At 33.9% G+C, this 72,089-nt stretch overlaps 1 protein-coding gene across 1 annotated transcript; it reads left to right on the top strand.

Annotated features, from left to right (window-relative positions):
- Nucleotides 1–20,995: 20,995 nt before the first annotated feature.
- On the top strand, nt 20,996–42,063 carry LOC118182078 (protein anon-73B1). The gene is made up of 3 exons (XM_035351359.2): nt 20,996–21,153; nt 37,824–37,971; nt 41,884–42,063. Exons 1-2 carry the CDS (start codon nt 21,010–21,012, stop codon nt 37,944–37,946), a joined length of 267 nt encoding a protein of 88 aa, XP_035207250.1. The 5' UTR covers nt 20,996–21,009; the 3' UTR covers nt 37,947–37,971; nt 41,884–42,063.
- The last annotated feature ends 30,026 nt before the right edge of the window (nt 42,064–72,089 follow it).

The following is a 72,089-nucleotide window of genomic DNA, read 5'->3' as shown; positions in this document are numbered from 1 at the left end:
AATTAATATAATTAACTGCTTGACATGTTGAGCAGGACTGGACATACGCGCTTGTTAACATTTGCAGTTCAGGAAAATAGACTGCATCGCGTACGCGTTGGATAGTTTTTCGAATACCAGCATGAGAAGCTAAAGAGCTGTCATGCACCTCCTGCAGGATATTTAATCTAAGACTAGCTGGGATAACAGGTCGAAATTCGTTGTTGGAATTTGTAGTTTTTGTATAAAATAATAGACCATCTATTAGTTCGTAATGGGCCGCCCTATTTCTTATCGCCACAATATCTTGGTGGCTAAAATTTTAAGTATCCTTTAAATACTCATAAATGCTTCCAAACTCAGGATCCTTACCCAGTTCGGTTATTAGAGTTTCTCGGGAATTTATTGTACATGCTGTGAGCATTGCCACCTTTACAGTATTACCTTCTTCATCTATTTTTATTCTGGATAGGGCATCTGCTACGATATTTTCCTTTCCGGGGGTATGCTTGATTACCAGATTATATTCTTGTAGCTTGAGTGCCCATCTGATTAACCTTGGGGATAAGTTTTCCCCTGAGTACAATCTAGTACCGCCGCATGATCAGAATACACTGTTATTGGCGCCTTTCCAAAATAGACTCGGAACTTTTGCACTGCTAACAGAACTGCAAGTGCCTCTCTCTCGGTCGAGGAATAATTTCTTTGTGTTTGATTTAAAGTTCGGCTAAAAAATGCCACGGGCTGCTGATTTTGCGAAAGTACCGCTCCTACCGTATAATCCGAAGCATCCGCTGAAATTTCTAAATTCTCATCCTTTTCAGGAAATTTCAACACAGGGGCGTGCGTTAATGCTTGTTTTAATTTTTCGAAAGCACTATTGGCTTCCGCCGTCCACGAGAATCTTGCCTTTTTCCTTTTTAATTTTAACAATGGTTCAGCAATAGCTGCAAAATCTTTTATAAAGGACCTATAATATGAACAAAGTCCTAGAAAAGAAGAGAGCTTCTTCGCCGTGTTTGGCGGCGGATACTTTTGCACAGCGATTATTTTTGATTCGTCTGTCTCGATTCCTTTCTGAGATATTTTGTAACCTAAATATTTTAATTCAGGGGCTGCAAATTTGCACTTTTCGACATTAACTTTTAGACAGGCCTCATTTAATAATAAAAACACCTGTCTTAAATCCTGTACATGTTGGTCCAAATTATCACTAGTAATAATGATATCGTCTAAATAGATAAATGTGGACTTTCCAAGAACAGGCCTTAACACAATGTCCATACATCGCTGAAATGTTGCCGGTGCCCCTGAAAGGCCAAACGGCATACGCAGAAATGCATAAGTGCCAGACTTGGTTATAAAAGCAGTCTTAGGCACGTCCTCAGGTCTAACCCCTATTGGAAAATAACCAGTCGTTAAGTCTAAAGTCGTCATATATTTGGTCGACGTTATGTTCCTTAGAATTTCTTCAATAATAGGTAACGGATATACCGGATATTTAGTTATGGAGTTTAATTTACGGTAGTCAATCGCGAATCGCCACCTTTTTGGATGTGTCAATGGATAGTCATTATTTTTCTTACATAAAACCACCGGGCTAGCATAACTACTTGAGATGGGCGTTATGATCTTTTTACGTAGCATATCGCTGATGTGCCATTCTATAATTTTTTCTTTATTCTTATCATACCGGTATGCTTTGTGGCGAACTGGCATTGAATCTCCGGTGTCAATACTATGGTTAGTAACTTGAATAAATCCTGGAATATCACTAAATAACGAAGCAAATTCACTTACCACTTGTCGGATTCTTTATTGCTCTTCATTAGGCAGGTGGTCAAGATTTAACATCGGCGGCTCCGATTTTTCTTCTCGAACTGGTTTCATCGTCAGCTTAAGGGACGCTTCATTAAAATCCAGCGTTGCTTGTGCCTATGAAAGAAAATCTATTCCTAAGATAATATGTGCTTGCAGATTCTTTGCTATAAAAAACATAACCTTTACTTGTTCGTCCTTGATACGGACGCATAGCGGTAATTTACCTATGCACTTACATCTTTCTCCTTGCGCAGCTAACACTGTCGTATTATCCGAATTATATATGCGATATTTACGAAAATACTTCCTAAAAAAATCTTCTGCCACACAGGAACACTGCGCGCCTGTATCCAGGAGTGCGGTGGCTGAGATATTATTCACCAACACTTCAATCTTCGGAAGAGTCAAATTTTTCACCATTACTGTATTTAACTTGAAGGAAGAGGGGTTTTCTTGGCCTTCGGATTTCCGCACCCTCCCGTCAGCAGAAATCCGTTTTAGTTTAAATCTTTTTTCATTTCCATGCTTTCCTTCTTTTCCCACTGGCCTTGAGACTTTTTTCCTGGATTGCTATTGAACTGTCGACGTTCGCCGGCTGTTTTTGGATGCTCGGGTTTCCTTGCCCACTGATTCGCTTTGCTTCCGTAGCCGTGTGCTTGACTTTGCTGTGGTCTTGGCGCACCAAATTGGTTTCGTTGTTGATATTGGCGTCTTCTTTCAATGTCCGCCGTTCTTCGACTTTCAAACTGGATTGCTAGCTCAAATAACCTTTCCAGTGTAGTAGGATTCCTTAATTCAATAAAGTCTTGTATTGGGGAAGTAACCTCGGCAAAATCACTTGAATTATCTCAGGATCCGGACGGTTTCCATACAAGAGTTTGAAGACGTGAATTTTTCTTAAAATAAAGGTGGAAAGATTTTCGATTCTTTGCTGATATATGCTGAACAGTTCCGCTTCTAATTTCGCACGATCCCTTACGACAGGGAAGGCTTTTACTAGAGCAGTCTTGAAATTTTCGTAAGTATAGGTGGGACTTCCTGCTTGACCCAAGAGACTTCTGCCTATACATTTGAACCAATTAAGCGCTTGGCCCGTCAAAGCGCTGGTAGCTAAGGTAACTTTATGAAACTCGTGCACGGGGTAGAGCATGAAGTGGTCATCTAGTTTTTCCAAAAAACTGGTAACCGGTGAGTTTCCATTAAATGTTGCTTCTGGTTTCATCGAAGCGCGCATGGTCTGGACGATGTAACCAAATCCTTCCAGGGCGGCAGCTGGCATTTCTGGATTCTGAGCCGCTTCTGCAGGCAGCACAGGTTCTTCTTGAAACTCGGCCATGGTTATTCTTCTTCGTTGGGCGCCACTATCAGGTTCAATGTTCCGCCTTACTTTCTTTGGGAACATGCAAAGACCCTGATTCGGAACAGGGAGCTTACTAAAGCTATGTTCAATAAATGTGGGAAGTAGACAAGATACACAGGAAGGGTATACGAAACCCTTTATTTTCACTCTTTACAATAATTTCCGTACTTCGGAATACAGAGACCAACTACTTGTGGTCTGAACTTAAGAATATAAAAATATTTAACTAAACTCTAACTTAAATTTGGAATAATAAACAAGGGCCTACGTGGAAGATTGGCCGTATATTAACAGGAAGCCGTATGTAATACAGAGAACTGTTAACACTACAACACGTTTAAAATTATCACGAGGATTAAACCTCTGGCCTGGAAGGCAACCAGCAACCGAGTAAAACTGCTAAGGAAAGCGGCCTGCTTCGACTAACTCCTTCCTCTCTCTCGCTTGGCAAAAAGCCATAACTTAAGTACTTGGCGTTCGCCAGACAAATTTGCATAAATAAGTTAAAGCTTTTAATTCTGGCCGGAAGTAGAAAATAAGAAGTGATAGTAAAGATTTAAAATAAAAATAAACGTTAGTAAAACTTAAGATCCTTACAATGTTAGTTTATCAGAAGAACAAGAGAGAATTCTAAAGTATAATTTTAACTTCTCCCAAACCTCTAAACCCTCGATTCCAAAGATTTTGGCTCCTATCGAAAAAGCTTTCAAGTTCAGTAAAGTTTCAGATTCACAGAAAGAATAGATTAGGCATCTTATCGTTCATAATGTGAAATTCAATAATAAACTTTTGAAACCAAATCTAACCGCGAGAGAAAGAGCTACAACGCGCGAAATTCATTCTAACCCCGATGTTATCATTTCAAAAGCCGACAAAGTTAGCCAGATAGTCGTCATAGATAAGAACACTTACATCGATGTTGTCACTAAACTCTTAAACGAAGGACCATATAATCCGATCCCTGAAGATCCTTCACCTTCGGGCCTGTCAAAAATAAAAACTGCGATCAAATCTTCACAAATCCTTTCAAGCAACTTAAAACATTAGCTTATCCCATCTGTTGCGAATTGTGCCAGATTATATGCTCTTCCCAAATTCATAAAAGTGGTATTCCTTTCCGCCCTATTGTATCAAATTTAGGTACTGCCTCGTATCCGTTAGCTAAATATTTAGTATTTTCAACTCTATTAGACAATAATATTTACACCATAAAAAATTCCATAGAGTTTGTAAAAAAGGTTAAAACATTTCTCCTAGAAATTTACTCATGGTTTCCTTTGATATAAAATCATTATTCACCAGTGTTCCAGTGGAGGATGTCTAGAAACCAGATTTCGCGAATTTCATTTCTCTTGCATCGAAATTGATGAGCTAATTTCTCTCACTCAACTGTGTTTGAAACAAACGCATTTTGTTTTCCAAAATAAATATTACAAGCAAACTTAGGGATTAGCCATAGGAAGCCCTTCAGTCCCATCCTGGCTGATATCTACGTGAATTATTATGAATCAAAATTGTTTGAAACTTTAAATTTCCCGGTATGGTTCCGCTACGTAGACAATATTTTTACCCTGTTTGAAGGTGTTGGTTGTGCATTAGCACTGAAGGCGTGTTGGTTGTGCATTAGCACTGAAGGCGTAATGAGTACGTTTCCTCAAGCACATAATTAAAGAATCATAAGTCAAAAGATTAACTACGAAATCTTTATTTTAATAAAATAGGATAATTCTGCTTAACTTAAGCATAACAAAAGTAATAATGTTCACGGACATTAAAATTCTGAAGTATTGAAAAGAATAACTTACATAGAATCATCATCAGTACTAAATATCATCTGGCTTACCTATATTAGGTAATAAGAAAAATAAACAGGAACATACTTTGCCATCGTACCTGAAAGAGAAGAAAGTACTACTGGATTAGACCTTTGGCCAGGTACAAGTAGCTAGGGTGAAAATCAAATATACTGCATTGCACACGAGCTTTACTTTCTCTCGCCAATATATACCTTGGCGCACGTTCGTTTCGTATGCCTTTCGAGTTTCATTATGCAAAATACCTAAATTTATGCTAACATTGCCCCTGTTTTGCTAATGAAACTCATACCAATTGTAATTCATTCCTGCAAAACTGAAATTTAGCTTTAGGAATTGGTTTAGTCATAATATTAGCAACCATTTCCTCTGTTGAAAGATAAGCAAGTTTTACTATTCCTTTGTTATTCAAGTCGCGTATATGATGAACTTTTGTATCAATATGTTTTGTGCGTGAACTGAATTTTTCAGATTCTACAAGTCTTATAGTAGACTGATTATCTTCAAATACCTTTATCGGTAGAGTTTGGGGTAGATTGAAATCTTCTGTTAATTTTAATAGCCATAATAGTTCTTGCGTAGCTTGCGATAATGCAACATATTCAGCTTCTGCTGAGGATAAAGAAACACAAGTTTGTTTTCTTGAAAACCATGAAATACAGTTCCTTCCTAATAAAATAACACTTCCTGATGTAGATTTTCTATCTTCAATATCTTGTCCCCAATCAGCATCTGAATAAACTGTAATATTAGGTTCTTCACTCGACGAAATTTGTAAGGATAGGTCCTTTGTCGTGTTTAAGTATCTAATGATTCTTTTAACAGCATTCCAGTCCTTTTGACGTGGATTATTACACCTTCTGCTGAGTATGTGAGTTGAAGCTGTGATATCTGGTCTTGTGATAGACGATATATACAAAAGACTTCCAATAGCTTGGCGAAATTTATCATTTGAAGTTAGGAGATTTTCTTCCTTGTTTAGGTTATAATAGTTCGTTTCCATTGGTGTGCTAGCGCGTTTCGCTTCTTCAAGTTGAAATTGCTTGACAAGTTGATTTATTTTATTTTTCTGTGATAAGAGATGACTTCCATCTTCCTTGCGATTTATTTCCATGCCTAAGAAATATTTAGCTTCACCAAGATGCGTTATTTGGTAACGTTTCTTTAAATCATTAATTGTTTGAAGAATTAGTCCTTCTTCTGTAGAACTTATTAGGATGTCATCAACATACACTATTAAATTAATTCTTTTATCATGAACCACTTTTGTGAAAAGACACGGATCTGCTTTGCTTTGACTGAACCCCAGATTCTTCAGTGTATTTTCAATTTCTGCATTCCAGCACCTAGCCGCTTGTTTGAGACCATAAATCGACTTCTGTAATTTACAAACTTTATGTCTTTCTTCCGGAACCACGAATCCTTCTGGTTGTTCCATAGATATTTCTTCATTTAAGTTGCCGTACAAAAAAGCTGTTTTAACATCTAGTTGATGTACCTTAGCATTATTATACGCTGCCCATGCTAAGAAAACTCTTATCGTAGTGTGTTTCACTACTGGTGAAAAAGTTTCATCATAATCACTGCCGTGTTTTTGAGTAAATCCTTTGGCTACTAAGCGTGCTTTGTATTTTATATTTTTACCAGTTTCATCATATTTTGTCATAAACACCCATTTGCTGCCTACTGCATGTTTTCCTGGTGGTAATTCTGTAAGTTTATAGATTTCATTTTCTTTTAGAGAATGTATTTCTTCTTGCATAGCCTTGATCCAAGCTTCTTGTTCACGTTTTGGTAAGTTTAGAATTTCTTCAAAGCTTTCTGGATCTTTATTTTTAGGTAAGATTGATTCTTCGTCTTCTGCTTTATAAAATTATCTTTCTGGTGGGACCCCTTTGGTTGATCTGCTAGAAACCCTTCTTTCTACATTTTCTTCACATTTAATTAACTCTTCGGAACTTTTTGAATCTTCTGTAAAATTATCGCCAAGAGATGTTTCTTCGTTATTTTCTTCATCTTCTTGCGAGTTATTGAAGTGAATTAATTCTAAATCTTCAGCATTATTTTCTGCAAGTTTGTCAGGTAAAGACGCGTTTTCTGAAAATTTAACAGTTCTACTTACTATTATATTCCTTCCGCCTACATAAATCCTGTATCCCTTACTTCGTAAATCGTATCATACGAATATTCCTTCTTCAGCTCTGTTGTCGAATTTACGCCGTTTTTGTTTGTTCACGTAATAAAAAGCTTTACAGCCAAATACTCGTAAGTGACTTAAGTTTGGTTTTCTACCATTCCACAATTCATATGGTGTTCTATCTGTGGCTTTAGTTGGTAACCTATTTTGAAGATATGCAGCAGTAGCTACTGCTTCAGCCCAGAATCCTTTCGGTAATTTAGAGTTTATTAGCATAGCTTTTGTCATTTCTATTAAAGAGCGATTTTTCCTTTCTGCGACGCCGTTCTGTGCCGGACAATAAGGAACCGAAGTTTGGTGAAAAATGCCGAGTTTCTTTAAATAATATTCAGTACTTTCGTTACAGTATTCTGTACCGTTGTCGGATCTGAGAACCTTTATTTTCTTTCTAAAACTAGTTTTGGGATAAGGTGTTTCAGTTAGTTTCGCTTTTACACAAGTAGAACATTCCACACTATGAGTGCATTTGCCAAGTTTAATGCCGTCTGCCAAATCATTTTTCTCAAGTGTTTTTATGGCATCTATATTTCTGTGGCCTAATCTTTGATGCCATTTTAGTATACAGTTCGTATTTGAACATGAAACATTATTAGCTAAGTATGCTTTCTCCTCAATTGGGTTTACGATCAATTTATATAAACCTTGCTGAGCGTTGCCGTCGGCTACGAATATATTGTTACGCTTTATGTAACACTTATTACTATCAAATGTAACAATGCAACCTTTATTGGTAACAGATTGAACATAAAGTAAATTACTATCTAAACCTGGTACATACAATACATTTTCCAATTTTATTTGTGTAACCTGACCCTTTAAATTTTGAACTTTAAAATAACCTTCACCAATACCATAAGAATTTAATTTAGCACCATTGGCTACAGTTACTATTTGTTTATTAGAGTCATTTAACTGAGAGAAAAATTTTTTATCACTCGTCATATGAGTTGAGGCTCCCGAGTCGATAACCCGTTCTTGCGTTTGCGTGTTTTCATGTTTATTTTCCACTTTTAGAACTTGATTAAACTGAATCTGCGAATTTTCAGTTTCAATACTTTTAAAAAACTTATTTTCTTTAAGTTTTGTTATGTTTTCTACACTTTGCGTATTTGCTATTTGGCATGAATTACTTTTATAATTTTGAGAATAATTTCTTACTTTACTATTATTTACATCTGTTTTCGGGGAAGTTTTAGCGTTGCGTTTTAAATGAAAACAGTCATTTATCGTATGGTTATTTCTCTTACAATAAGTACAAAATTGTGTAACATACTTTGGTTTATTTTCGCTTTTACCTTTTAAAGCAACTGAATTGTACTTTTGAACTTTCTTAGATTCCACACGTCTACAATACTCATCTATTAGTTTGTTTTTAACATATTCTAGCGACAATTCAGCTTCCGATTTACTTTCTATTGCAGTTATTAAGGAGTTGTATGAATTTGGTAAAGAACATAGTAGTATTGCTATTAAGTTATTTTCTTTAATTTTTTCACCTATACTACGCAGCTTTTCAGCCAACTCTAGTACTCCTTTGATATGTTCCTGCATTTTAGAACTTTCATTATATCTAATGGAATATAGTTTTCTAAGAAGAAATAACTTATTTGTTAAATTTACACGTTCATGGACACATTTTAATTTCTGCCAAACTTCTTTTGCAGATTTACTATGTAAAACATGGATAATTTGCGAATCCGAAATGTTTAGACATATTAAAGCTTTAGCTTTACGATCATTCTTTAACCAAATATCAGTATCAGTTTCCGGTTTTTCTTCGAATACAACATCATCTAAACCTTCTTTTATTAGAAGTTGTTTTATTTTAAATTTCCACACTGAATAATTTTCATCTGTTAATTTTTCTATACAAATTGATTCTTTTAGAATAGACATTATTATTTGTTACAATTATTCTTATAAACTTTGTAACTAGTTATTTTTTCAACAAAGAGTTTTAACACTTTATGCCCCTGGAATCTTACAACATTACAAATTTTCAATTTCTCAGTCTCACAATCTTTTGTTGGTTGTGCATTAGCACTGAAGGCGTAATGAGTACGTTTCCTCAAGCATAGAATTAAAGAATCATAAGTCAAAAGATTAACTACGAAATCTTTATTTTAATAAAATAGGATAATTCTGCTTAACTTAAGCATAACAAAAGTAATAATGTTCACGGACATTAAAATTCTGAAGTATTGAAAAGAATAACTTGCATAGAATCATCATCAGTACTAAATATCATCTGGCTTACCTATATTAGGTAATAAGAAAAATAAACAGGAACATACTTTGCCATCGTACCTGAAAGAGAAGAAAGTACTACTGGATTAGACCTTTGGCCAGGTACAAGTAGCTAGGGTGAAAATCAAATATACTGCATTGCACACGAGCTTTACTTTTTCTCGCCAATATATACCTTGGCGCACGTTCGTTTCGTATGCCTTTCGAGTTTCATTATGCAAAATACCTAAATTTATGCTAACAGAAGGTAATAAAGATGATTTAAATAAAGTTCTTTCAATAATGAATTCTATTGATCCTGCTATTCAGTTCAGTTTTGAACTTGAGACTTGCAATTCTCTTCCGTTTCTCGACATTTTAGTCACACGTAACACATCCAACTTCAGTGCTACGGTTTACCGAAAACCTTCATCGGTTTGCCTTCCTCCACACCTTAAATCATATCATCTGACTAAACAAAAGTTACCTTCCTTTTATTCCTATGCTTTTCGTGCTCTTCAAGTTTGTTCCTCCAAACTATCCCTTGATGAAGAACTAAATTACAGTGGTGGCCAAACTTGTGGACACTTTTTTGAAAATTTTTATGTTTTTGAACTTTGTATGCTTATAGAAAACGTTACGTTTCACAAAATGCAAACTTGTATATGTCATTTTAAAGAGAATTTATTACTGAATTCAATACAAAACACAAAATTCAATTATTTGCAATACAAAAAAGTTAAACGATAATAGTTATCGATATACATTAGATAGTGATGATTGCAGTGAGTTATCAGTACTTAGTAGGGTATCCTTTATTTGTGATTACAGCTTCGCATCGACGTTTCATTGAGCTGACAAGAGTTTTAAGCTCTTCTTTCGTTATTACATGATGCCAGGAAACAATTATAGCCTCAATTAGTTCCCTTTTATTTGATGGGCGCCTCATTCGGCCAAGAGTTTTCAAACCACAAATTTTCAAACCACAAAACCGGTACCACAAATTTTCGATAGGATTGAGGTCAGGACTGTTTTCTGGCCATGACAACAATTTAATGCTCTTTGTACGAAATCACTCTTTCGATATTTTGACCGTGTGGCAAGGAGCAGAATCCTGCTGAAAAATAAACGAAGCATTGTTGGGAAAGAGATCTCTGATGGAAGGTAAAAGTTTTGGTTCTAAAATAGTGTCAATGTATTTTCTGGCATTCAGTGTCTCATCGATGACATGAAGGCGACCAATACCATCTGCTGGCATGCATGACCAAATCATAACACTAACTGGGTTCTTCACAGTTGCTTGAATGCAGTCAGGATGTAGCTCTTCTCCTAGTCTACGTCTTACATATTTTCGCCCATCACTACCGAATAACGATATCTTAGTTTCACCACTCCATATAACTTGTGATCACTGATCATCTGTCCAATTAATATGTTCCTTTGCCCACTGTAGTCTTTTTTTTTTTTTTTTTTTTCGTTGCTGTATATTAAGATAAGGCTTTTTTCGTGGAATTCTACCTCTCAGTCCAACATCTGTTAATCTTCTCCTGACTGTTCTTGAACTGACAGAAACACCAGCATCATTCAGATCACTTCTGATGGCCGCTGATGACATTTTTCTATCTTGGAGACATAGTCTTTTTATTCTTCTGTCATCAATAGATTTGGTGCACCTTTTTCGGCCTTTTCCATCTTTGTTTTTTATTGAATTTTTCTCCTGATATCGTAAACAAAACTTTCGGACTCCAGATGTAGTCACTGAACCACCCACCTGCCTTGCAATTTCGGGATAGGAAAGACCACTTTCTCGTAACACAATAATATTACGTCTCTTTCTAGGTGTCCAATCTACTGAAATGATATATACAAGTTTGCATTTTGCGATACGTAACATTTTCTATAAGTTCAAAAACATAAAAATTTCCAAAAGTGTCCACAATTTCGGCCACCACTGTATATAAAAGCAATAGCTATTGAAAGGGGCTTTTAATCCAACATTATTAATCAAGCAGTTAAAAAATTCTCATCTCAACACACCAAAAGACCCACTCTTGTTTTAGGAGATTATAAATATTCTGTTATCATTCCCTTCTTTCCATAAATTAGCTATAAAGTTGCACTTATTTTGCAGAAATTTAACTTTCGGGTAGTTTATTCTCCCATCAATAAAATTCCGAGTTCTATATTCAAGGATCCCATTCAGGATATGAATTTCTGGGGTATGTACAGGATTCCTTACCAGTGTGGTTTAATTGACATGGGCCAAACAAAGAGAGCCTTAAAATTTCGCGTCAAGGAACATGAGGCATATGTTAGAAAAAAAGAAACACGGAAGTCTTCTGTTGCCCAACATTGTTGGGTATTTACAGGATTCCTTGCTAGTGTGGTTTGACATTGGCCAAACTAAGAGAGCCTTAAAATTTCGCGTCAAGGAACATGAGGCATATGTTAGAAGAAAGGAAACACGGAAGTCTTCTGTTGCCCCACATTGTTGGTCCGAAAATCACACTTTCAACTTTTCTGCTGCCAAAATTATTCAAAAAACATCTTCCATTGGAAAACTGGATTTTCTAGAGGCATTTCACATTCAAAAAAACTTTCTGTTCTAGTTAACGATCCTAATTCCAATCCATCTTTACCTTCGGCCTTTAAAGAAATTATGTTTTAGTTCTGGTTTCATCAACAGATGGCGCCAGTAGCTTATCTCCTGTCCAAGCTTTCTTATCTTATCTAATCATTATATCCTATTTCGTTCATTTGCGCTTTTGCAGCTGAGGATGATGGTTCGGTAAAACCATCGAAACTAGTCCTGTGAAAATTTGAAAATATAACGCTGATTTTTGTGTTTGACTTCTGAATTAATAATTGACTACTTGAATATTCTTCACCACCGGAATTTAAATGCAACTAATCGTTGCTTCCCATAATTTAACTCACTAAACACCAAATAAGAACCAGCAGTCGAAAATAAATCAGAAGCATTCAGGAAGAAAAAGGACCACAGTCATAGAATAGCGAAACTCGTGCTCACTGAAGAGCCCTTGAAAAACACGTCCTACTCCTACGGTGTCCAACGGTCGAATCCGGGATACAAATTTACTGATCTTGGCTATCAAAATAAACACCAATCTTTTTTTTTTTTTTTTTTTTTTTTTTAAGAATACACGTTCTGTTTAAATTTCTCGTAACACTTATTTAAAGCATATATGCAACCCTCGTAGAGGCATTTCACATTCATAAAAATCTTTCTGTTCTAGTTAAAGATCCTAATTCCAATCCAAATTTGCCTTTGGCCTTTAAAGAAATTATGTTTAAGTTCTGGTTTCACCAACAGATGGCGGCACTTGCTTATTCTTGTCTAGGCTTTCTTATCTTATCTAATCATTATTTCCTATCTTGTTCATTTGCGGTTTTGCAGCTGAGGATGGTGGTTCGGTAAAACCATCGAAACTAGTCCTGCGAAAATTTTGTAAATATAACGCTGATTTTTGTTGTTTGACTTCTGAATTAGTATTTATTCTGCGTGTTATTGTGTCTTAATTAATAGGATCTAAGTTTGTATAAAAAATTCCTCTGTTAAATAACAGAATTTAAGTAATTTCTGTAGCCTTTTTGTCAATGCACTAAGGATTTTTTAACTAACTCGTCCTCGCTTGCAATTAGAACCATCATTAAATCCCTATTTTATCTAATCATTGCCTGAACATTATCATGTATATAGATTGAACTCGTCTTTGTAACTGATAATTATTACTTGCAAATTATTTTCTTGCTGGTGAACTATAAACAACCCTTTCAATTGCTGAGTTAGGGTTAACAACCTTCGCTCTCACTACCGTTTGCTTTACGGAAATCGGCGTAAAATGCTGGTACCTGGGCTGATTGTGCACATGCGCGAACGTAGGTGGTGTGAATAGCCTGTTAGCTATTCGCACCGTCGGTGCGATTAGCCATTGCGTGAACGGATAACGTTGGCGTTTTTTGGGAATTTTAACCACAAAGGAAGCCACAAGCAATGAGCAATTTTAAGTATTGTTTAATGCTAAAAACTGATGAAAAATTAAAATTAATTAATTTGAAGGCACTTATTTATAGAAATTTGGTTTAGTTTAGATGAAAGAAGAGTATTTATATTAAAATTCCAGGCTTTCGTAGTATATTCGCTGTTTCATTCTCATCAACATCGGAGCTGAAAATCTTTGGAAAAGGTGTAGGTTTCTAGAAAGAACACTATTTCAAAATAATTTAATTGATAATCACTAAAGGGAAAGGAATGTTTTTTACTTATTTACATAGCGCTGCGAACATGCAGCCACTTGCCTCGGTGCCATGGTAAAAATTCAATTATTATATGATACAAATAAGATTATAAACTACTAAATATGGTTATGAATAACACCAGAATCAATAACAAATTTATCTAATAAAAAAGCTGCTTTCGGATGCTTCAATTTAAATGACGATCTTCCACAACGCCTGATAAAAAAAATGTTTATTTAACGAAGAATAGTTATTTAAAATTATTTCCTTATTCCATAAAAATGAGATAAAAATTAGATTTTTTCTATGGTTAACTAATAGGAAAAACTCTTGACAGCTTTTATCTCTGTATCAGGAAACAATGGAAATTCTTTTCCAGTAGCTTAAACTAAGTACTCTCCTGTTACTTTACCCCTTCAGCATAGAATTTTTCTAGGAGAGTTAATTATAATTTATTTTTTAAATTTTTTACTTAGAACAGCATTTAAGGAATCTAACGGGAAAAGCTCTTTTTTTATTTGTTTTAGATACATGCCTGTTATTAGAGAATTTATATCTCAAAAAGATTCTTCAATGTTAGAGCAAACTGTATTCAAAAGTATATTTGCTTTGATGTGCCATAGAAAATACATTCCCTTTTCTTGAACCAGTTTTGCCACCTGGCGACCCTTTACACATTTTTATTGCGTTTTTTAGCATAATGTAGTACTCTCTTTTTCACCCCATGGTTCACATCAAGGAGGTTAGAATAGAAGGAGGGAAGGTTCAACTCAAACGGTGAAGCTTCGCGGCCATCTTCCTGTTATCACCGTGACTTGTGCAAGGAAGTCTGTCATTGCAACATTTTTTTCTTTTCTTTTTGAAGCATGTCAGCTTGTATTGCATATGAATGCATAAATAGATTCTCGAAAAAAATTCCGGGCATTATTTTTCCCACGTAAGTATTAATTTTCTTTTTTTTATGTAATATGACAACTATGTCAAAAAATATCACAATGTCACGTGGTTTTCTTTCCAGATGTGAAAAAAAGGACTTAAAATAGGTTATTTAATATAACTATAATCAAAATATATTAAATACATTTTAATGTTTCTGTTTATAGCTGGTATCTTCGTTCCTTAAGATACAATGCTATATGGTAGGATTTAAATTGTATAATTTGAACGTTTTAGTTAATTCGTTTTATAACTTTCATGAAAAGTAAGAAATCAATTGTTACTATTTTTATTAATTGTAAAGGTGTTAAATAAAGCAATGCTTTTCTTTATATATTCATTATTATTCACTTTTTTAAGTTAAGATAAACTGTTCTGGTGTTAAAAATTTTTTGCATAAACTTACAAATTTCTGGGCAGTATAGTGATAAAATTAAGTAAAATATTTACACAATTGAACATGTGGAAAAATGTATCCAAAATCTTATATAGGTGTATTTCTGTAATTCAACTTAATTAAAGGCAGTTTCTTTGAGATTAATAAATATGAAATGCGCATAAACTGAAATCAATGAATTCTGTTTTATTTTATTAAGATTTATTTTCTAACCTAAGCGAATCCGTGAAATATGCAGAAACATCATTTTTTAAAGGCCTTTAATGTTATGCGCATGCATTTAGATTTCGAACTATTTCTTAACAATTTGCTGTACATAGTAAATTATGGATATCATCTTTATTAATTTAAAACAAAAATTCAACAATAGCGGGGGATTTCATTATAAATTTAACATAATTTTACTGGAAAATAAATGCACGGAACAGCTTAGAAACACGTACATGTCCCTGCCGTAATGTAATGTTTTGAAGTCACAAACATGGACGCCGCATGTTCGGCGGAGTTTCATTCCCCGATAGTGGAGGAAACTGCGAACCCTCCTCCTTCTATTCTAACCTCCTTGGTTCACATACACTCACCGGTTTGTTGATGTTGATATTAGTGCTGTAGAAGTAACGAGAAATTGTGTACCCGTATGTATTCGTTACTCGGTGAACCAGTACTCGTTACTATCGTATCGTTACTCGTTACTTTCGGTAAAATCGATCGGTATCCGTATACTGAGCCTATTTTATCGGTCTACGGCCCTAAAAAGGGCTTTGAAACGTCGCATTGTATTGAATCACGTGAGCTATTCTAGTTTTCCGTCGCCTTTTTTTGGGTAGAAATAATTCACTTTATTTTGGCTATTATTTTTTGGTGCACTGGATATGATTCATTATTAAATTTTCTATTGCTGTCAGGGCTTAGTTTCTAAAGTCAGAAGGGCCTACGAAAGGCCGTCAGGAAAAAATAAAATAAAAAATAAAGAAAGAAAGGAAATAAATATTACAATAATAACATTAATTAGTAATTAAAATAACAAAAAATTACTTATTAAAAAACTTAATAATTAAAATAACAAAAAATAGTGATAAAAATAATGAATAATTAAAGTAACATAATAATTAGCAACTGAAATATAAAATACTTATAAGTACAATTTAATAAAAATGTAAAAACAAATAAAAATTAAAATAATTTTTAAATTTATGATGACTAATTAAATAATAAAGTAAAATACCAGATCTTGTCTTATTGGCTTAGTATCGTTTCGTCCTTTCTCATTTAATCCCCAGCTCGAAAAAGTGTTATTTCGTTCGCTGCCTTCCCCCACCAATTCCCTCTTTCCCGTTTCATCCGCTGTTTGAAAAATAGGTGTTTACTTTACGATAATGCGAACGTCTGTTTACTTCAATTAAAATGTTTTAGAAGAGATGACTGTTTCTACTTCGACTTAGCTTTTGATTTTTTAATATTATTTAATATTTTATGCAGACAAATTATGTTGAGCAGAATAATGAATTTCAGACGTGTTCAAAAGGTGTGTATCTGAATATAATAACATTTTTGTTGTATAGTATCCATTTTTTTAATTTCACACATTTCTAAAGCAACAGAAGTACGTTATCACTATTTTGGCACACACATCAAAAACATGTATAATTAAGATTAATGTTACATTCCTTATTAAAAGTAATGGGTCCTTATTAAATGCAACCATTCATGCTTTTAGAGGATTTTACATGTGGTGGTCTTAAAAAGATGATGTTCACTACCAATGTTTGTTTATGTTCCCAAAAATAGAGATCTCTTAAAAGGTGACCTCTTAGAGATGTCGTAAATAGATGATTTGCTATAATTATTTTCCGATAGATAATGGAATTAATGTAATTTAATGTCAATAACTCGAGGAAGCAAGTTTAAATACGGTGCAACAAAAATACAGAAGTATTTTAAATGACGAAAATATTCATATTTTGTCAATGTCAAATTTAAAAAAGAATTAGTTATTATGAAATCTAACTTTTAAATTTAATGTCGTCTTCTGGTTTCTATATTTATATTTGGAAAACCTTTATACTCGTTATGAAAAAGAAAAATACAAGAAGTTTGAGTCCTGTAGGACAAAGATTGACCAGGAAATTTAGTTTCAAAATTTGCAATGTTTGATGCCATTTGTAACTTGCCTTTGGGTATCGCTTAATTGAGTTAGAATAATTCGAGGAAATAAGTTTAAATGAAGTGCAGAAAAAATAAGCATAATTTAAATAGTCGTAGAAGGAAGTCATGCGGAATCCATATCAAATTTTCACTTTTTCATAATGACCATAAAACTTTCCCAAATACAAATACAGAAAATATTTGTATTTGGGAAAGTATTGGTTCGATCTCATTTATTTTCATTGGTTCTCATCTATTTGGGATTTGTATTGAGTTCGATCTCAGGCAAACGGGTTGGCTTCATAAGCGTTTCGTGGTTTTTTTCCCCGTACCAGCTTACAAGCCAGCTTACCACGTACCATACGAGCCAGCTTTCCTAAGAAAGTGCTCTACGAAGGCATTTTTCCTTTTAGGCACATAGCCCCAGTGTGTTTTGTCATAATCAACTAAACCAAATCATTTAAGAAATATATCAGTTGATCACTGCTCAGTATACATCTGTTGTTTCCTTATAAAAAACACTTTGTAAAGACGTTTCCACTATTTTGCTAATAATTCTGGAAGGCTCATAGAGTCCGAAATTATGTTACACTAACATCCGAAATTATGTTACACTAGCTAACAGAGAACTTAAGTCTGCTTAATACAGCAAAAATCTGCTTGACTTGCTTTCGTGTCTTTGGGAAACGTAAGTATATGCAGAAATAAATATTAAAATCTATCACGTATATTTGTAAGGATGTAAAGCATACTGTTTTGATTCACGATAATGATAAATATGCATTATGTTACGACAGTTTTAAAAGATCACAAATAACTATACATATGCTAGACTTCTAACAAAATTTTTGTTACAATATGAACATGCATTTATTATTATATGAGTCGTAAAACGGCCCACCAGAGGCCGAGCGGTAAAGTAGCTGAACACTGTTAGTTCGGTCTGAGGTTCGAATCCCGCGAACGGTCCTACTACATGGGTGTTTTTGTGGTTTTCCCCATGTGTAACGTGTATACGAGCCAGTTTCCCTTAGAAAGTCCTCCACGAAGGCATCCCCCCTTAGGCAGATAGCCATAGTGTGCCTTGCCGTAATTAAGTGCACCCATACACACATGAGTCGTAAAATTCAGTATTCGTCATTTTTAGATTCTAGGTATATGACAAATTTTTTTTTTAAATTTTCGTTTTGTTTTTAAAAATTAATTCACTTTATAGCTTTTCTTCAATTTATTATAAATTAATAGGAGTTTAAATTTTGATTTATATATAATATGATATAAATTCATCATTCATTAATAATATTTTATGTATAACAAAAAAATTATCATTAATGTTCCAAATTTTAATTTTTTTAATGATTTGTCTTACATTTGTTGTATATTTGTTGAATGCATAGCTAAATATTTCAATTATACACAATAAAGGTTATGCAGAAAACAATTCAGCTGGCATGATAGCTAATTGCAAAAGAAAAATTAGAGTCTTATTGCTCTTAACTCTTAGTACAAGCAGCCATTTTTAAATTGACGTTAAAATAAATTTATTCTATGGTCTATTAGAAAATATTTATACTGAATCATTTATTGACGATTTCTAAGAGGTCGCTTTCTGAAAGAAACCTGTATTTTTGAGAGCATAAACATACGTTGATATTGAACATCACTTTTTTAAGATGCCAGAGCAAATGCACAGAGCTCCAAAAATCCTCTAAAAGCATAGACGGTCACGTTTTAAAAGGCTGACTACTTTTAATAAAGCTTGTATATTAATGTTCATTATACATTTCTCACATTTTTACTTTCTTTCAAAACAATGATGCTGTGGTTCAATTGCTTTAGAACTATGTGAAAATAATAAAATGGGCCCTATGTTATAAAAACCTAATTATATTCAGATACACACCTTTTGAACATGTTTGAAATCTATTATTCTAATCAGAATACTTTGTCTACAGAAAACATTGAATCAATATTAGAAATCAAAAGCTAAGTGAGATTAAAGTAGGAAGAGTCACATCGTCTAACCCATTTTAATTCAAGTAAACATGTGCTTACTTTATCGTGAACACCCGTTTTTTAAACAGCGAATGAAAAGAAAAAAAGAGCCCACCAGAGCTCGAGCGGTAAAGTCGCTGAGCACTAATAGTTCGGTCCGGGGTTCAATTCCCGGCTAACGGCTAGCTGCACGGGCGTTTTCATTGTTATTCCCGTGTGTAACTTGCATATGAGTCAGTTCCCTTTAAAAAATCCTACACGAAGGCTTCCCTCCCCGTAGGCAATAGCCGTAGTGTGCTTTGCTGTAACCGAATAAACCGAAACCGAAAAAAAAAAAAAAAAAAAGGAATTGGTGATGGAAGGCAGCTACGAAACGTCGTTTTAGAAGAATGGGCTACATAACCAAATTTCTATCTATACTCTGGTAAACAGTATATTATTTGCTCATCAAAAGCCTAAATTTAGCTTATGCTCGGCTTAGTTCTTAAATTGCAATTTTAGCCACAGCCCCCAAACAAGACGATGTTTGGTATTTTATTTCATTACTTAGTTATTCATTAATTAAATTTTCATTTGTCTTTAAATTTTTATTGAATTATAATAATAATTTAATATTCTAGTTGCTAATTATTTTATTATTGTAATACTTATTTTATTTATTTTTATTTATTTATTTATTTATTCATCTTTCCTGATTGCCTTCCATAGAGCTCCAGCACTTCTAATTTTAAAAATTAAGTCCTGACTACAACCAATGATTGCGAAAATAAAAGTCAAGTAACTTATTTAGTAATAATTAAATAAAATAAAAGTCAAAGCTTTTATTTTCGCCTTACTTGGCTTTTATTATATATATATCAAGCAAAGTATGTGTGTGTGTGTAATTTACATTTAATTATAATTTATTTGATATATATATACATATTTACGTTTGGTAGTATTACCGATTGCAATAAAAAGGGAGGTGCACATCTAGATGTTATCACGGACCCATATACAAAATTTCAACGTTCTATAACTAACCGTTTTTGAGTTATGCAAAATGCATATATACGTACTTACACACCACGAAAAAAATCCCTTTCAAGTATCAACGTAAAGTCATAATCATTAGTCATAAGTATCAGCTTAGAGTAAATGGGATTACATTTAACAATAAGTTTTTTTGAAAAAAAAAAAAAAAAAGAGAGAGAGAGAGAGAGAGTCTTTCATTGTGTTCGTACGTACAGGCGTCAGCCCAAAAAATAATTCACATGGATTCCGTAATCGTCAAAAACGGATATTTCCGTTAAAATATGATACCCAAACGTTTTCTCGATTGCAATAATTACTACCATTTTATTTGATACAAGGAAGTAAAGAACCTATATTAACCTACATATTCTTATATAAACAATACCTAAGTGCAGTATATAAATATTTCAAATCAATAAAATCTGACTATGGCACGCTCAAGGGAAAAAAAAAAAAAAAAAGATGAATTATCTAAATTTTCAAATTACAAACATAAATAGCAATAGTAAAAAGCAAATACAAAATAACGCTTCACGCTATCAAAATTGCTCATTTTCTTAAATATCAACAACTAAATAGTATTTCAACTAAAACACATAATGTAAACAAGAGTTTGCCCGATGCCCAAAAAAATTCAAAACTATCTATGAAAAATATGAGCGCATTGTGATGCAACCGTATCATTCGTATTCGAACAGCAACCGCATCATTCGTATTCGCATAGAAACCGCATCATTCGTACTCGAACAAACCGCATCGTACGACAGATGCGAGTAACGAACAGATGCGAGTAACGAAATGAATTTGTGAGTACCGAATCGGTACTTCGAGTCAACCGATGTACCCGTTACTCAGTAACGAATACATGCGGTTTGCTCCAGCTCTAGTTGATATAGCAATGGCGGATATTGTGGATGAGTTATTACGCTACGGACTTTTCTTCGGTGCTATATTTCAACTGGTGTGTATTGCAGCAGTTGTCTTTATTCCTCCTAAAGAAGAAGGTCGGGTAAGTTGATTTTCAAATCTGTATTGAGGAATGCTTTGTAGAAAAGTTCCATCGATGTATTAAAATTTCCAAACGGTTTTTCGAAGTTTGAAGTTAGTTTCTATTCAATTAGCTTACCCTATACTTTAACTAACGTTTTTGACAGCGTCATGTTAGTTGCAGTTCTATGGTACCACGGTGATTCTCAAAAGTGTCCGTTCACTTTAAGAATTTAAATGCTAATGTGATGTAGCTCGGCACTGAATTCGAATCAGAAGGCCGGTATTATTTCATATCATCTCCATGCGATTTTGAATAAAACAAAACTCCTTTTTTTTTTTAAATTTTTTTTATTATATATATATATATATATATATATACATAAAGATGATAGTGTCGGGGACGGTTACTCGAGTTTTACAGGATTTCTCTACAGTAATTAATTTTTACTCCAAATTGAATTGACTAAAATGCTTCATGAGAATAAGTTCTTTGAGTAGCAACTATTCGCGGAAAATTTTGGCCTGACTAGAATTGCCGGTTTGGCTTTAACTTATAACTCGAGTAAAGACGAAACACTTTCATATTTACGTATTTTTATCAATTATTGTTCATTGAACGGGAGTTGGTTTGTTCCCCTTGAAAAGTCAACTAATTTCCGGTCAATGACAATAATTACATGTTTTAATTTTTCCTTTTACAATTGTAATATTATTCTTCGTGATGATTTAACTCCAGTCCCCGTTAAAACATTATTAACATTTTGCTTTCAAATTACTTCAAAACATCTTTCAAAATATAACTTACCAGTATGGATGCACACTATTAAAATAATTCTACTTTAATTAAACTTAGGAGATAATATAATCAATTAATCTTTCAAAATATAACTTACCAATATGGATGCACACTTTTAAAATAATTCTACTTTAATTACACTTAGGAGATAATATAATCAATTAATCAATACTGTTTAGGAAATAAATTATTATATATATATATACTGGAGGAATACTTTAATGGAGGATGGAAGATATCATACAAAGTACTAGCTATAGTACTACAGTATTTACTAATATGGTCTAGATTTCTTTAAAGTGTACGAAGACTTTTGTGTTACATTTTTGTAATTGGTTTTTCTCAAATTTTTTTTTTTATGCTCATAAAATAACTAATGTATTTTTGTTAAGTGAAATTCATAGATATTATTAAACAATTCTCATTCTCAAATATTAAATACTTTTCATGAAGAAAATGTAATAATCAGAGCATTATATGCTTTTATTTTTCTTTGAAGAAAAACTAGTGATTAATACCATGCTTGGAAACAATAATGACTTGAGAAAATTTTCACCTAATAAATGTATTTTATAAATTAAAAACCTGCTAGTGGTTGAATAATTAGATTCCTGAAAACTGATTGCTATATCATTGTTGCTGTTCCCTGCGATGCTGAAACATGAAATTTTCCAGTTTTTTCCTGATATGTAAAGCAGATCCTGCATTATGTATAATGTTGTTACCTTCTTTCATGGAACTCATTCTGTATTTTTGAAAGTAAGCAGACCTTAGTCAGATACATATATTCTTGAGTAATAATAAGTGCATTGATCATTATAAACTGTTGAATATTAAAATTGCAACTTGTCTAAAGAATGAAAGATTACAGAAATGTATTTATTTTCTATCAGTTTATAATGCAAAGATGAAGGTTAAAATTTCTGGAAGTGGGAAAATACAGAATGTTCGGAAATCAGTGTTGCTTATAACCACTATGAGCAGCAGTATCTGCTGATACATGGCTAGCATAGAGTGGGATAGGCTTCAAATAGCAGAGTATAGCAGTGCGGGCATCAGTTCTTCCCGAGGTTTCATCTGTTGAAGTCGCTGGTGATCTTTATTGTTTCAATATATTCAGTGACTATAGATCAAGCTAGTTCATTTAGTGAAAGATCTGATGCATGCACTAGGCAAGCTGCAAATGAAATATACTATTTATAGTGGAAATGTTAGATGTATCGTGATGCACAATCGTAATTACAGGTGACAGGTTGTGCAGTGGAAACCCTGTATATAACCCACTTCTCATCTTTTGTCACAATTTGTGTCAAGAATGGGTTGTTTTTGTACTAGGAAACAGAGGTGGCAATTCGGTCATCCCGTTGATTAGCTGTCAGGTTATGTGGAGCCCAATGATCCAACTTTCTTGTAAAACCCAACTTAACCACCTGTCTCTTGACCATTGTAGGTCTCCGCTAATTCTTACACAATTGTTCTGTATTGGCTTGGTCAATATCGTATACTCCTTCTCGCTTTTCATGTTACACCTTCTGAGATTTTTTTTTGAGATGATTAACTAAGCAAGACATGATGCATTTATATGTGAGGCATCCACACAGGGGTGTAGCTAGAGTTTTCACCTCCTGGAGACAACTGAAGAATTTGCACCCTTTTCTGTGTGTCAAGAATGGAAAACATTTCATTAAAAAATTTCGTAGCATCAATTTGGCGCCTCTTGAATGCTGCCCCCGGGGGCAAATGTGCCTCCTTGCTCCACCCTAGCTATGCCACGACATCGACACGTTTGATTGGCTGACAGTTTTCATCATTACAATGTCATGTGTGATGTGCCATTGCAAATTTGCACATCCAAAAACGGGTAGAACTTTTGCACTCACCCAATAGACAACCCACGACATTGTCGAAATGTATTTGTTTATCTGGCAATCCAGATATGCATGTGTGCAGCTTTCTTGTATTGACAGTTCTCATCGGCAGTGCTTAATTTCTAAAATTAGAAGTGCGCCGGAGCTTTATGGAAGACTGTGAGGAAGGGGGGAAAAATAAATAAAATAGCTTAAAATTAAAATATTTAAATAATAAATTTAAATTCAGATTAATGTTAATTTAATTAATTCATCATATTTAATTAGTTATATTAAGAAAAATATAAAAAGAAATATAATAAATTATTAAATTCATTTTAAATAGAAGAAAAAAGTATTGGTTAATCTTTGGATTATGGTAACTTAACGATTTTTTGGCGAAAATTTGGCGACGAACCCTGCTACAGCAACCTACTAGTTTTTTTTTTTTTTTTTTTTTTGATGCCATTTTGTTTTCACGAAGTAAAGGCATGGTTTTTTTTTGTTTTTTACTCAACATTTTTCCCAACAATTCTGTTATTTTTCTTAAGCAGAAACAGATTGTTGTGTACATGCGAGAACAATAGTGTATGCAGTGTCAAATTTGTGTAATTACCTGATTTGTTTTTTAAGCGAAAAGAAATTGTTGTGTATATGGAGAGAACAACAATGCTCACAGTGCCAACAATGGCGTAAATTAGGGTATGCAAGGAATGCAGTCGCATAGGGGCCCGAAGGCTTAAGGGGCCCATGAATGTCCTGCTGAACTACATTTACATATTTAAACTTAAAACACATACAAAAATCATGTATTTGAGTAGTTTAGTGTACCAAAAAGTTGTCTTAAAAGAAAGGGGGGAAAACTTTACCATGCATATTTTCTACAAAAATTGCATGTTCAAATAGTTTTCTTTATGAAATTTATGATAAATATGTTTTATATTTAACAAATGTATCATTTACATTATAAAAGTTCTTATTTATGACATATATTATTGCATAAGTCATGTTCGTAAGCTCAGTCGATCACAGAGCGCTATATATTAGTGTAACTTCTTTTTTTATACATTTACCTATCATGGTGTCTGTCAGTTTATAACATAACCAGTTATTTACTAGCTTGCTAAATTAAGTGAAAAAAACTTGGATTGGCACAGATTTTATATAGAAACTCTAAATATACTTGCATGTAAAACCTACTGGATTTTATTTAAAAGTCTCCGCAAAGCTAGACTTTCTTCCCCCCTTTTGTTAAGCACAGTAAATTTACTTGGGGGGGGGGCAAGAACATTTTTTGCACTGGTGCCCAAGAGTTCTAGCTACGCCACTGCGAAGTGGTATGTGCAGTTCTCTGTTTTTTGAAGCTAAAACAGATCACTATGTACATAAGGACAGCAGCACAAAAAAATTATGCATGAATTTTGTATTTTTAATTTTTTCAATTTGTTGCTGTTTTATATAAGTCTTAGTGTGCCACAATTTTTTAAAATGGCTCTTGCCTTTCATGTCTTATCTTAACAAAAAATTATTCACCTATGTTGGCAACTTGGTAAAAATATATTTACGGGTACCCCTTGGTGAAACTTTGTGATTTTTGGCGGTACATGGATACCAAGTTTGTGCAGTTCTTTGACATGTTATTTTGGCTTGTGTAGCACTGATTTTTGTGCTAAAAATTGCCACTACACAAAGCCAAAATAACAAGACAAAGAATAGCACAAACTCTGTATCCACGTACACATTGACCTATTCCCGCATAAAAAAAATCCAAGAAGTGCACAAAAATGGCAATGTGCACTCCTTGACTTTATCCATGTGCACATCAAAATATTTTTACTTAAAAAAAAATCAAAGAACTGCACTAACTAGGCTTTGCACACTCCCTTGACTTTGTCATATATACATCGAACTATATTCACTTTAAAAAGTTAAAGGCGCAGCCAACAAAAATATATACAATCTCAATAAACTACATTTTAAATCAAACAATGAAATAACATAAAAAAGGAAATTCTTCTTTGCACTACACAAAGGAAATATCCACTTACATTATTTACAAATTAACACGTCTTCAGTCAAACGAAATTCCTTAACAGCATCCAAAAACTTTGTAAGATTATCTGAATTAGAATCTATATACTGGCATTGCCATATAAATTAACAAAATAACAGTAAAAAATATCCTCCATAACAACATTCGACCGCACACATTTCCGACATTCGACCATACGCATTTCCTTCCAACAAACAGGACACCTAATAAATGGCTACTAAGTAAACTTTCATTTACATACCAGTCAGGTAATGCTCTTTTCTCCTTTCTTTCCAAATTGTACAAGAAGCTTCAAATTAATCTTACTGCATTCCATTTTACCGTCTAAACCATAAAACAAGCAATATACTTCCTAACCAACACACACACCACAATTCCTTACGAATTTAGTGCAATCATGAAACTGATTACATCATAATAGGGTTTCTGTACCATTCAACTACTCAGGCTACCATAAATGAAACAACTTTGCGATGATATGCACATGTGTATGTATCTGTTTGCATATATGTGTGTGTACACACAGAGATACATGTACACTGCTCCAAAAAAAAAATGGGACAGTGTTATATCTCCTGTTCTACTGGGGCGATTCACGAAATTCAAATTGCGTTCTTCATGTCTCGAAAGCGCGACTTAGGATATATATTAGATTTATATATAGCACTATTCTAACATAGGTATTTTGACACAAAATCAGACTTTTTCTGAAATAACATACCATTTTTTTTTACATATTTCGATTCTACGACTCAAATTATGCCAGAATACCAAGTTTTGTAAAAATCGTACGAGTAGTTTTTGAAATATTAGCTCTCAAAATTTTAGCTCCTCAATGCTAATTGAATTTGGCAAATATTTATTTATATCTCTTTTTTTATTAAACTTTTTTGATTTTTTCTCTCACATTTCGAAATTTAGGTTCATTCCAAATAAAATTTACCCATTTTTTGTGTTTTATTTTTTAAATTTCTATTTTTAAATAATTTTTTAAAATTTTTCGAAAAAAATTTTGAATTATAACCTATAAAATTTTTACCATCATCTTAAAGTAGGTATATTTTTAAGCACATCTGCAAAAAATTAGACTTTTTTATTCAAAATTTTCTAAGATATACACAAATTTACATATTTTCGCGTTTTGAAATTTGGCATCTTTTTTTTGAGCGATAATAACGCCAAATGTGGTCTATGGATTTTTGTTACACTGTATTGCCACAGCTATTTTTAACCTTAAATTTCAAGTAAAATTTTACGGAGAATTAATTATATGACGATTTTTCCCTCAATGATGCGTAATAAATATTTATTAATACTATATGAAAAGCTATTTTTTTAAATAAATTTTTTAATATTTTTTAAATTTCTCTCTCTCTTTTTTTTTTTTTTTTAAATAAGAGTAAATTTTTACCTTCGGCGTTTTATCGTCTGCTACTTTACTTCGTTTAAATCGATTTGTCTAAAACTGAGAATTTTCGTTTGATGTTTATTTGAATTTTATGACATTAACTGCACAATTTATTTCTAAACAAACTGATGCTTTTGAAGTGGCTGAAAGAGCGGCTGGTACTATCATCCATATTTTTAAAGCACAGTATATTTTTATAAAAACATAAGATTTAGAATAATCATTTTTATAAAAGTCAAATTATGATATAAATATACAACCCTCTAGAGACTGAATTAATGGAAGTTCAATGGTTATGTAGAAATGATCTGCAGTTACTTAATCGCTGGATAAGTCAGCAGATTCCTTGGACAAGTAAGAATAATTATATAAACGACACCCAACATTCTGAATTCAATTAACAACAAGGATACGATGTTTATTAAATGAATTCAAGAAGTTTTAAAACATAAAAAATACACTCATTTTTTATCCTAAAATGTATTTTTGTGCGTAGCGTATTTTCATTATTCTAATTTAAAATTCTAATAATTCTTAAAATTCTAATTTAGAATGTAATTGTCAAGAACTGATTCTTAATCATCAGTAATATAATAAGTAATTATTACGGTTATTAATAAATCCTTCTTATAAAGTAATTGCAAATATTTCAAAAAACTTTCTGTCTGAATGCAAATATTTTTCTGTGCAAATATTTTTAATTTTATATTAATCAAGATTGCACATGATATTATTTATTTGCACTTCAATTTTAACGTCAGTTCTATGTTCTTTGTAACTAAGTTGCAAATTTTGTAACTAAGTTACAAATCAATTATATTTAATTAAGGATTGGATTGGATTATTTAATTATGGCAAAGCACACGAGGGCTATCTGCCTAAAGGGAGGGATGCCTTCGTGGAGGACTTTCTAAGGGAAACTGGCTCGTATACATGTTACACATCGGGAAAACCACAAAAACACCCATGCAACCAGCCTGTTCGCGGGATTCGAACCTCGGACCGAACTACCAGTGATCAGCGTCTTTACCGCTCGGCCGTTTGTGGGCCTTTATGAAATGGAAGGCGATAACTTTATTTAAAATGATTGTCAGAAATACCAAAATGTTTCGAAAAGTTGGATACTTTTTAATATACTTTCAGAATGCTTAAAGAAAAAGAGAAGAAAAATAAATTTTTTTGTAAAATTTAGTATTTGTAGTTTTTTAATTTAAAACTTTTAATGTTATGATATTTGATTCTTGCGATTTCAAAAATAAAATATTTGACTAAAATATGAATAACATTTTAAGAAACCAAATGTCGGATAAAATTGTGTAAAGCAATGGGCACAATGATAAAACTGTTTAAAGCAGTGTATGCAAGTCATCCTAAGTTAAAATGTCGGTTATACATCTCTCTTATTTATATATATCTTTTCTGAACGGAACATTGAAAGGCGTGTAATACTGTGCTTTACTGTATTTTCTCTTTTAATATAGTATGCAGTTTTCAAACTCATCGTAGTCTGGGTTACAAAGTATTCTTCCGAAAGAAACGCAGTTCAAATAAATAAAATCAAATTCTGGAAAATTGATATTAATAAATATATTTAAAATGCTCAGTTCGAAGGAATAAATAGAAAATTTTAAAACAATTATCTGAAGAGACAATGCAACACAGACAATTAAAATAGAAGTATAAAAATTTAAAAATTACCTAAAATAATAACTATGACAAAAAATATATATAAAGAAAACTATTTGAAAAAAAATAAATGCTGGACCTTTATTTACGCAGTTCAAATAGGTAAATAGAAAATTTTAAAACAGTTATTCGAAAAAAAAAAAAAAGTGCAGCTTAAACAATTAAAATGAAATTCGAAAAAGAAAAAATATACTTAAAATAATAAGTTATAATTAAAAATATAATATAAAGAATATTTTGAAAAAAGGAATGATGGTGACTTTTTTCCTCTCACGGGAAAGGAAACTAGGTTGCCATATATTAAGAAGTTCGCCAAGCGAAGTATTCTTGGCGCAAACTGACAAAAAAGTGCCAACATAAATTTGTGAATTTCTCCGTAAATTTCGCTCCAAATTTTACAAAATTTCATATTTAGGCGTAATTTGAGTCGTAGAATCGAAATATGTAAAAAAAATGGTATATTATTTCAGAAAAAGTCCGATTTTGTGTCAAAATACCTATGTTAGAATAGTGCTATATATAAATCTAATATATATCCTAAGTCGCGCTATCGAGACATGAAGAACGCAATTTGAATTTTGTCAATCGGCCCAGTAGATCGGGAGATATAGGACTGTCCCTCTTTTTTTTTTTTTTTTTTTTTTTTTTTTTTGAGCAGTGTACATTTACATTATACATGCATACATTTCTGGACCTGGTCCCTGTCCCAATAACAGAACAGTGCCAAAGTTTTTAAATTTTTTTTTCTGTTTTGGCACAATATGTTAAATTTTGTTTATGATGTTAGATTCAGTCTTATGATAATTAATTCATTTTTTCTGTTCTTTCTGAATAAATATACTCATTTTTTATTATTTATTTGGTACAACTCTAATATACGCCCTAATTTCACCAAATGTGGCGATATGTGTTCTGCGCTGGTTTTTGGTGCGATTGCGTGTTCTATGGCAACCCTGTTGACTTTGAAAAATCTTTCGCTGGAGCTCATTGGTTCGCCTCTGTGTCTGAGAAGATGGGAGGGAAAGATAAAATGGTAGTTGTTGAATTGAAGTTCGGCAAAAGGAAATATGATTGTGGCTATCCTGTTGAGGGGTAGTGGGTATTTGGAAGTGTGGAAAGAGGGTCTGGGAGATTATTTTTAATGGCAGTGCATGATAGAAGTAGGGATTTGTGATTTTATTTATTTGTGAATCATAGTATAAATTTTCTGGATAGTGTGTCTGGCTGTCATGTAAATACGATAGTGATTACGTGGCGGCATGTTAAAGGCGGTATGAAATTTATATTTCTGCTATTCGAAAATGCATTAATTCATGGTAAGTGCATTTTATTTTATCCTTGTTCTTATTTTGTAGAATGTTATGTTCATTGGTTCTTTAGTATGAATTTCTGTCGTTATTGTTGTTTTTTTAAATTGTTTGAAATTTATTTTAGTTTATTTAGTCTAGACTGTACAATTCGTAGATGTTTTTCAAAGTTGAAACAGAACGCTGTGTCCATGGTATTATTTGAAATTTATTGTTGTTATGTTATTTTATTAGAGCGAGAAGTGTGTACATCGTAGATTCCTTCCTTGCCTAAATTGTGCAATTCGTAGAATTTTTTTAAAGTTTAAACAGGATGCTGTGTACATAGTATTCTTTGAAATTTATTGTTATGTTAATTTATTAAAGCAAGGTGTGCATAGTTTGTAGATTCGTTCGTTGCCTACATTGTGCAATTCGTAGATGTTTTTTTAAGTTAAAACATGTCGCTGTGTACATGGATTCTTGTCAAATATTTTTGGTTAGAAACTTTACGTTTTTGCTATCTAAATTTTTTGTTTTTGTTTCGGATTTTTAGCTAAATTGTGTGTTCAAAACGTAGTTTTCCATGTGCGAAAACCGCGTTTTTGGAGACATTTTAGGCTAAAAGCTCAAAATGTAGACAAAAAATTTAGATAGTAATATGGCAGCGTAAAGTTTCTCACCAAAAATATTTGGCGAGAAATTTGGCGACTTGAGGGCGCATATCAGAGTAGTTCCATTTATTTATTTATTTTTACTATTATGAATTAAAATTTAGGTTACTTTCTGATAATCAGTACTTTACCTCCGCACCACCAGCACCGCCAAAATATCTTAAATCGTTAGCAGCTTTAAAGAACATTTGTGACACTCATTAGTGACTAATTTTCTCCAAGCTAATCTATGAAAGGCTACAGCCATTTTCAAAATAGCTGCATTGAAATAATTTCATACGAAAGCAATCAATCAATCAAATTGGAAAAGCAGAAAAACATAGGTAATAAAACAGCTCTTTAAAAAATATTACCCTCTCCCCTCCCAGTTTTCTTCAGATGTATGCAGTAATCTGTTTTCACTTTAAAAAAAATTCAGGTTATCGCACGGAATCGCCATTGTGCGCTGGCAAAAGCAGATATATGCTATTTGCATGCCTGGGTTGCCACTTACTATTTTGACAACATGCTGCTTTCTCATGAATACTTTTTCATGACTATTTGGTGATGGTGCAGGTAGTCAGAAATTACCATATTTAGTTTAAAAACTCATCCAAACTATCAGATATAAAAGCAGTTCTCATAGCAAGTAAAAAAAAAAAATATCTAAATAGTCAAAAGTCGTTAATCCAGACTCGTCGGGACTTCGGCGGTTCCGGATTATAGATCATCAGTTTAAATCTGGTAAGATGGCATGCAGAAATTATAAAATTAAAAATATGAAACCTTAATTTATGAAATAAAGAACAATTATGATCTAAAGGGTATCAAAATTTACAAAAAAAAAAGCTTAATATTTATTTGTTTACTTTATTAAACATTTCTTTCAATGTAAGTTGTTTAAGTTACTTCATTTTTTATGTGATAATACATTCTCTTTAATTCTATAAACAGACATAATTTCTTGTTCAGTTACAAAGTTCCGCTGTTCAACTCCTATAATTGCTGTGTCTACCGACTAATTTGTCAATCGAAATTTTTTCGTTTTCAATAACCTCTGTCAATTTCTTCGCTATCGGAAGCGAATTACAATGACGAGGAATTTGATTTAAATCATATCAAAGACGGAGTACATCGAGATGAAATACTACATTTAGTAAGGAATTATAGGCCAAATAAAATAAAAACATCTGCCCTGAAGATTTCCAATTCATTGCGCGCTGTGGCAAACAAAGATAAACAAAGTTTAGATAAACAAACGCTAAAGTTTAGATAAACAAAGTATATGCCTTTATCCCTTTTTTGCAGCAATTCCACTTTTTGTTTAATGAACTTTGAAACATACTTTCGCTTTGTAGATCCTTTACATATTAATAAATATGTATCAGAAATTCTATTTGACATAATCGAAAGTTCAAGCTTATTTTTATAAAATTGCTCTAACAGTCTGCAAAAAATAATAAGCCGGATCCAATTCGAAGATTAAGGAACAACGCAATCTGCAACATTAACTGAAATAGATAATTAGATAATTTTAGCTTAGCTTATGCCGTCCGTTATACATTAAACGCGCACTCATAAACGTATTTTGCACACGTGCACAAGCATATTCGCAGCCGTCAAGGTCTTACGCGCGCGTCAAGGTCTTGCGCATGCGTCAACGCGACGCATGCGCAGAAAGTTTGTAGCTTTGAGGTCCGGATTATAGATCATTCCATTTTGTTCAGCTTTGAAATTTATATACTGCTAGTGCCAGGAGTTGACGCCGATTAAATTTTGTGAAAAGCAGCTTGATTTATCGGATAAAACTGTTATAGATTGGAACAATTACATGTGTGAATTATGTGTCTTGGATATGGAGAATAAACCAAGTAAGAGGGTACATGGACCAGATTGCATTGTGGAAACTGATGAAAGTTTGTTAAGCGTAAAAATAATTGTGGTCGAGTATTACCCGAAAAGTGGGTGTTTGGTGGTATATGTAGAGAAACAAAAGATTCATTTTTTGTCACTGTTCCTAATAGAACTGACTCAGCCCTTCTTAATAAAATTATTGAAAACATTGCAGAGAGTAGCACAAATTTATTCTGACAGTTGGAAAGGTTACCAAACAAATAAAATAGAAAAAGAAGGATTTGGTTAGAGTAGACTTTAAGGTACCCCTTGTAATATGGTGAAGTTGTTGTTTCATTTATCACCAAATTGTTTCATTTATGGTAGCCTAAGTAGTTTAATGTTATGGAAACCCTATTGTGATGTAATCGGGTGCATGATTCTGGAAAATTTTGAATCATGGGATGTTTTGTAAGTGCATCTGTGGTGTGTGCTGGTTTTATTGTTTAGACTGTAGAATGGCTGAATGTAGTAAGATTAATTTGAAGTTTCTGTATGATTTGGAACAAAAGGGGAAATGAGCGTTAATTGACTGATGTGTAAATGAAGGTTTACTTAGTAGCCATTATAGTGTCCTGTATGTAGGAAGGATATACGTCTAGTTGAACGTAAACACCGTTTAGATGCATTTGAATGGGTTTGTAGGAAGAAAGGTTCACATGTGGCGACGATATACGGATTCGAGTTCAGATAATTTTAGGATGCTGTTAAGGAATTTTGTCTGCCACAGACTAAAGATGAATGAACTTCTAAATAGGGTAAGTGGATATTTGCTTTTTGTAGTGCTTAAATGTATAACATGTTTTATCCTTTTTTATGTTATTTTATTGTTTAGTTTAAAATGTAGTTTACTGAGATTATGTATTTTTTGTTTGCCTGTATTGTAGAATTGGGTGCTCTTTTGACTTTTTAAGTGAAAATATATCGATGTGTACATGAACAAAGTGAAGGGAATGCGCAGTGCAAGTTTGTGCAATTCTTGGATTTTTTTTAAATAGGTCAACGTGTACATGGATAAAGTCAAGGGCATGTAGCAATGCCATTTTGTGCAATTCAGGGATTTTTTTTAAAAATGAACATAGGTCGTTGTGTACATGGATACCGAGTTTGTGCAATTCTTTGTCTTGTTATTTTGGCTTTGCGTAGCAACGATTTTTGGTGCAAAAATTGCCGTTATGCAAGCCAAAATAATAAGTCAAAGAATTGCACAAACTCGGTACCCATATACTGCCAAAAATCACCAAGTTTCGCCAGTGGGTACTCTAAAATATACTTTTACCGAAGGATTCCTACATGTTAAAGTTAATCATAAATACAGTTTTATTGATCCTGAACAGGAGTTCATACACAAATAGTTGAGAGAATGTGGGGCATTGCTAAATGTAGGACCAAGACACATTGGACAGTGAGACATCATTTAGAATGTTATTTAGCAGAGTTCATATGGCAACAGCATCATGTCAAAGAAAATACAGACTGTTTTGAATCTATGTTAAACTCTATATCGGCCCATTTTCCACTGAAATCCGATTGACTGCTTTGATTTTAAATAAAGTGTTTTAATTTATGATTTGTCACAAAAATTTTAGGTGTAGATTGGCGATAAAATCTGCAGCTGCGGTGGCGTTAATATGTAAGTACTGCCTTTAGATATAAAAATGAAGAAATACAAACAAGGTTTCTACACAGCCCTTGAAGAAATATAGAAATATGATTGCTCTTGCAAAGACACCTCTTTTAGAATGTATAAAAATCTATGCTGAATAGTTAAAAGAAGTAGCCCTAACAGTATCAGCTCATCCTCCTACTCAGTTTGGTGTGGAAAGCCTATTCTCAGCTCTGAAGTTTATCAAATTGGATACAGTCCTCAACCAAAGAAGATCTTGCCGAAGCTGTATTGTTTCTTAGAAATTAGTGCTAATTAATATAAATAATCTGCTATGCCATAATTTTTTTCTGTAGCATCTATTACTTCTTTTATATTAAAAAAACATAAGCTGTAACACATGTGTATATGTTTACATATGTATATGAGGAGGTCAGTCTTTTTCCCTACCGACTCCATAGCCCTGGTTGCAGTGGCATTATATATGGCTAATATATAAATATAAAATAAGTAAAATATAATTTGTTTACTGTCTGATTGTAAAATGTCAATTATGTTCTGAACGTACCATTTCCAAAAACTTTCTTTACTCTTGTGTCATTTGCATTATATTCAGTCTTATATGGTGGAAAGGAATATGTCATTTTTGAAATTTCATATGAATTCTGTAATGTATTGAGTATTAGTCTATAGATTTTGAATTTATCCATTCAAAAGTATGAAATAGTTTATTGCATGTAATTGAAGAAAATGTTCTGTTCAGTAGGAAAATCTCCATTTGGAATAGTTTTCCTTTGAAAAATGATCATTGGCTTTAGCTTATCATCGTTTGCAGCTCAAGCTAATACACATGTAAATGATGTTCTTTCATGCCTTGTCATAAGCATGCAGTTTTTGCACCGGTTTCATCAACAGTTCTGTTTGCAGGAGAGTCAAAAGCTAACTGCATTTCATCCATATTTATTATCTGTGATGGAAAAAGTTTTTGTTTGTCAATAATATCTGTCACATATTTTAGAAAAGATGCTTTTTTTATCCTGCCAGTCCATTTGTAATTGTTGTCCGACTGTTGTTCTAGTTCGCACAGAAATATTTTTTCTTTTCATAAATCTGCTACACCAGCAATGCCGTTCTTTAAAATCATTTATGTTCATTTGTTTTGCCATAAATTTTACTTGTAAGCAAATTTTTACAGTCGAAATTGCCATTTACTTTCCCCGTTGCTTCTTTATCCAGTTAGCAAGGCAATCCCCTAGATTTGGCCACCTTACAGTACCACTTCTTTTGGCTCATTTCTGTTGTGATATATTTTTAAGTTCTTTTTCAGTTCTCCAGTGTTGAATGCATCTCTCGTCCACACTTCAAACTCTCGAGCTACTGCTCTATTTCCAATTTGTTCAGCACATGAGATTACATTAACCTTAAAATCAGCAGTATAGCTTCTGTGCCCTTTAGTGCCATTTCAAAAATTTTCTGCTCCCTTCTTAAAAACTATCCAAGAAAAATTGATTCGTGCTGAAGTGGGAACACATCAGGGTTCGTTATTGCAATGCAGGTGGAGTTGTGTTCACCTTTGAAAAAAATCACAGTAGATTTACTATGGAAAAGGCAGGAGAGGGGAGAGGATGGGTCCTGGAAGATTCATCCAATGGCAGAGAAGAGAGACTATTCAAACTGATTAGAATGCTGATTTCAAAGAGGGAAGAATGTTATTGTTCTGAGATTCCGTTTAGGGTGAATAAGGCACATAGATCCATTCAAAGGAAGGAATATAAACAAATTAAAGTTCGTAGAAAGCAGCTGCTTGGTCTTTTGTGTGGGAATAGCGCCAAATATCATAGGAAATATTTTACACCATACAATGACATCATAGGAAATATATTTTTAAGTGCACCTAAGCACTACTTGGGTAGACATTTAATTTTTAAACATGTAAACGCCGTGGCGTTTCTTCCAGAAATCATGGTACTGTTGGCTTCTAGAACTACGGGATCCTGTATTATTACCACTAGTGAAATTTAAATTTTTTACCATGTTTTTTTAACTGCGATCTGAGCAGACATGCCAGTTTCATTTATGTGTTTCTGCTTCATAATATCATTTACATCTAAAGCAAGACATAGGTGAACAAGCATGGAGATAGTAAATTCCTTTTTTGAATGTTCATTTTTCTGTCCAGCAAAATTTTGTTACAGGTTACACAGTGTCTTAATTATAACTTTTACCAAAATAACTAAATTATAGAATTTTAACTAAGAATTTCAAAAAGTTTATTCATATTCAAAGTTTTATTCAAAATTTTTGACAATATCAGTTTGCTTTTTCGCCCAATTTTGAATATGATTTTGCAGAATGTGCAGATGAGAAGTGTATGAAATTGAATTAACTGTCAGTTAAAGGTGTAATATATGTAAAAGTATGGCTTGTTGTACAAGGGTGTATCAAAATGAAATAATGACAAAGCTGTTGTTTTTTTATATATTTTTAAATCTGAATTGAAGAGTGTTCTTATGAAAAAATTTTACTTAAAAGCTGTAAACTGTTTATTAGTCCAGTACAAAGTGTTATGGTGGAGATATTTTGGCAAGCATAGAGAAATTTGGTAACAGAATAGAAGACAGCAATGACTGTGTATGTGTATGGCTTAGTCTATGGGTTGCTTGAAAATGAAAAACTGATCTTACAAAGGATTTTCCCAGAAATATTTAGGTGACATTCCCGTACTTGCACTACAAAGTATTTTTTTAGAGGATCATTAACTAGATATGGGGCATTCTTCACTCTGTGAGACTTAACGGCATGGCACTGTGAGTCCGCTTGCCCCTTAGAATCATGCACGGAGGCTCAACCTCCGCCCTCGCACCTTAGAAAGAAGGATGCATCGCTTTTGCGACTCCGGTCATTGACTATGATTTGCTACCTACCAGTCCCGCTCGGGCCGCCCGTCACAGAGGGATGTTGCCCAGTGTCCCCGGGTTAGTAGAGCCATAGGCTCTAGGACTTGCCAGACCCCAGGCTAGCCAATAAGTGACCTTTCTGGAACCTCTAGCTTCATGATTTGCATACCCCCATGGCCGAGACTACCTAGGTATAGGTCCTAGCCAGTAGCTTTGCAGAGTTCTCTACGTGGACTCGCAGGGGGAAGGAGAATCATGCAAGTTAGTATATATTTTTATTGATTGGCTCATGTGAGTAAGTAACCTAAATAGAAATTCTTTCAAAATTAATTTCTGCAAATGATCTGGAAAGATAATTTCTTGACTATGAATATTTCTGAAATGAAAGTATACTGATTTTGAGGTCATAACTTGTTTTTGAATTTTGTAAGATTCTCTTTTTACTTCCTTATTGTATTTTAAGGTGACAGTTCCATAATATGGCTGGCTAGAGATATTTCCTTTTTTATTTTTGTTATGTTTGCCTGAAAAGTAAAAAATGCTTTTAATACTTTAACTTCACAGGATGGAGGAGATTCAAGTGATGAAGATATTCTTCCTGATGGTCCAATTCATCAGCCATCTCACAGGCATCATAGTCACCATGTAGGTCGTCGAAGCAGGCAAGAGAAAAAGAAAAGAAGATGAAAATTTTCATCAAAAAACGAAAAGGGTAAAAAAATTGCTTATAAAAGCCTTGTAGTTTGAAACTCTTCCTTATTACAAATCTCAAATTTTTGTCTTATATTAAAATTTTAATACTGTATCTTTAAAAAAGTGTTATTTATAATTTTTCATCTGTTAAACTGAGAGTCTCAGTACCCATTTTTACATTTGCATTTAACAGAAAATAACGATAAAGACTTTTTTCTATCGTAAAGTTAAGATTCATTGAATTCTTAATTTACACAAATGTTAGCTATGATGCTGCTCTTTAAAATGAAACATTTATAATCACATGACTCAAACATTTTAATAGCTGTTTAAAAAATAGATCTCATTCATTGAAACTTAAATAAGAGGTAAACACCTTTCATTTATTTTTCTCTCGCTATAACTATGCGAGATTTTTTATTAATTAAAGTCTGTCAATGCAGCAAATATATAAATTTTTGTTGTATGTGTATTTATTGTATTTTAAATATTTATATGAAGACACCCTTCCTTTAAGCAGGTAATCTGTGTGTGTTTTGCCATAATTTGATAAATAAGTAAATAAAAGAGTCTGCATACATTTTTTTGACAATTCTGCTTTGCTGTGAAAAAAACATTTGTCTGCATAGGAAATTTCTTTTTAACTGCAACCATATTTTTTGTCTAGTACTTGACTGTTTTGTTTTCATGCAGAATTGAGAGTTTTATTTTGATGTAAAATGGCACTTTTAAAGAAGCATTGGATGGAAGGCTATGCTTATGCTCTTTCCAAAGAAAATTATTCTTATGTAGTTATTAAAAAAACACTGTGAAAGCCATGCTTTTTTTAAATTTGAAGCTATGATGGGTAATATTGTAAACAAAAAAAGGTAAAAAAAAAGTCAGAGTTTGGCTTCAAGTAGCAAAATTGTTCCAAATACATATCCAAAGGAAAAAAAGTGTTTCGAATGTTGCAAAGGGTAAAAATCTTTAATGTTAAAAGAAAATATGCTAATTCAATGGCTAGTTGCAAAGTCATTAAAATACTCAGTGTCAACTGTAAACAAAGTGATTAATGCTGACTTGAATCTTAAAAAGACATAACAGCGTGAATTCTCTTTCTCTACGAAATATCGCAGAATGCACTGCAGAATTCTCCCTGAGACATCTGGATAAAAATAGAAAAAATGTTGTCACAATAGATGGTTCTTGGGAGTACTTAAATGACTGCAATAAAAAGAGATCCATTTATTATCATGAAAGGAGGAAAAAATATTAAAACACAGATCAAGGAATTTAAAGAAAGGTTTTATAAGAGATTTATGATTGCTGCTGGTTTTTCGTATAACGGCAAATTAAAAATAAAGAGAGTGAAGAAAAATGTTAAGATCAACTCCACAGATTATCAGGAACATATTTTATACTCAATTTTCAAATATGAAATACCTTCTCTGTATCTACAGTACCATCAATCAGCAGAACTGCATCAAGACAAAGCAAACAGCTACACATTAAAATATACTAATTTCCTGGAAGAAATGTAAAAACAAATGAGTATCAAGGCCATACCCATCACTCATATCCCTACTAAATCTCCTGATGTATGACCCATGGATTTTGTACTTTTATAAAGCAGATTGTCTGAATGTTAACCTACAACTCTTTTTGGACTTCAGAAAGTTGTTCAAGAGAAATGGTATAAAGTACCTCTTCTGATACTACAAAAGACTTTATTGTCTTGGAAATTACACTGTAGACAGTGAGTGAAGAATAAGGGTTATCAAATAGAACAGGGTTGGCTAAACTTCATGTCAGTAAGAGCCGCACGTTTGAATTCAGTAATGTCCGAGAGCCGCATCTAGATTTTCTAAAAGCCACAAGTTCGTATTTACATCATTAGAAGTAGTGGAGGAGGTTTTAAATAGAAAGAAATCCCTGATAACTTTGTAAAAAAGAGTCTAAACTAATTAATTACTTCTTTTTGGACACTGAATTGTTTTAGTTTAACATATTTTATATGCACGAGCCGTACAAATTGCCTGCAAGAACCATATCAGGCTCATGAGCCACACTTTGGCCACCCCTGAAATAGAACTTTTAAAACACAGAAATTTTAGGTAAAATATTTCTGTAAATAGTATGATGATTGCCTAAAAAGTGTATGATTAGTGTCTGTGTTTGCTTATATAGGTAACTCAAAAATCACACTTGATCACATTGTGTGATAATTGTGTAAAGGGAGATGAAACCATTGGAAAATCATCTTTAATAATGTGCAACAATACCATCCAGATACACTTTGTTTTTTCTTGTGGGCTATGAAAAAGCACTTCCACAATCAGTATGAGTGGCGCTGCATCGGTGTTAATGCGATTTCTTCCAGGAGAGTTTCTTTTCTAGATATTTCTGATTTTAAATAGTTGTTTTCTGCACTTTCCTACTGTTAGTAGTAGCAGTGCTGTGTTAAAATTATATCTTTCCAGCCTTTTGGCTTCACAGTCATTTTAGTATGCAATTGTTCATCTTGCAACTGTAATTAATTAGTTGCATGTTTAATGCTATCTTGACTAATGTCAACATTAAACAATTACAGTTTAAAGCTGTCTAATGTTGAACTAATGTTTAAAGCTGTCTTAACTAATGACTTAAGCTGTGGATGACATGCTTCTGAAATGCAGTTGTAAATAAACCTAAATGAATGCAGTTATTCATTTTTGTATATGTATATAGCATTGGGAAAACTCTAAATTTGCTTTTTACGAATAGAGAATGTTTGTTAAGAAGTTCTAATTATATATGGTTAAAAAATATTAATCATGGAGACATCTTTGTTCTATATGTTAGTGTGAACTATAATTTTAATTCTGTAGCATTCTTTAAAAATGTCAAACTAGCTCATCAGATTGATGTATATTGGTAAATATGTTGAGTATTTTAAAGCATTGCAGTCAAACATTAATAGTTTGAATCTTACAAGAACAGAAAGAAATTAGAATTAAAGCATTTATGAGATATTTTAATTTCTGGTAAATTTTCAAGTATTAATGCATACAAAGTTATTTACTTGTAATTCCTATTAATAAAATATGAAATGTTATCAATATTTAATTTTAGCATTTATGCTTTTAAATGAAGAACACAAGCTTTGTCACAGTTTAAATGCAATTGTTTGGTCAAATACTTAATAGAAATGTAATTATAATGTATCTGAGCAAAGATAATTTGTGAATAAAATCTGATGCATAAGGATTGAAGCAAATAATTCAGGATCTGTGTTTAATGCTAAAAAAGATGTACATATTTTAAATGATTTTTTTTCTTCTTTTTTCTCTATCACATTTTTATAATCGTATTCTAACTGATAATTATGTTTCATCATGATTGTCTGATGACGATTTCATATCTGCTACAATTTTGGCATTTTTACACTTCCAAGAAATGAAATTTCAACATTTTAAAGTTTCAACAAAAGGCAGAAATGAGAAAGTTCTAAGATTGGTCATCATATTATTGAAGGCTAAAAGTCTCAGAAATCCTGTATGTCTGTATTGTTCCAGATATTGGATACCTCACCTTTTAGAGCACACAAAAACAAAAAAGAATCATCCTATTGATGTAAAACCTGGGATTAGGGTTAGACAATAGGCTACCGAATGCTGTTCTGTGTTTTTGAGGGGACAATAGATATTCAACAGCTTATTTTCTTGGATACAGGAATTGAAAAGTAGCAATAGTGTCAAACAAAATGCTTCAAGGTAGTTATTTGGAAATAATTGATTTAATGCTGGAAATACGGAAATAATTTCTGTTTGAAAAGTAAAGGTTTGAGATATTGAGATTTGACTTCTTTGATGATGTTGCTGTAAGAATATTTTTAAAAATATTTTTGTGAGTATAGAATTTACATTGTTGCATGGTATATTAATGTAATACTCTTTTTTTTCTGTTACAGATATCCCTTCCTGAATTGAAGCAGTTGAACTTCTAAACATTTAAGGGCATCTGTGTTATTTGAGACATTTTTATATTGTATTTATCATTTTATATATTATCATGTTCATTTTATTGCACATTCTCATTTTTATGTAGATTTCAAATGTTGTCAAAAAAACTAAAAGTTAAGAAAAAAGTCTTTCCATCATTTACATGTCTTTTTCCTCCCTCATTTTAAATTAAAACATACTTTTATTAAACCTTTAGCTAAACCTGTAAGCTACATTTCTCAGCATTGACTGTATCATAAGGCAGGCATGAGGAACGTCCTGATAGGCAACATTAAGTTTGATAGCAGTGCGAAAGGCTGTACAGCTTAATAGAATGAGTATTAATGATTTTATTATAACTAAAGTTTTAAAAAAATTAGATGCGAGTTGCACATAAGGGTGTAAAATTATATTACATATTTTATTAATGAAAATTTATAAAATATGTAATGTAATTTAATGTAACTTTTGTATTAGTCCAGTATTTGGTTCCAGATTCATAATTCATAGTTTATCTTTAAATGAATATCGGATACCTGTGACCTTAAGTGATTTTTAATTTGTGCCATATATGAAAATGCTGATTCACGAAAATAAGCTCTTCCAAAGCAGAAAAGAAAATGGTGTACATGGTCATGGAAGTTCATGTATTCATTTGAATTTTTTTTGTATTTAATTGGGATCTTTTTGGTATCAAAAAGGATATTTTGTATTAGTATTACCTTCTTTCAACTCAGTTAGTTCCATTTGTAGTAACATGAGTGCTTTTGAGACATTGATAAAAGTTTAAAATATACTTCCAATGTAAGAGTATGTTCTTCAGAATCTGAATATCTATTTATTCCTCAGTTAAGGAATCCAAGACAGTTGCATAATTATTGAAGTTTTTGCATTCATTTAAAATCTTTTATATTAGCAGAACTATTCTTCAAATACATCCGAGCTAGAGAGTAGAGTTTTAAAAATGTCGACTTTTGAGAGGCTCAAATTCTGTACCACATATCTTGTATATTTGTTTTTCTGTCATATGAGATAAAAATGCAACATTTCTAAGAGATTTTTATCTGATTATTTGCGTAGTTTTCATTTCTTCTTGTAGAATGTTAAAATTTTTTACCATAAAATTAAAACTTTTTTGAGAATTTGTTCCCTTGTTAATCAACAGACTTTACAATAATTAGGCAAATCAGTGTTGCATGTTTCATGATCTAATAAGCATGTTTCAGAATTCACAATGGTACATTGCGTTTACTGAAATAAAATTAGCAATTGTAATAACTTTGTTTAAATTATCTTGTGAAATAGTTGCTTTAGGACAAAGATTTTGCTGATGCAGTATACAGTAGAATGGCATATGAAATAGTGCTTTAGCTAAAGTGACTAAAGTGACCGGATTTCATAGTTTCAGATTTGGGGTGCTATATGTGTAATTTTTTAAATATTTTTTTTACAAATAATTTTATTATTAACTCTGAGTGGCCTGACCGGCTTTATGCGGTCATGAGAAGCTTTGTTACTTGGCATATATTAGCTTATAATGTAAGATATTTAGCTTTCTTTCTTTCTTTAATAATGTAAATATCATTTTAATGAATGTAAGTTTATGAAAATAGAGACTAGAATAAGTAATTATACAAATTCAATTAATAAGTGCTGTTTTAATACTGGTCTTCATGACAGATCTAATATCCTGTGCCACTCAGAGGGTTAATGTAACTGTGGTGGAGGTGGTATGTAGGTTACTATATATATTAATACATTTTTAAACAAATAATAAATCTGTAACCGTAACCGTTCTGAATTTTTTTGTTGAAGTAGCTTTATATTTCTCTGAAGCATGAATATTTCTTAGAACATCTTTTTCTTTTTTGATCTTCATATAAAAGTCCATGCAATTTTCATCAGAATTTAGTTGGTGATTAACATATCCTTCAAAGCATCCACTTTTAAGCTGTGGTCTTATTGCTAGTCTAAAAACTGTTCACAATGCTAAATACTTGCTTAGTTGTAGCATTAGTTTCATGAAGACAGAAGAGAAACTCTGCCAATTTTAAAACATTTAAACCAGAAATCTGGTTCTTATTAAAATATGCAGTTATTTTCATCCACCTTTGAACTGTGCATATCTTACCTTTTTATTATTCCAATATTTTTTCCTTCCTTGATATATTGTTTAAGGTAACCATATTCCTCACTTATATCAGTTTCCAATAATTTATGATTTAGTATCATTTTATTCATTAACTAACAAAAGAGGGCTCTTTCAATTAATTTAATATGATCCAGCTGTATGTTTCCATCTCCTGAAATAATTTTTGGTCCGTTTCTTCAAATAAGTAAGAGCAGTCTGATAAAATTAAGCAGTAGCTTCTCGAAATTCAATGACTTTGTATTGTGGCATGTTTCCGTTTCAATTTTCTGTAGAGTTTTTTTTTCACATTTATTGGAATAAAGTTATCCTCCATCTTGCTCAGTATTGAAGCTTTCAGAACATCTGTTGAAGCAATTACATCAAATACAGATGCAGTTTGATTTTCAATTGTTATATTAACTTAATGAAATATTGAAGCCTGAGTGTTAATAAAATGTTGCCTAGCTATATGTTGCCACTGGATTTTCAAAGAAATTTGAAATAAGCCTGGCACACTTTTCTTGATATAGAAAATAAGCCTTCAGTAGTAAAAAAATCAGAGTACCCTTTCAAAGGTCGGAAGTAATGCTAATCATCTTGTTTGTGAATACCGTAGTATCATTGAAAAATCGATTTCTACGAAATTACAGAAATTTTTCAATGTGTCTCTTCTAACAGCGTAAGATTTAATATATATCTTTGAAATAATAATTTCTGTATCAACTGGCAAAACATCAGCTGATGTTCTTATAGTGTATGGATAATATGCTTTGCATATTGGTCTTCAATTAAGCTGTAATTAAGGTTTTGTTTCAATTTAACAAAAACATTATTTTCTCCACATGTATATCAGCTTCTCCAAAATTAAAATTTGTATTATCATCACAAAGACCAGCAACTTTTTCTTTTAAATTAAATTATTTTCTTCAAGACAGATAGTTAAATAGTTGCGCAAAATATCACGTTTCACCAGATAATTGTTTTAATTCTAAAATATGCACTCGAACCCATAATCCTATCTATAAGTCTAACAAGTATTGGAAAAAGTTGTATTTCCTTGCGACTGGATGCATCAGTTGAGATTGAAACAAATGAACATTTTTCCAAATCATTGTGCAATGCTGTTTAATGCATGAAAACATTTAGTATTATTGCTTTGGCTTTGGTTCACGCACATGTATATTTATGCTCAAATACCACTTGAAGCAGCTTGGACGGACGATTCAGAGGCCTAAAGCTATAGTTGTGGTAAATATTATGGTGTGCAAAAGTACCTTCTGCCTTAGCTAATTCTTCTTTCTTATCACTCACTTTCTCCTGTTTTAAGAAATTCTTTAATGACGAGCTAGATGCAGCAGAATTTGTTATTTTATGTGTATTACTATTTATATGAAGTTTAATATCTATGTGCCCACCATGGTTTATTGAAAATTTTGAAGAACATATATTGCACAGTACATCAAAATCGGGTATAGTTTTTTTCAATAAACGGGTATTTTTTCTGTAGGTCTTCGTTCAAGGTACAGTACTTTTTCTTGAACCAATTACTAAAACAAAAAGGTAAAAATAAATAATAAACTGCAATAAAACATAATGCACCATTGAGAAATAAAAAATATATGTCGTTGCCTAAAGCAAAACGTCATTAATTACATGTCATGGTTTCGGCAGATTTAAAAAATTTTTTTAACCCTTACTCAAAATCAAAATGACAGTGCAGTGAAAATTTTACTTGAATGTGGCAAAAGAAAGATGATTTTAGATGGATATATATACCTACAATGAAATTTCAGCAAATGACAGAAGAATTATTTTTAAATGTGTTTTAATAATATGTAAGGGGATGATATGTATTAATGTATGTAATGTATGTACCATATTAATGTATGTACCATTGATAATTAAAATTATTTGTATATATTGTAATTTCAAATCACAGTTGCATTAAGATATCAATTAAAAATTGCAGTGCTGTCTGTAAGTGAACGTCTGAATTGCACGTGTGAGCTGTGAACAAAAATCCTGTGTATATTGGGGGGGGAGAGAAATACAGGAATGAGAAATAGAAAATCTCCACTACTGTTTTTCTGAGGTAAAGGCTAGATGGAAAATGAAATCCCATATTTATGCAGCAGGTATAGGGCATGTTTATTCTCAGTGTGCAATTTACACTACTTAAATAAATATATGCATTTAAACTTTTAAGTTTTCACACTAATGTTTCTTGGGACAAATGCTATAAATTTGGTTTCTAAAAATAGTTATAAAAAATCAGGATAGGGACTGAACATTCGGGAGGTATGGTCACCTTACTTTAGCAGAAAGATTTTGGTGGTGTAATATGCAGTAGAATGGCATTAACTTTTCTCTGGAAAATGCTCGGGACTTCTGCATGTTTTATACCTCAAAATTACGATGATCGTTTCAACTTTCTTTAACATTGAATTTTTTAAATAAATATGATTTTACTATCTGCTTTTCTTCATGGCGTAGTACGTTTTACGGCCACCGGGATATTATTTGATGATGTTGTCAGGATAGAATAATTCATTGTGAATTTGGCCTTTTTAGATCTGAAAGAAACTTGTTGCATCAAATTAGTGTTGATTGAAACAGCAGTAATGATCTTTATTGAATTTAAATATGTCTTTTCTTTCAAAAGTTCCGTGCGTGTGTTTGAAAGATATACGTAATACGTTATATTTTCAGTACTAAAGCATAACATTTCATTTCGAAGTGAAGCTAAAATATAGTCACTCTTTTATAATGTTGGTTATGTTAATAAGAGATAAACTGATAAGCCAAAACATTATGAGAATCCCCACATTTTACAATGAACTCATCTGGATAACCTGGAAAGCACATGACTAAGTGGAAATGGTATTTAACTACTACTGGAGAAGATAAGGAATTATTCTTGCGCATGATGGGAAAAGCTGCTGATCTAAGCGAATTTGATAGAGGGCAGATTGTGATGGTCTGAAGACTCAGAACGAGTATCTCCAAAACTGCACAAATGGTAGGTTGTTCATGATCTGCCGTTGTTAGTATTTATGTAAAGTGGATAAATGACAGTGAAACTAGCAGTATACACCAGGGTGTTGTATGTCCACGAGTCATCAAAGGAAAAGGACATCGGAGACTCCCGCTTGCTACAGCAAAATTGTCCCCAGGCAGTGGCTCAGCAGACAGCCCAGTTCAATGCAAGTGCTTCACAACAGACAGTTCAGCGGACACTGTTGGATATGTGACTGGGCAGCTGATGTCTCACTCTTGTCCTCTGTTCATCAAGCGTTATTATCAATTATGCCTACAGTGGGTTCAGGAACATCGAGACTAGACCATGGATATGTGGAAGAGTGTTCCCTAGTTCAATGAATCATAATTTCTCATTCATCACATCGGTGGTCGTGTCAGATGAACAGTTGCTCCCCCTGCTTCTACATCAGGTCATATACAGGCTGGTGGTGGAGGTATTACACTTTGGGGGACGTTCTCGTGGGCGGCTCTGGGACCCTTAGTTGTGGTAGAACAGACCATGAAATCAACAGACTCTGTGAACATAACTGTGGATCAGTTTCACCTTTACATGGTGTCTGCCCAAGCACGACAACGCTTCATATCACAAGGCTCAATTTGTGCTGAATGGTTCGAAGAGCATAAGTATGAATTCCAGTTAATCTGCTGGCCACCTAAGTCACCGTATCTTTACACAAAAGAGCACATTTGGGATCTCGTGGAGCAACAGCTCGGAGCTGAAACACAACCATGTCGGAATATCTCGACAAATCATTTGTGTACCACTCATGTCACGTCATAGAAGGGAACCTTTGAGTTGGGCCATTAACATGTCCACTGGGCAGCTGATCAATGAAGGGCTCTTCTCTTTACGGATGAGACCAGGTTTGGCCTCCAAATGATAGTTTAATTTGGAGAGAACCTGGAACCAATTATCATCTGTCAAACATGTGTGAAAAAACGATGCGTAAGGAGGAAGCAGTGTGTGTGCTTGGGGTGGTATCTGTTTGGGTGGGCGCTCAGACCTTCATGTCCTTCGATGTAGAACCATGAATACTCAGGCCTAGAGATGACATCCTTGTTGCTTACATGCACCCTTATGCCGGGACAATAGGTGATAATGTTCTACTACAGGGCGACAACACTAGACTGCACAGGCATTTGTGGATTGATTATCTTCAGCATCAAACAATTCAGTGCATAGAGTGGTCAGCTTCATCACTGGACCTGAATCCAATCGAGCATGTTTGGGATGCTTTAGGAAGAAATATAGCTGCTTACAGTCCTCCTTATCAGACCCTTGCCACGCTTGCCACTGCTTTGAAAGGGCAATGGTTCTCACTTCTTACAGAACTGATAAACTGTATAACTGACAGCATTGCTCATTGCTGTATGTTGCTTCTTGTAGGAGAGATCATATTCCATACTGAAAGTAATTTTCCTCTACCAAACTGACATATCCGATTTGGTCATTTTATACATGCGCTAATTTCTAAAACACCGTAATTATCTGGTAATCTTTTCATGTTATTTTAAATTTTGTGTTGTGATTTACTACGTGTTTTATACTGTGGGTCAGTTTCATTAAATTCTACTTGTAACTTTTTGAATCATTATTTTTGTGATTTTTTTCCTTAATTAATGATACACAGTGTAGTTAAAGGTAACTAAAGTCTAAATATTTTAGAAAAAATATTGCTGATTGCTCTGACTATCGGGCATCGTAATATAAAATGTTATACAGTGGTACCTCGACATATGAGTTTAATTCGTTCTGTAACCTTGCTCGTATCTCAAAGCAATTTTCCCCATTGAAATTAATTGAAATGCCATTAATACGTTCCAGCTCCCAAAACACCACCTCAGTTGTTTTTGTTAAGTGTTTTTGAATAAGAAAACTGTATTTACAAGAAGAAACATTATAAATAACAAATACATATTCTATAAAAACATAATTAAAAGAAAAAGTGAAGTGCTTACAGAAGCACTTAATTTTCATCATTGGTCTTCGCTTTTTTCATCACGCTTTGCTCATTTTCACGTGCAGATCATTTAAAAAAAACTGTCCAAGGAGGTTTGTTTCTTCCTTCCCTTCAGGATATTGTGGAAATGAGTTAGGCAAGTTTCATTGAACAGCTCCGATGCACGACCAGTTGCAACTTTCTCGGGGTGATTTTTATCCATGAACTCTACAACTTTCTCCCACATTCCTAAGATCTCCTTTATATCTCTTGTAGGGATAACCTCCTTCATCTCTGGTTCCTCTTCAAAACTAATTTTTCGTTGAACCACCATATGTTGCTGAGAATGTAGATCATGTAACTCCTCTGTTGTCAGCTCCTGAGACTGTTCCTCGACGAGTTCATTCACATCTCTCTCATCCACCTCCAGACCCATGCATTTTCCTGGAGAAACAATCTCCTGTACCACTGACACTTCGGGTTCCAATCCTTCGAAGGCCCTTTCAGCTAATAGCCTCAGGCCACAGCATCTTTCATGCAGAGGTTAAGGTCCTTGTTGTAACACCCAGCCAGGCCTGATCAATAATAATATCACGATGTTAAAGCGGTCCTTCCAGAATTCTAGAAGGGTAAGGTTTATGTTCTGCGTCACCTCAAAGCAGCGCTGAAAAATGTGCTTGGTGTACAACTTCATAAAATTAGAAATCACCTGCTGATCCATGGGCTGCAGAATAGGAGTGATGTTGGGTGGTAGGTAGAGAACCTTTATAAACTTGAACTCTTTGAGTAAATCATCTTCGAGATTTGGTGGGTGAGCAGAGACATTGTCTTTGACGAGAAGGGCTTGCATGGGTAGGTTGTTTTCCTGTAGATATTTTTAACAGAATGGCCAAACACCAGGTTTATCCACTCCACAAAGAATATTCTGGTGACCCACACCTTCGGATTTGCCCTCCACATAACTGGCAGTTTTTCTTTTAAAATCTTATGTGACTTAAAGGTTCTGGGATTTTCCGAATACTAGCAGAAGCTTGATTTTGCAGTTGCCACTTGCATTGGTGCAAAGTGCTAGAGTTAATCTATTCTTCATGAGTTTGTGACCTGGCATCGTCTTCTCCTCTGCTGTTATGTAAGTCCTATTCGGCATCCTTTTCCAGAAAAGCCCTGTTTCGTACAAAAGCAAAAAACGCGAATCCAACTTATCAAAAATGCTTTGAAAACGTGGGAAACAAGCACACAGACTGAGGTGTAGTCTGAGGTGGGAGAAACTGTTAGCCGCTGCACACGACACCAACATGCACGAGCGTGTTGCGGTCGTGTGCAGCAGTGTAGTGTGCTATTCCTAATTTCAAATCTTGCTCTCATCTCAAAGCAAAACATCGCTCGTATCTCAAAACACTCTTATATCGAGGTACCACTGTACCTGCAAGAAGTTGGTAAACTTGTGGATGACTGCTTTTATAAAATCAAAAATTATTTATATATTCTTAAATCATTTATTTAAATCTCATCATCACCACTATATTCTTAAATCATTTATTACTTTTGATGCACTATTTCCACTGAAAATTAAATGATTTTCATCCTTATGTCTAGTATGTAAAAAATTAAGCTATTCTCATAGTTGTGCCTAACTTGTAAAAAATTAAATTGTTCTCATATTGTGTTTAATTAGTTATTTTTGTCTACTTTGTAGATTTCCAATTATAGCAGACTTACTTTCTACGAATTCGAAGTAACTGCTACCTTAAGTACAAATGGTAAGCTTGAGCATGTAAAGTGGAAAGGGTACCAAACATTTGCATAATACAACAGTTGTAACTGCTATACTTTAAACATCAAGAATTTGCTTAATCAGTAGTGACCGCAAAATTATGCCTGAATTTAAAGAACTTGTGTCTGGATAAAGTATACAGAATAGTTTTCTGTTATTATCTCTAATTTAATAATTAATTTTATGTTAAAACTGATTTATCAATTATTTATTTCAAAGGTTAACCATGAAATATACATCTGAAGATTGATTTCAGTACGACTAATCTTTGTTTTAAAAATCTTAGTCATTAAAAATTTTAAGCATTCTCGAAGTGCCATATATAAACTGGAGACTGTGTTTAAACTCATTCTTTGACTAGACATTTGAGTTTTTTACTGATTCATTACTTAAGATATTGGAGAACTATTTTTAACTCATTCAGTGTGTAAGAAAGATTTTTTAAAACCTTACACTTAATATGAAATTTATTTTAATGCGAAAATCTTTGCTCAAGTTTTATAAATCTTGTTAAAAATCAGTATTCACATCTGCAGCTTGGCAATCTTCATACACTTGAAATAATCCCTCTTTTGTGAGGAATTATTTCAAGTGTTTTCTAATGTACTCATGAAGTCATTCTTTTTCAAGTTTCTAATGTACTCATGAAGTCATTCTTTTTCAAGTTTCATGAGTTTTCTAAAGTACTCATGAAGAGATATCTAAATCAGAATTAAATGCAAAATCACTGTCTTTTCTAAGCATTTCATTGACCTGCATATGTTTACAGAGATTTCCCTTTTTTGCTGTTTATGCCTTCATAAAGCAGACCGCTGTCAATTAGAATTACAGAGGTACACGAAATTCAAAGTTATAGTAGAAGTTTATAACTTTCATCGGAAAACGTATAACTTTGAATATTTGCCTGCTTGCGAGTCTGTCACGGGAGCTTTAAAATTTCGCTGTATATACAATAAAACTACATATATATATGTGTCATCTTTATCCTACCTCTTCTTCTCATCATCTTTCTTCTTTCCCAGTACATGTCCAATTATTTTGTCGTCATCTTGAAAGAGTGTGACAAGAAAATAATTGTCTGCAGCTCCTCTTCATTAATACTGATTTTCTCTGAACATACAGTAGAAGTCCAGAAATCTGCAATGCTTGGGACCAGAGGTTGTGCGGATTTCAGGACAGAAAAGATAATATTCAGACTCAAAGTGCAAAATAAATAAGGCGCATTAGATACCTTTAATTAAATTATTATATGCATTAATACAATAATTAATATGCATTAAATTATTATTACATATATAAACTGATTATATTATATTGTTCATTTACATTCGGCTCCTCTATTTTTAAATCAGCAAGAATCTGCTTCCCCTTTTCTGTCAGGAGTAGACCTGAAATAGGTACTCCATCACTCCGCCGCTGCCGGAACTACTCGTACAAAATAGCATCGAGGTTTGCCGATTTCGCCTCATGTAAAAGATTTCCGGTTTTGGATTCCAGTGTTAAAATCACTGTTACTGTAAAATTTCAACAGCTTTTCTTTATTGTTCCGCATATCATACACAGTCCCTGTGGCAATTCCATACGATTCTGCTATAAATCAAGCAGCAGCACCTGCCTCCATCTTTAGCAGAATTTTCACTTTTTTCATTACCGTCATTGCAACGTGTTTACGTTTTCCAACATTGCAAGCATATATCCACAAAATATCTAGATGAAAAAAAAAAAAAAAAAAGACATTACTAAACAATCTCATGAAATAACAAAGCTCAGAAAGTACATCAACGTGAAGCGTGAACTTGAAAGAAGAGTTGAGTTAATCGTCTGCTTTTTTACCTCGATGCAGATTGGAGGGGAAAAAAAACTCTTATCATGATGTCAATAATTTGGTATTTTTGTGGTGACTCATTATTATTCAGTAATTATGACATTATTATCCAGTAAGTATTTTTACTTTGATATTTCATACTCCATGTTGCGGTTTCCAGAACCTATAAACGGAATGTTTATATTTTGAGAGGCAATGCGGATTTCAGGTTGGCGAATTTTCGGTATTTGACTGTATTACCTAAATCAAAGATGTTGGACACAGACGCCGGGTGTTTTTTTTAAACAAAATGAATCTTAGTTACTCGACTCTTAATCTACGAACATGGTCATAAGCTGCAATTTACAATAACAGCGATGCAAAGTGATATTCCTCGTACTTTTTGAAGCAAGAGCCAAACTAAATATGATGCTTTTTAGTGGAAGCGTTTCTGAAAGTTATAGACACTTCTTTAAAGCTCACACATGAATGCATAGAAAGGGAGCGGTTTCTCATATTTATATTCTGGGTAATTAATTGGTTAGGTAAGACTTAGTACATTGGGTAGTAGAAACATAACGTAAATATGTATACATTTAAGTATTTAAATTATTAACCTATGTGAAAGCATTTCAGAACGATTAAGGTAATTGTTGTATGCGCTTTTATATAATAAGTATCCTTTCTGAAACAATTGAGAAATATCTGAATTATTAATAAATGAAGAAAGAAAGAAACTAAAAAATATTCCATTTTTACAACATCAAAATAGAATTACAAAAGCAATTTTTTTCAAAAATTTTTAGAGGTAAAACAAATTTGAATAAATTGTGAACTTATTTTTCAAAGTAATATTAACATTTAAATGTTTAAAACATCATTAAAAATAGTGAAATCTATACATGTTAGCGTATTACTATTATATTGTATTTAACTTAGACTTCACACATTACAATGCATATCAATAAACAATACATGTTGTATAACCAATAATAACAGAGTGAACTCCATTTTAAAGGTTTAAATTTTATTACATAAGTGTTAAATGTGCTTTCTTTTGAGATTTACATAGCAATATATTAGCGTCCCTTCCAGCATAAAGTATTATCTCATCTTCGACTACATGAATCATCAATGCAATTTTTATTCCAGAGCAAAAAAGGGGTTTATTTTTACTGACAGTTTGTTTAGATAAGCATCAAAGTAATTTAATAGCATAGGCGGCGGGATGTGTGGCACTTGTGTTCTTTACGAGAATTGGACTTTTATATAAACGACAAAGTACATGTAGCTGATACTTCAGCGCTCTGAGGCCCCATTTGTATAATGATCTTGTGTCCTGTTCCAAATTGTTAAGTGCAAGAAAACTAGGAAGTTTTTCTGTCCATCATAAATATAACTTCTCAAATTTCTTTGATAATTAATTATTACTATATATATCATTTTTAATTACACTGATATTTTTATAATCTAGTATGAAATTAATTTAAAAAATAAAAATATGATGTGGACACCACATGACTTCCTTGTACACCCTGTTAAATTGCAGACATTTTTGTTGCGCTTCATTTAAACGTATTACTTTCTCAAATTTCATTAGAGAAATATTTCTCATTCAATATATTCAGTTATCATTTCGCGGCAAGGCATAAGTCATAAAAATTCAAAACATCATCATTAAAAGCAGGAAAATACAGAAGAACTTAAACTACAAATACAGGTAACAGTTTTTAAAATAAAAATTAGATTTTCTGAGCAAAAGAAAGCAATTTATCCAATGGGCAGAAGAACAATATTTTCCGTGAAGGAAAATTTAAAGTTGGTCTCAAAAGACACTGAAGTCGGTCGTGCCCCAACTGACTTAATTCACTCTACTACTAAGAGTTTCAAATGTAAACAAATAGCCGGCACGTTAGGCCTAGCCGCTTCTTACATTTAAAATTTGTTGATAATTCTACAACTATTGCCTGAAGATTAACTAAAGGCATAAAATCCTTAACCGGAACATTAGAAAACCTTAATTCAATCCCTTTTAAACAAAAAATGTACAATTTACCAACATATGGGAATAAAAAAATTGAGCTAACAGAGTAGGTATAATCTTTTTTTTTTTTTTTTTTTTTTTTTTTTTTTTTAAGTTGGGCGACAGAGTTACATACGTACGTAGTGGTGTCATAAAAACAGCATTGTAGAGCCATTAGGTTATTTTTAAGCTGGAGACATGAAAAATGCGGAAAGCACTCTCTTGGATTCGAACCTGTACCTCCCGAGTACATGCGCCAAGTGTGCTACCGTTATACCAGAAAGGCATGCAGAAACGAGGGAGAAAATTATTTCCCCTTTTAAAGGGCGACAGGGGAGTAAGGGACCCGCTAGCCAACTCCTGGTGGTGACGAATTAGTGCCAAAAACCTTTGAGTTTGGGCACTACTACATAAAAAGCAGGAGACAAGAAATCTAAGCAATGTCTTCGCCAAGACTCGAATCTGGACCTCTCAGATATACGCGCCGAGGGTGGCTGTCGGTACACCACTAAGGCATGCTGGAAGAAGGGAGAAAATACCTTACACACTCCCCAATTTAAAGGGCGACTTAGGGGTGAGGGAAGGGACTAAACCTCCAAATCCTGTCGGTGACGAATTATTGCCCAAAACGATTTACGTAGAGTCATTAGATTGTTTTGAAGCAGGAGACATGAAAAATAAGCAATGCCTTTGCCGGGACGCAAACCTGGACCTATCAAATATACACGCCGAGTGTACTACCGTTACACCACGAAGGCATGCTTTTTTTGGAAGGAAGGAAAAAATACCTAGCGTACTCCTTCTTTTAAAGAGCGATTGGGCATGAAGGGACCCAATAGCCAAATCCTAGTGGTGACGAATTATTATCAACCACATTTTAGTTCAGTGCCACTGTAGAGTTATAAAGTTATTTTGAAGCAAGACACATGGAAAATGTGCAATGCCCTCACCGGGACTCAAACCTGGACCTCTCAAATATACGTGACGAGTGTGCTACCGTTACACCACGAAGACATGCTGGAAACAGGGAGAAAATACTTATATCTTTCTGAATCCATATTTTGAAAAAATAGTGCTTTATTCTGTCTGTATATACATATGACACACACAAAGGAAAAAAAAAACATTCAAATGGGTTTGAAAGCGATCAAAATGGATATTTTCGTTTAAATATGATACCCAAAATTATTCTCCATTACAGTACTTCCTTTGCTTCGTATATATATAAAAAAAATTATAAAGAACAACATTGAAAACTTTTTATTGATAAATAAGTAAAAAAGGCGTAAAATGAAAATTCGCTTATCTCCATTTCAAAGCAAATTTGAAATAAGTAATTAATTACAATTGATATACGTGAAGTTTTAATTTTATTTAAAAATAATATTTAAATAATAAAAAATCTGAAAGGTTTCAGATTTTATATTACGCCGTTTTCTTAACGCTTTGTGTGTTACCTATATTAAATATCACGTTTTTCTCGCTTAATCCATAAAATTCAATTCAACGGTAATATCACAAAATAAATAAGAAAAAAGCATATCTTTAGAATTTCCGATATGCAGTCTCGCGCGCTGGAGATAAAAATGCTCCCCCCCCCTCCGTACAGTGCTGTTGCTGGCTTTGAAATCGTTGAGTTTGTTAATCAAAAATTCGTTAAAAGTTATACAAAATACGAAACAGATTCCAAATTCGGGCTTTCAGATGCCCATATTCGAGTGAAGGACTACGTTATTCAAAATTTGTTAGCTCTAGCTACAGTTTTTTCACAGTGCGAGAAACATTCATACATATATGGCAGATTCTTCATTATCTAATTTCTTTAAATATAATGCAGGGCTCTAATATTTGTTGGCAATAATTTGAAAAGTGAAACGCCGTTCATAGTGAACCATCTGTATTTTTGAGGAATGAACGTGTTTTCAAATTATAGCCTTATCATAACCTTTTTTTCATACTACTTTGCCTAAAGAGCATTTGTCATTCTATAGAATGCCTAGGTATTATATACAATGAGGAAACGTATGTAATAATTCTCATATTTCATACTTTGCCGAAAATCGTCCAGCATTATATACAACGCCTAGGCATTCTATAGAATACCTGTTTCATACTTTGTCGGTAACATATATACAGTCAAAAGAGGGCATGAGAATACACATATTTGTCTTTATTCATACAATCAAAAGAGGATAAATGAACAGACAGTTGTGTTTTTTATACAATCAAAAGAGGATGTATGTATAGCGTCCTCACTTCTTCGTAAAATATGGAATTCTTAAGATATACACTGGTGTGCAAAAATTAAGGACGAGACGGTTTTTTCAATATAACTTTGTACAAAAGCTTTCCAAATCAACACATTTAATACCGTAAGATCTCCAATACGTAAGAACATGAGTAATGTAAGCAACACTTACTAAAAGAGAAATCAGAGGGATAAAAAGAAGCTTTATTGAAAAAGTAGCATGGAGCGCAATGCGACTGAAGGCCGAAACATCCCTGTGATGGGTGTCCAGCAAGAAACATCCGGTCTTTAATGGAGGATATGATCTCCCCTGACTGCTAGGCAGGTTTCACAGCGTCTGCCCATGCTGAGAATGAGGGTGTCAATGAGTTGTTGAGGCATTGCTGCCCATTCGTCTTGCAGCGCCAATCGAAGCTCCGGAATCGTTACTGGTGGTAAGGTACGAGCTGCCAAGCGTCTGCCTAGAAAATCCCATACATGCTCGATGGGATTGAGATCCGGAGATCGTGCCGGCCAATCCATAAGTTCAATATCCCCACTCTGTAAGAGCTGTTCGGCAGCTACTGTGCGATGATATGGTGCATTGTCGTCCGTGAAAAGGAACTGCGGACCCATAGCGCCTCTAAAAAGACGCACATATGGAAGAAGAATCTCGTTACAATAACGGGTCCCGTTGACTGAACCTGCGACGAAGATGTGAAGGTCTGTACGACTACCAAGCATGATGCCTTCCCAAACGAGAACACCGCCACCTCCATACCTGTCCCTTTCAATGATGTTCGAGGGATGATTGAGGCTTCCCCGCTCTCTCCAGATGAGTATGCGATGAGAATCGCTACTCAGACTGAATCTGCTCTCATCTGTAAAGAGTACTCGACCCCATTCATTGTCTCTCCAATTCCGGTGTTCCCGGCACCACAGAGAACGCCTTCTTCGATGGGCAGGCGTTAGAGGTACACACCGTACAGGGCGTCGTGCAAACAGACCACCACCGTGCAGTCTTCTGGCCACGGTAAAACGCGATATCGGTCGTCCAGTTGCCTGTGTCGTGTGTCTAGCGATTTCTCCCGCTGTCTGCCGCCTGTTTCTTCTGGCCTGTAAGGCAATATACCGGTCATCTGCGGGTGTGGTTCCTCGTGGACGACCACTACTAAGCCCCCGGATAGCTGTTCCTGTAGTTTGAAATTGTCTCCAAAGTCGTGAAACGATGCTGTGAGCAATTCCGAACTCTGCAGCAACACTTGTCACACTGCGGCCCTCCTCCAACTTCCCAATGATTCGATCTCGGGTAAAAGCATCCAGATGTCGTCTAACAGATTGTTTATTCGCCATTTCTCGCTGAGGCAGCAACTCGATGTGATTTTAACTGCTATACGGCGTGCAATCTCTTTGCCAGAAATACTTATCTTACAACGACAACATGCTTTATACTACTCAGACACTCCCCCATTACGTCTACCCGCATATCTGCGCATGTGCTACCGTACATCACCTTACTTAATCTCCTGATTGGTCTTTCTGTCCGCTCTGCCTCTTCGTTCAGCTGATATGCTAATTTTTCGACTTCGTCCTTAATTTTTGCACACCAGTGTATGTGTGTATGTGTGTGGTATATGTGTATACACATACGATACTTTTCTGTTATTCACACACATCAAAATGCACACATCAAGATGCATAATGGAAAAGTACCTAAATGGGAGTTACCAATACCTTTTTAGCTAAGAGAATGCAATTTTTTATTAAGTTGTTTTACTGATTTTAGAAATGTCTTTCTATAATAAAATGTTATTTATAGTGATATTAGGAATTCTTAAATTTATAAATTATTTTAGTACTTTAGCTAGGTGCTAGCGATAGATTAGATGTTTTCAGTTTATGCTATTGTGTCTCGTTTAAAAAATTGTACCTTTTTTTATAATTTAAATGCAATAATTGAAAGTTAGGCGTATTGGTTAAAAACTTGATAAGAAAACTAGCTTGGTTTTTATGCTTTTGCAGATAAGCATTGCTACTCAAAAAGAAGGAAATTTTATAAAGCTTCACCACTAACCCAAGTCATCTGAAACTAAAAGATTGTGTTTGTATTATCTTACTTTAAGACTCTTTAATATGAGTAAAAATTATGTGTCTTCGGTTAACAGCAGGAAAATGTGCTTACGAAATAAATATGCGAACAAAGATAGTGGATAGATAAATATGGAACAAAGATAGTAGATCTGATATAAAAAAAGATTCATAAAATGGTGGGCCAAAAGCAGTATGGTTGAAATCAAGGGTTGAAATTAGCTTTCTTAAAGCGAAATTTTCCTGCTCTAAAAGCTGCCTCCTTATGATTTACACTCAAAAGGTAATAGATTTCTTCTCTTCCACGTGATATTAATTATTTGACAAAAATTTAACTCTGGAAACAGAGAAAATCTGCAAACTAAACAGTGTCGCCATCTCGTATAAAAGAAGAAACTTGTCAAACTTGTAGACAAAATAATTTAACGTTCTTTTGCTACTACTTGCCGAGTGGCAACATCTATGAAAAGTTTTGTTCTTACCAGTTAGTGCTCCTTTATTTTGTTTCATAAGCCTTATTTTTTAAAATAACCTATGTTATATTTTTATTTTAAAAAATCGTAATATGTATAAAATATGTATTAAATATATATAAAGACGAATATGTTGTTTTAAAGGTTAAGAAGAAGTATTTCTTTTAATTATAAAACTTTGGATGTGTTGTTTCGATTCAGTATTCTTTTCCTAGAACACCCATAATAAAAGATTGATGACCTGTAACATTCGAAAATGGAAGGAACTTCATCAAGGCTGGAAATTTCTAAAGTAAGAGTTAAAACTCCACCTTTTTGACCACAAAAACCTGATTTTTTTTTCTTCAAATAGAAGCTCAGTTTGAAGTTAATGTAAAAACTGTGGATAGTACCAAATTTAAAATTACGTAGTATCTCAATTAGAGGCAAAAATATGTAGAAATATCATTACGGATGAAACATCCCATAATAAATAGGCCTTAGTTAAAGAAAGACTACTAAACACATTCAAAGAAAGCGAAAGCACACATATTAAGCGCTTAGTCACTGGCCTTGACCCTGGGAACATGAAACTCAGCAGTTAGTTTAAAAAATGGGATAGCTCGCTACCGATGATGCTCCGGATCAAGTACTTAAACACCGTGGTTAGAAAAATGCTTGTCTCTATAAAACTATTATATATATAAATATATATAAATATATTTTACTGGTTTCAGAAGAAGGGTTAGAAATAGTGTCATTACTGACCGATAAAGTTGTGGAAATGAATTCAAAACCGTAAAGTTATTCCGCTCGCAAAAATTTAAATTGGGTTAATGAATTAATGATGAAAATTTTTCCTTTGGGGGGAAAAACAGCTTTAATATTTATCGCCAATCTCGGTATCGAAATCGCAGTGGCGATAGATACAGAGAGCCAACTAAAAGTAATAATCGTAAAAAATCTAATCCGCATGGAAAGTGTTGTTTTTACCTCTACATGTTTGGCTCAAAATGTATTCCTGAAAAATGCTGACCTAATTGTTCTTGGGGTCAAAAGAAGTCGGAAATCTTAAATGAGCAGAGGAATTAGCGGTTGATTTTGTTGCAGGTTATGTTCAGGATTGCCGCAAATACCGAATATTTGTGGCTGAAAAGCACACGGTATTGCATTTTCTGATCTATTCCGACTCAAACATTTGTTTATTGCCGCTACACAACAAGATAAACTTCAAAGCGATTTAAAATTCTATACCGCAAATGGCACAGATATTCCTACTTGTGGGATAAAGGTTTTAACGCTTGATCTCGGCCTTCGCCGAGCATTGCGATGGCCATTCATTATTGCCAAAATCAAGAAAGGTATAATCGGAGTCGAATTTTTAGATCGTTTCAAGTTATTAATTGATTTAAAAAGCAAAAGATTAATTCACGGTGTACCTAACTTTACTTCTGAGTGAGATTCTTCATCCATCTTTAAAATGAATGATGTAAGTTTAGTATAATAAATTATGTAAGTTTAGTACAATAAATAAGTTTAGTATAATATTATTTAGTATAATAAATTAAGGTATCATAATGTATTTTTTGAATATTCGATATTGCAAAACCTCTTGATAAAAAATGTTAAGGACCATGTTTTAACTGAAGGACAGCCAGTATATGCCTTACCAAGATAGCTAGACAGTAAAAAATTGCAGATTGCAAAACAAAAATTTCAGTATATATTGGAAAATAGTCTCTAAAATGGAACCTTTCATCCCCTTGGAGACTATAGGAGACTTAATGCTATCACTTTTGTTGACAGGTACCCCATTCCTAGAATTAATGAATTTTAGAATTCCTATAATTACTCATATTTTAAAAGGCAAAAAAGCATTGTTTCAAAGCATATTTCCAAATTCTTATAGCAGAACGGGATAAACAGAAAAACAAGTTTGGTCTTATGAATTTAATGTAATGAGTTTTGGACTGCGAAATGCACAGCTACTTTTCAAAGATTTATACATGAAGTATTTCAAGGTTTGGACTTTACTTTTCCGTATCTAGGTGACATATTAATTGCCTCTTCCTCATCAAAAGAATGCAGACATCACGTAGACAAATACGGTTTGAGAACAATACAAATACGGTTTGAACTTATAAAAGTCCATCATGGGTGTTGATAAATTGGAATTTTTACGATATCTTGCAAACAGACGCATAACTATAGACGAACTCTCAAATAAACTGGAAGTATTTCTCATGGAAGTGGGCATAAAATTATTGCCCATCACCTTAAATTTTGTAAAGTTTGTCCTCGATAGGTGCCACGTCTATTGACGGAGGAGCATAAAGGAAAGCGTTTTGAAAGTGCATTTGCATTTTTGCAACGTTACCAAACGGAAGGAAATGAGTTTTTGGACAAAACTGTGACTGGAAATGAAACTTGGATTCACCACTTCTCACCTGAAACGAAACACAGCTCTCTTGAGTGGAAAAATTGCAGTTCCCCGACATGAACAAGTGTCGAACTGTTCCATCTGCAGGAAATGTGATGATGACGCTGTTTTTCGACAGAGAAGACGTGGTGCATAAAGAGTTCATGCCGCGAAGGTTGCCACAATTAATGCATCTTCTTATTGTGAAACACTAAAACGATTGCGGAAATCACTTAGAAATCGACGGCCGCGTGAACTGCCAAAAAGCATGACAATCATGACAATACAACGTCCTGCATGACAATGCAAGACCGCATGTAGCAAAACAAACGTGCGAACGTCTGAAAACGTTTAGGTGGGAAATGTGGAATCACCCTCCTTATAGCCCAGACCTTTCACCTCCTGACTTCCATGTATTTGGCCCCATGAAACAAGAACTTTCAAAGCGACGATACCATTCGGATGCCGAAGCTGCAACCCAACAATGGTTATCGGACATTGGACGGGATTTCTTTGCAGACGGCACCGAAAAACTTGTACTACGCCTCAACAAATGCTTAAGTAACGGAGGTAATTATGTTGAAAAGTAAATTTTGAATGGAACTTTAAGATATAAGTATAGTCATTGTAAAATTTTGTTCTAGTTTTGTTTTCTTAGGCAGTGCAAGTAACTTTTTGACTGACCCTCGTACATTTTATGAGAACTTCATCATTTTCTCAGCAGTATTATCAGGATGCCCAGATTTTATATCAGCTACATTTTTGCTCATTAGCCACTTCATAATAAGCTCTTTCAATATTTTCATTTCAGATTTTAATTTGTTTTAAAGTATTTTTAAGGGTTTGCATCGCTTTATGATTGGTATTAATTAAATCTGCCTCAATTATTTTTAGATTATTTTTAGAGGCTACAACAATTTTGTCTACATAATCGGTTAACATATCTGTAGCCGGTTTTGATCCTTTCCTATGATTTTTTTAGTTAGTAGGCAGTTTTAGACATTTATCGAAAGTAATATAAAATGATATTCCTAGTCAATACACCTATTTTACTCACAAATCCCTCTTTTTCTTGTTGAGGCGGTAACCTCGCTTACTACAGACTCCATTGGTCAGATAAACCATGTTATGCATGCACAATAAAGAAAAACATTTAATTGTGGGATAATGAACTTTAAAATACTTCCAAATACTACTAATGTAGAATAAAATAAAGAGAAATTTATATAAAATAAAAATATCATGGATAAGGGATCTTGAAGACCGGACCTCAGATAAACACACATTGAAACAATATAAAATTTTGTTAAAACAAATGCAATAAGAGATATACTAAAACCAACGTTAAAACTCTCAGAACAAAGTAATCCTTGAAGTGGCTCACTTAATGTGAGTACAGGTATGGCAATCCCGAAGTCCCTTTCAAGAATCATCATCGTGATGAGACGGGTGTCACGTTCTGGAGTCCCAGTGATCTATCCTCCTTTCCTTTTGCCCTGCATTTATTTCTTACTTTATCTTAGTTTTCTTCCTTGTGATTTTCCTCTTCATAGGTGGGGGCTCGTCATGAGATGCTATTACAGTTGTTGGTTTGAGCCTTAAATGGGGAGAAAAGTGTCCACGTGTTTGGATCCATGTCGTTGGTAAAGGGAATCCTGATAGTTGTCGGGCGAAGTACTGTCCCCAATACACTGCTTTGGCCTATGCTTCAAGCTAAACGGTAGACACTTTGTTGTCCTCTTTGGTGTCAATCGGCTGATCACCCAACCTTTGTGAGGACGGCTTGGGAATAAGCTTTCGAGAGTTCTTTCTTTCCGGAAAGCCGACTATGGGGCTTTAGTTTGCTTATAGACCAGGTTAGCCTTGGCGCAGGAATCTGCTTCTCTTCGTTAGACTCGGTGGTAAGTGAGGCCGCCGGATCCCAATTCTTTTTCTTATTCAGTATCTTTCTCAAAATAAAACAAGTATCGAAAATGAAAAGGTTTGGCAATAAAAAAAAATCAAGACAAATGTGAATGCCAATCAAGAGAAAATTATACTCCGAATTCTTGTCATCAGTATTACCACTAGCGATATACAAACAATGTCACCAATCCCAGTACATAAAAATATTAAATTTTTCATTGGGGAATCAAACGGCTGCGTTCTGGTGATATACTGATAGCAACTGTCCTGCCTATTCAATCTGTCATCCTCCCTGGATAAAATAAATTAGGGCAAGTTGAAATTATTATTTCAGATAATCAAACAAATTGCTATCATTTATAGCGGCAGTAAATACCAGTCGGCATTTCTTTCTGTCAAGCTACGCTCTTAGAAAGCTCCCACTGTGTTTAACTTACCGACTCTGAGTCATATAATAGAGAATTTAGCATGTTTGAGCTAAGTAGAGAACTGATACAGAGCTAAGTAGAGAACTGATCAAGCTGGGATCCGAAGGGTGTCAGTTATATATGCTGAACCATCTGTTCTGTAAGTCATTCGCTGCACATCTCACTCTCTTCAAACTAGTGGGGAAGGAACTTTAAAGAATATTTCTTTCCCAGTTCACGGAAAAAAGTAATTATCATCACCATAGCTAATCCAGAGAAGCCAATCACTCTTACGAGTTGCGCTTGCGCATTATTTGAAAAGATGGTAAATCGCCACCTAGTCCATTACTTAGGGAAATGCAAAGTAATCTCACCGTATCAGAATGGTTTCCGCAAAAGGTAGAACAACAGTAGATAATATGCTTCTGTTGGAAATCTCCATCCGTAAAGCCTTTGTCAAATGAAACAATTTAATTTCAGTATTTCTTTATATTTAAAAGGCTTAAGGCATGGTGATATGGTGTATTATGTATGGATATGGATATGGAACACTAATGATATAACATACAGGCAAGTTTTTCTTGAGCACAGGGAAGAATACCTGCTCTGTATTTAGTACTGAATTCACTGCTATGTATACTGCTCTTACATTCATCTCTAAGGAATACCAAAAAAGTTTATAATTTACACCGTCTGAAGCTTTAGATAGTTTTCTGATGCTAGAAATCATCTATTAGTTGACATTCTAAAAATACATAAAAAATTAAAGAGCCATTGGTATGAGATTCTTTACTGCTGACTCCCTGGACACGTAGGCATGAAAGGGGACGAACCGGCAGATGCAATAGCAAAGTCTACAATTGCTTGTTCCTTACAGTGGTATTAAAATGGTCATCAAGCAGTGAATCTTAAGTAAATGACAGTTATTCTGGGATGATCACTTTCTAAATAAATTGTGTCAAACCTAAAGTAGACTACTGGGAGACTACTAGAAAACAGAGGGAGGAAGTCTTGTTAACAAAACTAAGAACTGGTCATTCTGGAGTCACATACAATTATATTTTGTAAGCCGATAATTAACCTGTATGTTCAAATTTTTCCATCCATGTGTCACGTTTTAATTGAATGTCCGCATTTTATCAGACTTCGACTGAAGTATTTTTAAAGACTGTGACTTGCCTCTTCACCGTATAATCGGGAAAGAGGCCAATAACAATTTATTTCACTACCTGAAAAAGTCGGTTCTTCATCATTTAACTTGATTTGGGTTTGATGTTGCAGCTTGGTATTTTAATGCTATGTATATTAATTTATTTTATGTTTTATAATCTTATTCCTGGTTTACATCTGATATCATTACCTGAATTTTATTTTTCATCTCAGGTTTCATGTTTTCATTATTTCTTTTTATTTTGTAAGTGTGCTATTGTTTGAAAATCTTTATCTGATATGTTTGCTTGTCACTTACTTATGCGTGGAAGTATGAAAACCTGCATTCTGCGCATAAAACCTTTAAGGTTTTACACCAGAAATCTAGTACCAACTGATACCAATATTAGTACTAAAGTAAAAGAATATATAACAGCCATCAATGAGATTTTATCAAAAGGAACAACTGTTTAAAATTGCTTAATGGGATCCAAAACGCTTTAGACCAGTATATTCTATCGAAATGAGATCAATCATTTACAGGCTGGACTACCAAAACTGAAAGTGCACCACGTATCCAGCGAGTAGAGAAATAAATCTAAACTGCGTATTCGTTGACTGCGATCAACTTCACGTTAAGGAACTGTTGTGGTCAAAAGCACTTTTCAGTTAGGCATAAGATTTCAAAGACACGGTGCAAATTTAATAACTAGTTATCAAAGTAACTTACACACTATTTAAGTTTTGCAATCAAATTAAAACAAACTCACCAAAGTTAATGCTTCTCTAACAACCATGGGTTAAAGAACTTGGATTACAGCTCTGCAAGTGTTATATGTGTTTACTATTGCGCTTTGGAAAAAAAAAGCTTCTAAAGACATTAGGATTATTTTGAAGCAGGGGACGTAAACTAGTGTAATGTCCTCGCCTGGACTCGAACCACGGACCACTCGATACGCGCCGAGCGTGCTGAACATTACACCACGGAGGCATGTTAAGAAGGAAGGAGAAATACCTTACATACTCCCCCTTTTAAAGGGCGACTGGGGTTTTTAGTGTACCCAATCGCCAAATCTGGGGTTTGAGAATCATCATCCACCTCCTTTTTTAGTTAGGGCGCCACTGTAGAGACATTAGGATTATTATGAAGCAGGGAACGTAAACTAGTGTAATGCCCTCGCCTGGACTCGAACCACGGACCTCTCGATACGCGCCGAGCGTGCTGACCATTACACCACGGAGGTATGCTAAGAAGGAAGGAGAAATACCTTACATACTCCCCCTTTTAAAGGGCGACTGGGGTTTTTAGTAGACGCAATCGTCAAATCCTGGTGGTGGAGAATCATCATCCACCACATTTTTTTAGTTCGGGCGCCACTGTAGTTCGCCGACGATGCCACTTTCGTAGTTTGTGGTAAGTTTAGGAACATCCTTGAAAACAACTACAACGAGACAATCTCCCTTTTCACCAACCTCTGTGCAGAGAAAAAATTAAAAATCTCAGAAGCAAAGTCGAAATACATTGTGTACCATAAGCCGGGGCAACCTTTAGTTAGAAACCCGTGCATCATATGATTATCATTCCATTACTAAAAAATTGCAAATGCAATAAATATATATACAAACAATAAATGTTTAAAATGTAATACATGTAATTATCATATAATTGCAATTAATACAGTTGCAATTATAGTTTAAAAGAGTAACCAGCGATCGAGCGGTAAAGTCGCTGAACACTGGTAGTTCGGTCCAAGTTCAGTCCCGCCGAAAGGGCAGGCTGCATGCGCATTCTAGTGGATCTTCTCATGCGTAATCCGTATACTAGCCAGTTTTCCTTAGAAAGTTCTCCACAAAGTCATCCCTCCCTCTAAGCGAGAGCCATGGAGTGTAATGCCATAACCAAAAATAAATGAAAAACAAGTTTGAAAGAGTAATAATGTAGTTATCGTTAAAAAAAAAAATTAAAAGAATTGGGTTGTAATTTAGGAAACAAAATATCTAATTTGCTTCAAAATTTACTTTGAAATTTAAACTGTTTATGAATAGAAAGGTAAACCGTTATTCAAAAGAAACAGTCAAATAAGCAGACTTCTCTAGATGAATATTTTAATAGTAGATAGTGGCAGTTTTCAGAATTACTAAGCGAAATTTATAATCTAAAATTTACAATGTTTTATTTTCTTGAGCTATTATTAGTCCGTAATTTTAACGGATAATAACGGTTATTATTCGTCAAATTCATGGATTTATAAGACTGCTAATAAACCGATTTATCACATATCGATTTCCATAATTTTCGTTAACAGATTCCAAGGTGCACTCTACATTCGATTTAGTTTGGACATGCTTTTGGTTTTGAAGATTGAAGAGGGTAAGTGAAAGATGCAAATCGGTAATTGCCATGATTGGTAGTCATAGCTGAAAAGAGTCTCCACAGAAATTAATATCCACTCTATTTACTTTTACATAACATATGTTGATTTGTATATCTCTTCATGTATTTATTTCAGCAGTTACGAATTACATATATTAAGTGTCAATCAATTTTATTTAAAAATTTTTTCCGTACGTATTACGAAAATAGCAATTTATTTTGCTGCAGTTATTCATTGTCGTAATAACAAAAAAAGCCATTTACTGCATGTACGAATTACGCTCGAAACAAACTTTTACCTCGTAATGGCTCAAGTATTTGTTTACCAATACAAATCAAGCGTAAAATAGTCAACAAAGAGTTGGCAGAAAAGTGGGAAGAGACCAAAAAATATTTGACATTACTGACCCGCGCATGCGTTGTATCCGTGGAGATAAAAGAAGCACAACAATGTCACCAGGCCATGTGACCATTGTCCAACGCTTGCCTCTGGCGCGTTTAGAATTAGAGCACACAATTTTGGCATGGAAAGCGACAATTGGCGATTGTAAGTGGAAAAAAAGTTTGAATTGGAAAATATGAGCATTTTAACATGGGAAAGATATCTTCAAAGTTCTTTTAGCGAGTGGCATGAAGGAATTCAGTTTTTCAATTTAACCAAGCTCTGTTAAACTGAAATGCAGAACACTGGTGAATGAATGAAATGTGCATTATAAAAATTTAAAAAATTCGACATCTGCTCTTAAGTGTGTATTAAGAGTCTCATTGCTTTTCCTAAATTTTTTCCTCCCTCCCTGAACTAAAAGCATTTTAAACGCAAATTTATTGACTTCGAATCATATCTTTTTTGGAATAGAATGACTTTTATAAGCAATATATATTAAAAAAGAAAGATTACCGAACTACACATCCCATTTGCAAAGTTTTAAAAATAAAGTTTTTAAATTAATGTAATAATGATATTATAGAGCTATTAGGTTAATTGGAAACAAGAGAGATAAAAAATGAGCAACTCCATCGCCGGGTCTCGAATCACGGGCTACTCGAATATGCGTCGAGCGTGTTGACAACTACACCACGAAGGCATGCTAAGAAGGCGGGAGAAATACCTTATAATATTAATTTATCTCCACACTTTTTTTAAATACCGATATTTATATTTAAAACCTTTTCTTTAAAATATCTTGAAAAAGGCATGGCATTTTTTACTTGAATTCATGCAGCTCATACTTGCGTTTAGGAATTCAGTACTATGAAACAGAAAGAAATCCTGCAAAGCTTTATTTTAGAATAGGTTAGTTTATTCAAATACAAAGAAGCTCACAAGGCTGTCTCTGTAAGCGAATGTATGCCTTCGTGAAGGACGCTTTAAAAAAAAACTGGCTTCCATTCAAGTTGTACACGTCGAAAATCACGAAAAGCAATCATGCAGCTAGCCTGCTCTTTTGGCTTTGAGCTCGGGTAGAAATATTAGAATTCAACGGTCTTAATCATTCGGCTACTGGTGAGGCCCACGTTTTACTTTAATTAACACAGCTATCTTATTATTTTGACTTTACTATAACTTCTACTTTCATCAATGTCCACCAAAATACAAATTAGTAAAAGCTAAATAAGCTTCGAATTGTTAAGCTTATTTTTGAGAAAGCGTTAGACAATATAGGATAGGCGTCACTCTACTGTAGCTTTCTTGATGTTGAAATTTAACTTGCCTGCTTAAACCTCGATTTCTTCGCGAGCGCTCACTAAGCAGTGAGCCAAGGTTTACGCTAGGTGCACTCTACATTCGATTTAGTTTGAACATGCTTTTGGTTACCCGCAAGGTAATGGATATTTCATATTGTGTTAGCAATTAGAGCAGCTTTTCCGGCATATCACTGGGCTCGATTTCGAATTCCGGAAAAGTATGGATGATTGTGAGGGCGGTGTTGTCCCTTAGGAACTGATGCGAAAACTTAACAGTTAGTAAGTTCCAGCAGTACCTTCTGCATCTACGAATACTCAGGAGGTGGTCTTGCTTCAACCTTTATCTATTAGTTGTTACACAGGGTCGGTTTAGTTTATGTGATTAAGACAAAGTCTCAAGGGCTATCTGCTTAAGGGGAAGGATGCCTTCGTGGAAAACGTTCTAAGGGAAACTGGCTCGTATATACGTTACACATGGGAAAACCCTGAAAACGCCCATGCAGCCAGCCCGATCGCGGGATTCGAACCTCGGACTGAGCTACCAGTGTTCAGCGACTTCACCGCTCGGTTGCTGGTGGACGGCAGTTATACCAGGAGAAAAAATATTCGGAAATCTATTCCGATTACTTTGGGGGATTTAGTAGGCTAAAGCTATAGCGTAACGGTATAATGGCTCCCAACAGATATATCACATTGCGGGCGGAGACCAAAGTCCGTTTACTTAGCCCTGGCCAGGCTGTATATGAGCAAACGTCAAATTAAAAACTGTAAGTACGAGGGCATTTCGAAAAGTAAAGATACAATGGGTCGCATTCCTTAAAAAAAACATTTATTTAGAAAACGTCAGTTACATCTTATTAATTGGATTATGTATTATTTTTCGACATAATCACCCCCGTTATCCAAAAATTTGTTAAGTCGGTGCACAAGCTTTTGTATCCCACAGTCAGGGAAGGTTGCCGCCTGTTGGAACCCAGCGCGCACACAATTTCCTGTACCCTAACTTGACAGTCACAACTTCATAAAGAGTTGTCATTGACACTTCGGTATGAGATGATGTAATTCTTTCAATTTGAGACGTCTATTCGCACGAATTGCTTCCTCTGTTCTCTGAAGAAGGACATCAGAAATCACAGATGGCCGACCGTTGTTCGTCATGAACATCGGTCCTACCTTCAGAGAAATGACGACACCATTTCGTTACATTTTGTCGATTCATAATGTTCTCATAAACAGGAACAATTTCTTTGTGAATATCCGCTGGTCGCTAACCTTTTGCATGAAGAAAACGTATGACGGAGCGCACTTCGCATTTGGCGGTATTCTGAATCGGCGCAGCCATTTTAAACACGACCTATTCCAACCAGAATCAACATTGAAATGCTGAACGACCGCGAGGAGAAAGCTAACAGTTCAAGATTAACACCTGTGTTGCCAACTTGCTCACGAAAACTTTTCTTTTTTTCTGGCGTACGGTGTATCTTTACTTTTCGAAATGCCCTCGTATCTCATAGATGCCATGCCAAAATTGTTGAAATCTGATGTTAGTTTTGATGGATGAAGATCGGTGATGGGTTTTGTGGAAGAGCTGGGGAATATCTGCAATTTGAAACTGCAGTAGGTAGGTGAGTAGCAGAAAGTTTTGCTAGCGTCACCTTCGATGAAAGGGCAGGTGTTGAGATGCTTTAAACGTATCAGGAAAAATTTATTAGGAAAACCCTGCGGCGAGACATAATTGCAGACTATTGAAGGCTGCATTGATTAAGGCGTTTCCCAGCGTAAGAAAGTAGAGCTCATTTCGAGCCCGCATTAAATCAGATGGTAGGGGAGGATTTAACGTCATTTATTTTAAGAAAAACTGAGATGATAAAGTTCTTGTATGGAAAGAACGGATACCGATGTAATACATTTGGAGTAATGCTTAAATTGTTACCGCAGATTCAAGATTTTGTGGAATTGCGTAATCAGAGTAATTTGGGAAGGGGGTATTTTGAGCTAGCAGTGAAGTATAAAAGTCCTTACACTTCTGATTAGCCGAAAATAGGTGTACTGTTAGATATAGTGATAATAACAGAAGTGCAAAGAGTGATAGATTTATGAAAAGAGGAAATGTGAACTTCGGAGATAAAAATATGAATGTTGAGCATCAGAATATTTGGTCAGACAGAAGAGGTAGCAATCGCCAGGTGGCGTGAAGAATAAAGGAAAATCACTATCAGGAAAAAAAAAAAAGTAACTTCAGTCAGGAGGTGCAAGTCTTAGAGATCAGTCTCTCCAGGACAAGGAAAGAGGCCTCTCAATTGCGGCTGAATTTGATACTGTTAGAGAACTTGGAGTCGTCCCATATGAAATTAAGTGGTTCTGAACGGAATTCTGTCATTGGCATTATTGCACATCGGGAAGAAGTGTAATTTTTTGCCAGAAAAATGCATTCATAAACGCTTCAAGAAGTGTAAGTTGTTTGAAGCTGTCAGGACAAAGGTGACAGAGTATAATACAGTATCAGTATTACGAGTGCCTAGGCAGCGTGACATTAAGCGTTCAGTTGAAGAGGAAAAAACATATTGTGTTATTCTATACTGTAAGGAATTTGAAGGCTAATGTGAGATTAAGGACTGCTTTTCTGAAAGTAGGGGCGTCAATTATTAATTCTGAAGCATACACTGTTGAGCTAGAGTGAGCAAGCTCTAAACACAGTGGAAATATCTGCTGTCGCATCTGATTTCGCAACAACCCGAGGAGACGAATCCGAAGGTT

This window comes from Stegodyphus dumicola, chromosome X1 (genome assembly GCF_044657685.1).
Source record: "Stegodyphus dumicola isolate Sdum_Otavi_A_Nest chromosome X1, ASM4465768v1".
Taxonomy (NCBI): domain Eukaryota; kingdom Metazoa; phylum Arthropoda; class Arachnida; order Araneae; family Eresidae; genus Stegodyphus; species Stegodyphus dumicola.
Note: the sequence above shows the minus strand (reverse complement) of the source record. Positions and strands in the feature narration are given on the sequence as shown.

Excerpts from the sequence above, each read along its gene's own strand:
- LOC118182078 (XM_035351359.2), top strand. The coding sequence starts at position 21,010 with ATGCGGTTTGCTCCAGCTCTAGTTGATATAGCAATGGCGGATATTGTG. Across the intron at positions 21,154-37,823 it reads CTCCTAAAGAAGAAGGTCGG|GATGGAGGAGATTCAAGTGA; the intron begins GTAAGTTGATTT and ends TTAACTTCACAG.